The sequence below is a fragment of the Diceros bicornis genome, chromosome 20 (genome assembly GCF_020826845.1).
Source record: "Diceros bicornis minor isolate mBicDic1 chromosome 20, mDicBic1.mat.cur, whole genome shotgun sequence".
In the NCBI taxonomy this organism is placed as follows: domain Eukaryota; kingdom Metazoa; phylum Chordata; class Mammalia; order Perissodactyla; family Rhinocerotidae; genus Diceros; species Diceros bicornis.
This window is the reverse complement of record NC_080759.1, coordinates 55,055,283-55,127,371: the sequence shown is the minus strand read 5'-3', so window position 1 is coordinate 55,127,371 and position 72,089 is coordinate 55,055,283.

The window sequence follows — 72,089 nt, the reverse complement described above, 5'->3', positions numbered from 1 at the left end:
TCAAACATCAGCAGGGTCACCCATGATGGACAGGTTTCAGCGGAGCTTCAAGATTAAGACAGACTAAGAAGAAGGATCTGGCCACTTGCTTCCAAAAAAATTGGCCATGAAAACCCTGTGACTAGCAGAAGAACATTGTCTGATACAGTGCCAGAAGGTAAGAGGATGGCACAAAAAGACCGGGCAGGGTTCCACTCTGCTGTACATAGGATCTGAGGAATCAGAAGCAAGTCAACAGCACTAACAATAAAGCATTTTATAAACATATTTTCTTGTGTAAAATTCAACATAAAATCTGATTCCTGGTTTTTGGTGACATATGGAATTTCATCTCACCCACAAGTAGACCTGGAGTAGTTTATGCTCGGTGATGGACCCCAGGCTGTGTGCTTGAAGACATTCTCTCTGAAGAACCCCCTCACTCCACCCTCTGTGCTGTGTAAGTCTTTCCTCATGTCTACCCAGAGCCCTCTTCACTTCTCTTCCCACTTATGCTATAAATCTCCTTTGTGTGGGGCAAATGAATTATTTATAACAATTTGCGGAGTAAAAGCCCCTACAAACCATATTTGCTAGAAGGACCTTCCTATCCATCAACCTGTCCCCACAGATCATCCCAGTTAAATGGCCTGGACAATCTTCCTTGGGAAGTCTAACATGGGTTACGCTCTCTGAAAACCAAGCGAGAAAGAAAACTTCTATGGGAAATTGGTATTTAAAGGGAATGAGATGTGTAGTTGTGTTTCTCATCCCCATCCCCAATAAAACTGACTCTTGTGATCTGTCACCTTTGTTTCATAGACAGGAGACTGGTGCTTACAGTGGTAAAATTAGATGTTCAGAGGTTCATGAGAGTGTAAATGTTTGCTAGTTTCTAAATGAGCCACTGCTGAAAAGAACCTGTGTGTTTGAAAATAACAAGAGTTGATGGTTAACCAGCAGCCTTGGAGTACTTATTATCCCAGCAAAACCAATCATTGGATAATTGAGCCACAAAGATTGCTTTCAGGCCATTAAAATAAGTTGTCACCTCTTACCACATAGTAAGAGCAAAGCTTGTAGGAAAACATTTTTGTTTGTAAAAATTACTGGAGATTCTGGACGTAAAAATGACCTTCTACTTCACATTTTGTATTTCAATGTATTCTTACTTTGCTCCATAAGTTATCTAAAGTGATCTTTAATATCTACTTTAGTATTTCTTATACTGAAGGTAGGTGAGGTTCCAAAAAATAAATTCTGATAAAGGAATTATTGTGAAGTCTTTGTGTGTCAGTTTAGTGTAAGTAAATCCACAGAATAGCTAAATGTTCTTCCTTTAGGGATGTGTCTTGATTTCAGCTATTTTGTAGGGTGTTTTTAAGGCTGCATGATATATTAATATTTTTATTTGATTGTAGGATTATTGTCTCAAAGTTGCGTCCTTAAATTACCTTCATTTCAGAATTATTCCCTTGTCATTTGTTAGAATGACAGTATTAATAGTCTTCTTAGTATGATAGTCTTATTAGAATTGTTAATTGAGATGTAGAAATGAACTTCAATACAATCCATCTGAGGCTTAGGTTTGTATAAGTGATTATACTTGCAAGTTCTGTGAAGGAAGTAAAGGAGTCAGGGAAAATTTATAGCATTCATTGGCAGTAGTAAATCAATTAATTTAGTAATTGAAAATATTTTTGACTTTCAACTGTGTCTTAGTTCCTGTGTTCACTGCTGGGTACAAAAATTTAAAGGCCACAATCTCTGCCTAGAAGGAGCTCTTAGTCTGGTATAGAGTTACTCAAACTCAGCGCTCTTGATATTTTGGGTCAGATAATTCTCTGTCATGATGGAGAGTGTCTTGTGCACTGTAGGATGCTCAGCATCATCCCTGGGCTTCACCCACTAGATGCCAGTAGAGTTCCCTACCCTAGTTGTAACAACCCAACATGTCTTCAGAGTTTAGCAAATTTCCTCTGGGAGGCAAAATTGTGGCTGAGAAGCAGTGCCCTAGCGGGAGAGAGAGGTTGTTGAGGTCAATGAGATGTGGTAAGCCCTAGGGGAGCACAGGGCATCTAATGAAAGCGTAGACTGTCTCCACACCAGGGCCAAGAGAGGCAGAGGGCTCAATAGCTTGGTGGTTCATTCAGAAGAAATAAGCTAAAGTTTGAAACTTAATCTCATAGGAGATGAGATATCTCTAAAGCCTTATTCTCAGTGAAGTCACAAGATAAATAACATTTTCATTATCAGCCAATTTCTCTATGTTCTGAGATTTGCAACTTGTTTACGACTTTAAGATGAGAAAGATTTCTTAAGTATTGTCATATTTTTTCACAAGTGTTCCATAGTTTTGCCTTTTATGGTCATACAATATATTCTATCTGGAGGTTTTTCTAACAACTTTAGACTGAGGTACTAATCTAATTTTATTTTCTTTATGTGGTAAGCAAGATGTCCCAGTCTGGTGACCTGGATTCATGGTGTCTAAAGCCTAGACAACTGTGGTTTGCCATCTAGACCCCTTCTATCCTTTCATGTTGGTCTATTTATATCTTTGAGAGTGCCAGACTTTGGCTTTGTAATACTATCTTCTAGATGGTAGAATAAGTCCTCTCTTTTTCTTTTTCAGAATTGTTTTGTAAATCTAGAGAGATTTATACTGTCATAAATTTTGAACACTGTCCAATTCCCCCAAAAACCTCTTAGGTTTGTATCAGAATCACATTAAATTTTTTGTTTACTTTAGGAAGGATGACTATCTTGACAATGTTTATTTAGTCCATGTAGCTTTTGCTTACTGTTTTGTTTCACTTAATTGACTTTTAAAATTTACATTCTTAAGAGCTAACACTCCCAGGGTAATTCTGGCTATGTGATAATCTAATGTTTATGCAAACAGTATCTTACTACATTTTCTAATTACATTTTCTGCCTTGCCTTAGATGTATGTTTTGATCTTTACAGCCACTTTGTACTTTATCCTTAGTCTTTCTGTTGATTCCTCTGAGTTTTATATGTATATTTAAATATCCCTTACACTTAATGACAGTATTTGCCTTTTTACTTCTAATTCTTATGCTAATTGTTCATTTTTCTTTTTGAAATGGTATTAGGTAAAAGCACCTAAAATGGAAATATTCATAAATTCACCTACATCATAATTGGAAAAAAATGACAGAAACAAAAGGCAAGTGATCAACCAGGAATTTATATTTGTTTGTTATATAACTGACCAATGACTGTTATCTAAAATATCCTGGTAACTCCTAAAATCAACACGGATAAAGAAACATGATCCAGTAGATAAATTGTCAATGAATCTGAAAAGGCAACTCATAGTTAAAAAATCTGAATACCCAATAAGTTTGAGCATCTCTTCATATGCTTATTGATAATGAGAGGACGGTATAGTGAAAATTGAAACACCACTTTGTCTCCTTATTGCTAAAGTTTAAAAAGTTAGACACAAAATTCATTGTCAAGGCAATATAGAAACAAAGTTTTAGTGGGACCCTGAACTAATGCAGCAATTTTGAAAAAAATTGAAGCCTTTAAGAAACCGAGGTATATGTTTAACTTAAAACCCAGTGGTTACACCACCAAGGTATATACCCAAAAGGACCTCTGAGTGAATAATGCATTGTGCATAGTGAAATGGATGAGGGTACCAAAAAATAATATCTGATCCACAGCAGGCATAAACCATGACTGCCCTAATCAAACCTGGATATTGGGTCAACCTCTGCATGGAAATGCCATACAAGTTCAAAAAGACATTTAAAGAATTCTAATTTCATCATCGTTTGTAATAATGAAAGATGGAAAAGCCTAGATCTATCAATAAAATAATAGACAAATCATGTTATACATATCTTGTGATATCATGGAACAGTCCAAAGTAGTGTATGTTGTCTACATATCAATATGTGTAGACTTATCTCAAAAGAAAATTTGGAATGAAACAAGTAATTTATATATGGGATTATAAATTTACGTAAAAACATATATATCAAAAACAATACTATTTGCTCACTATTTATTTATAGTTACATAGTGTCATAGTCTGTTTGGGTTGCCTTAACAAAATACCAATACCATAGACTGGGCAGCTTAAACGACAGAAACTTATTTTCTCACGGTTCTGGAGGCCAGAATTCCAAGATAGTGCCAGCATGGTCAGGATCCGATGAGGCCTCTCTTCCTGACTTGTAGACAGCCACCTTCTTTCTGTATGCTCATGTGGCCTTTCCTCAGTGTGTGCACATGGAGAAAGGGATCAATCTCTCTCTCTTCCTTTTCTTATAAGGCCACCAATCCTTTTGGATTAGAAGCCCACCATTAAGACCTAGTCTAACCTTAACTACCTCCTAAAAGCCCTACCTCCAAATATGGTCATATTGGGGATTAGGGCTTCAATATACGAATTTGGGGAGGGGACAAAATTCAGCCCCTAGAAGGTAGTAAACGAATAGATTTACATTCATTTATTGTAAATTACTTTTACAAAGAGTTTTTAAGTAAACATTTGTTTATATAAACACTAGTTTTTTACATATAAGTATATAGTACATGGGAGGTAGCTTATGATTAAATATATTTGAGCTGCTGTCCATGTGGAAAGGGTAATAAAATTAAGATGTGGATGAAAGGGACAAAAATTAAGGCTGTGCATGGACCGATGGATGACAATGTATCCTATATTGAGAAATATAATTGATGCTATGAATTCAATTCTGTATCAATGAGGACAAACAGATTACAATATATGAACTAAAAAATCTAACAGTGTGAAAAATGCATCAAGAGCATGAATATGTGTGGAGGGGAGTATAAAGCAGGGTAAGGATAAAATGAAACTATTATAAATCTAGCAAGGTTGAATTTATGATAACTTAAACAGAATTGTACTCTAAATAAAAACAAGGTCATATTTTAGATGTTAAGCAGGAGACACAATACCACTTGAAGGCTAGCCCAGGTGCAAGATTCTGGCCCATTTAGATGAAGGCAAATCCAGTAATATTTATGGTATTTGTAGCAATAACTCGATGAAGATAAAATGAAGAACCCTAATTTAGATGTGATATGTTTAATGTGATTCTTATACTATAAAATTTTCCCTTATAAGATCATCAGAGGCACATGCTTTCTTCAGAATGACTCTTGTCAGCATTTCAGATGACCTCCATATTGTCAAATCCAATGGTTACTTCCCTGTCCCCATCTTACTCATTTTTGACACAGCAGATCTCTTTCTTCAAATAATAAATTCCTCTCTTGGGCTCTGCCACATGACACCCTCCTGGTTTTCTCTCTGCCTCCTTAGCTGTTTCTTCCCAGTCTTGCCTCCTGGCTTATTTCTCTCTTCCAAACCTGCCTGGGGCTATATTCTCTATTCTGTCTTCCTTCTCCATCTGTACACTTTCTCAGTTCCATGATTTAAATCCATCATATGCTGGTGACTCACAAATCTGTGTCTTCAGTCCTAACTTTCTCTGGAGACCTAGTCTTCTATAAACGACTGCATACTTGATATCTCTCTTTGGAAGTCAGATCACATTTAACATATCCCATTATCCCATTTTGAAATAGTCCCACAACTTATCCCTCTGCTTTCCCATCTTAAGAAGGAGCACTAGGGGCCAGCCCAGTGACGCAAGGGTTAACTGTGAGCACTCTGTTGTGGTGGCCAGGGGTTCACAGGTTCGCATCCTGGGCATGGACTGACACATTGCTTGTCAAGCCATGCTGTGACCCATATAAAGTAGAGGAAGATGGGCACTGATGTTAGCCCAGGGCCAATCTTCCTCAGCAAAAAGAGGAGGATTGGCAACGGATGTTAGCTCAGGGCTAATATTCCTCACAAAAAAAAAAAAAAAAAGGAGCACTAGACTCCACTGAGTTGCTCAGATGCCAAACTTGATTCATCTTTCCTAACCTACCCACTTCTAAGCCCTCAGCATGTCCCATCAGGTCCTGAATTACCCCTCTTTTTACATTCTCACTGTTCTCTCTAGTTCATTATCTCTTATCCAGACCCCTGACTGAGAATGGTCCCAGCTTCCACTCTTGCTTTCGCTGAAGTGTCTCCTTCACGCGGAAGCCAGAATGACCTTTCAAAAATGCTAATCACATCATATAAGTCTCTAGTTTAAAAACCTCTCAGGGCTTCCAGTCATACTTATAATGAAGTACAAATTCCTTACCGTGGCAATTATGGATCTATATCAGTTGGCCGTTGTCTGACATTCTGACCTTCCTTCACTTTTCTCTCCATTGATGTTGTCATGTTCCAGGCACATGGACATTCTTCATACATTTTAGGGCAGTACTTTGTGGTGTTTACTGCTCTAGTTCCCTCTGCCAGGCATTCTTTTCTCTTAGAGCTATACAGGGCTTATTCTGGCATGCCAGTCAGTTCTCAGCCCAAATTTCACTTGTGAAGAGAGATGGTCCCAAATAATCCAGTCTAAAGCAGAACCCTCCCAGCCCTTTCCCACATAGGTTGCTGTCACATTGCCTGGATATAATTTTTTTCCATATTTTCCTTTTTTCCAATCACAATTATCTTGTTTGTTTTTCTTAAATTATTTGTGGTCTCCTTCATCCACTAGAATTAAATTTCATGGAGACAAGGACTCTATCTCTTTTGTTCATTAAATGTATTCCTGTTGCCTAGAATGGGTCCTAGTATATGTGGAAAGGGAAGAGCTTCTATTTTTTAGTGCTTATTATGAACTAGACATGGCTCGACGAGTGTTACATTAAATCACCTACTGCTCCAGACAACCCTGTGAACTAGATGTGATTAGTTTTCTGTTTTACAGAGGAAGAGCTGAGAGTAGAAGGGTCAACTGGCTTGCTGAGGATGTATTGCTAATCACAGGCAGAGCTAGGATTTTAACCCACCACATCTATGTCCAGAGCCCACACTTTAAATGGTATATTGTTACTGTATCTCAGCACAATGACCTAAGCTGATTGAAAAAACAAATAGAAAACTTTTATTTGTGTTGTCACATATTATGTTAGTTCTTAAGACTCGCCTCAGATTGCTGAGTATCTTCAATGTCAAATGTTGGAAATGTCCCAACCGCTGAAGATGAGAACAGTAAATATTATATAGAAAAACAACTCAAATCACAAAATCCATTGATGAAGTACTATATACATTAATTTTCCTGTGAATAACTGGAAACATTGAGAGCAATGATTTATACCCACCACCTCTGAACTTATCAGCCAAGATCCAAGAGATCTGAGACGCATCAGTGCATCCTAAAACATCTGATATTTTAGGGACATTGTTCCGAACATGGATTTTTCCCTATATGTAATTATTCTGTCTCTTGTGGAATGAAGTCTTCAGTGTTCCCTCTCAAACTTTTAGTGGGTGACTAGCCGGGGCTGGTCGTGAGACAAGGGGTAGCTTATTTCTATTCCCTGCGGGAGATCAGCCCAGTGCCCAAAGTGTGAGATGTGTTTATTCTTATTGTTGTCCCAAGTAACCCACCTGCCATTGCTATTAATAGTCATAAAGGAACAATACCAATAGGGGGATCCACGAATATAAACCTATGCCTTGTAGTCCATGATTTTGCCTTGCATGTTAAAGTGTGTTCTACGCGGATCACCTGTGCAGATGCTGCCTCACTTTATCACTTAGCTTTCATATATGCATAATGGCAAGGAAGTCGGACAAAATGGCATCCCTGCTAACTACCGAACCATGGCAAACTCGTGCAGGGCTGCTTATTTTGGCAAATGTTTCTGTTCTTTTTGGCCGGTAATTAATACCATATATCATCATGGTATAAGAGACTCTGGGTTTACAGAACCTAGATGAGACTGAGGCATAAGACTTCACCTTTAGCTGTTGAAATAGCAATTTTCATCTTAAAGAATATTGGAAATATTGAAATATGAAAGCTCATGGAAGAAAGCTTTCATATGAATGTATATAAAAGGGATTCCGATAGGCATAAATCTATCCCTATAGCCTCATTTGCTTTTACTGAGCCTTCCCTTATTTCAGACTATGTATTATTAATCCTTAAGATGAGGTTTATTGTTCCTTCTCCATGTTGAGCTATTTATTAAGGATGTCTCTAAACTGAGATAAGGCTAATGAGAAAAAATATAAGCTACATCAGCTGAACCAGAGAAGAGACATAACCTCATGTCAGTAATAATAATTTTCTTTAGGTATGGACACAGAAAGGAAAAAGACATTCTGGAGGGGAGCAGATAATGCAACATGGCTTTTTCCCTAACCTCAGCCCCATTTGTGTCACAGACCTGTCCTGTGAGTTGATTAAATCCCAGCAGCGCTCACTAATGTGTCAGACTTCGAAATGATCAAATTGAGGGTTCGTGATTAACCTTTTCCTCTTCTGACTAGGGGAAAATGGGTGAAATTAAGGAAAGTGGAGAAGAAGACTTCTCTCCTCTGTCTGATTTGAGACTCCATTGCTTATTGGTGAATTGAGAGATGATCTGAAATATTAGGTTATTCCGCATTGAGAACACACACACATTCACTCACAAACACAGCACAATATGTGGTAATGATCCTGATCTAGGATATTTAACAAACTCAAAGGAGAAGACAGAAGCAAAGTGATCTAAGTAAGGAGGAGACCACTGCAGTGAGGCTCCCTCGTCTCCAGCACCCCAGTCAATCCCACAGGCTACATACAAGGGTACTACCATTCTAGAGAGAAAACAAACTGATACCTAATAGGATAGGAAGCGAGTCATGAAGTCAGCATACTACTTTGAGAGAACCAATAGGATGTCCACCTAGATTTGATCTTCATGGACAAGATAGAATGTTGCATATGCAAACATGGGACATGGGAAGACAGCATCATAGGACAGGAGACAACAGAACCAGCTAGAAGAAAACTTAACTCAGAATGGAAGGGAAATGCTCATAATTTGTTTCCTGATATGAAACACAATAAAATATTTATATTAAAAGGAGCTTAGATATAATAGGAAAATAAAATGCAAAGGAAGATTTCCAATAAGTGAAATAAAATTAGAATTAAAACACTGTGGTTATAGGTCAAAATAATTAGCTCAAGGAACAGAATAGTCGTATTAAATACAAAATCACTAACTTAGAGGAAAGAGTTGAGATAATAATAGAATATATAGGAAAAAAAACAAATAAATTAGGAAAATAAATAGAGGAAGATATAAGGTAATTGTTATTCCTAAATTATAGGTTTCAGCAAATGAAACAGATATACTTAAAGATATATTAAAATTTTCTCCAAAAATTATAAAATATTGAAACACTAGGTCAATTGATAACATCATACTCTGTGGTATTTTGATACAAAATGCTAAATATCAGCACATGTTCAAGTTAAGTGATTAAGCTTCAAGGAGAAAATTGTTGAGGCACCCGGGGAGAAAATTAGGCTGGTCTTATTGTCTAGATTTGAATATTGGTCTAAGGGCAACATCTGTAAAATTCTGAGTGTGTATGACTTCAGGGTACTCTGCATAGCCAAGCCTGAAGCATTAGTCAAGCTAATTTCCATTACCAACATTTCCATAGCTAAGCTAGAGCCCTTGGAAAAACAAAACTGACTTAACAGTGAAATTCTTCCAATTAGGGATAAATCAAAATAAATGTCTTAAAGACTGAGAAACCATAAAAATTTGAGTAATAAATTCATTTAGAAATGGCACTAAAATATATTCACTTGATATTTTAAAAGCTATAAAAATAAAATTAGCATTAATACTAAATTTATGTAACATTTACAAAGCTATAGAAATTATAGTTATGGAATGTGAGTGATCTATAATGATTATAGATCACTTCAATAATTGATTACATTAAACAAGGAAAAATGGAAGCTGATATGCCAAAAATATTTATTATTGGTGTTGGGAATATAAATAAATTTTTATATATTTTTTAATTCCTAAAAACTGAAATGTAGAATTAGTTTGAGTAGGTAACTTTATACATTTTAAGAAGTTGATGGTAATAGAATTTCTCACAGTAGAAAAAATGAGAGTGAATGGAATGGTTAATGATGACTTCACCGAAACTGGAAATCACAAATATCTAAATTATAGAAATAAGTGGCCTTAAATATAGTCATTTCTCTTTCCCATGCCGATAATAATGATATGTTTCTCTGCAGAACGTGGAGGTCAAAGCTATCTGTAATAACTTTGCAACAAGCCAGTTAAATTTGCAGTTAGTTTTGGAGTGAGCCTTGTATCCTATGTAATTACATGATTTTGGTTGACTTCTTTTGTGTTTCTTGTCAGGTTGTTCCAATGCTTTGAGGCAATATGGAAATAACATATAAGGCATGATTTTTCCAAAATGACTCTATCTTGTAGCCACTATTAGGGTCACACATGGCCTAGTGACTAAGAGAAAGGACAATATTTCCAAAAGCCCAGAGTAAAATAACCCTTCTTAGGTATCAACCATATATTCGCCTAAATTCATTATTTCACTAATAACAACTCATTTGTGATCTTGTTGAAATATTAACTAGTTTTAAAATTTTTTTACTTCAATAGTATTAGCTTAAAACCGAATTAAGGGGCCAATAGTAGAACTGGCCTCCCTTAAGAGCTAGCATCCTGCTCCAAAGCCATCAGCACCCAGTCCTGTGGATGGAAGGCTGATGTTCTTCCCACAGTTAACCTTGATACTACTCTTCTCTTTAAGTTTGAAGTGAATTAGGTTAAATTGTACTGGATCTATTTATGTTTAAATATTTTGCCAAAAAATGTCTCATTAATTTGCTTTCTGTTACAAAAAAAATAAGTGTTTTGTTTTCCCTTCTGAAATTCACTCTGAAAAATCAATTCAGAGACAGAGACTTGACAAATATTACTCCTACCAATTTAAAAGAACTTTTACACAAAATTGCCTATTTTAAAATATTATTGGAAGTGCTCAGTAGAAATCCACACAAGTTATTTCGGGTAAGTTTATTAGGAAACAATCCCATGCAGCTTTACTTTCTAGTCCTCCTCTCTTATTTCCAGCTCCCTCCAGTGATCCTGTATCCATTCTCCAAGCCAAGGTGGGGACTGTTGCTTGGCCTTAGCTCTAGTCACTATTGTATACCAAACCAGTCACCTGAAAATGTACTCCCACTGTTCTTGGCGGGCTAAGGCAAACACTAAAAACTAAAGATTCCCCTCCGTTCAAAAGCCCTTTCTTTTCATTCCAGCCCCAATCAACTCCCCGGCTTTTGAATGTCTACAGTGTTTACAGTTACCCCAGTGCAACCTACTTCCAGGGCATGTGCTGTTTTTCGGTTTCTGTTTCTCGTGGGTCATCGAAGTCTGTCTGTCTGAATGGCTAGACCATATCTAGAAGAGGGCAGGCCACGGTCCCTGTGCCTCGTGGGTACCTGCAGCCCTGAACATAGAGCTGGGACCCTCTGAGTATGGCTGGTCTTCACCACACAATGTCACGACCAGGAGGATTCTGAGCTGAAAGCTTCCACCCAGCTTGAGGATCTAACGAGGCTCTCAGCAAAACTTATGAGGGAAAATAATATCAGAACCCAAATGAAACATCAAAATATATGCGCTTGTTTTAGATAACACGTGATCGCCTCCAGTCTTGGGTCACAAATCTGCAGCTCAAAATAGTTACCCAAGAGTTTTGAATAAAATGTTCTCATTTGAGAAATGTTTTATTACATTTTAAGGCAGGCACATTATATCCCCTTTAAAATCTGGTCTTCGGCAAGGATGCAGTTTTATATTTGGTTGTTTATAGATTCTGAGCATGGTTTTTGAAGGAAGTAAGAGAGAGAAGGTGTCAGAAAACATGAATAATTCCCCCCCTGGACAGGAAAAAGAAAAACAAAACAGCCCTGGAGTAATATGCCATATGTGTCACCATAATGTCAGGTGTCTACAGTCTACAGCAAAAATGTGTTAAAATTCACAATGTTTGTAAATGATGAGTCTTTTTACTTACTAATCTAGATTTTTCTCCTTTGGTGAAATTTAGTCTCACAGATTTCAATGGGAAACACATTTTGAGATAAAAAAGGACACCACTTTATCTTCCCAGAAAAGCTGTCACACGATTCTCTGCATGAGCAAAAACACTTATGTTAGTGCAGACTTGAGTTTGCAGGTCGTAAATGTTAACTTTTAAAAGATAAGCTATGTTTAATTTTTTAGTTATTCTTCTAGAATTCACTCTTATGGAAAGACACATCTGAATAATGTTTTGGAAATTACAGCATCATAAAATATTTAGAATTTATTTCTGTGTTTTTCATACATGTTTGAGATTTTAAGGAAATGATAGAACATATTCAATCAACAGCAGCAATTTGTAAAGCTTCTCCTATGTGCCAAGTATTGTGTTGGATACTTGGGATAGGCTAGTGAACAAGATACCACATCTTTCCGGGAGATAGTCAGTGAAAGATGTAATCACCATAAAGCTCAATCATCTTATAGTGGGGGAAGCATGGGGCACTGAGAAATGTAAGCTGGGCTGACTCAGCCTGGTCTGGGGATCAGGGAAGGGTCCTTAATAAAGGGATATTTAAGCTGAGACCTGAGCCAGAAGTAAAGGCTTCAAGCGGGGGAAGGCTGTTCCAGGTGGAGGATGGACTCCACAAAGGCCTGCGGGTGGAGAGAGCATGTCACCTTTGGGACAAATGAAGGAGGTCAGCAAGTCTGAACCCTGGAGAGGAATGTAGATGAGAATGAGAGAGGAAGGGGTCATATCTGGAGGACTGGAGAGCCACGTGGTTTTCACATAATCTACAGGGTTATGGGAGGCTATTAGACAGTTTACCTTAATTATATTTCTACACATCCCTCTGGCTGTAGAGACTGAAGAGGCAGAACCGGAGGCATGAGACTAGTCAGAGAGCTGGATCTGTAGTCCAGGAAAAAGATGATTATAGGTTCTACCAGGAATTGGATGGGAAAATTAGATAGATGCAAGAGAGAGAGATGAAGTAGAGCTAAATATGTCAAGTGATTGTTTGAACTTTGGTCATGAAAGAGAAGAATACCAGCACACCCCATATAGCTGTGTAGGGTGTCAATGCCATCACATCTACATGAAAATGTCTTGATGAAGGTGTGCAATATGGTGGAACCGGAGAGCCCAACGATGAATGAGTGTGTTTTATTGTCTACCCTGAGCAAATGAAAATGGTGGTGCCATTTATTTTAAGGTAGGAGGAAAATCAGGGTTATGGTGGGTGGGTGTGGGGTGGTAGCAGTGACAAAGGGAAATGAGATGAGTGCCAAATACTTTGAGTTTGAATGGAGATGGACAGATGGACACCAATCAAGTGTATATGTGTCTGCTATTCAGGGTATTGACATGAGTGTATGTGTGAGAAACCACAGCATTCAGGTAGTAATGAAAGTGTTTCCTGAGATTAGAGAAAGAGAGTGTGTAGGGACTGAAGGACATTTGGAATTTCAAAATCTTTGGAATTTCAACGTTTATTGGTAAGGGAGAAGCAAAGGATGTAGACGTGGGGGAAGTAACTGAGACACCAGGGAAGGCTGGTGACAAAGGGTCCAGGGAAGAGAGGGAGGAAGGGGCAAAGTAGTTGAGTTTGAAAAAGGGAGAGTGTCCACATGGAGTATAGTGAGTCAAGGGTGGCCTTGATTAGAATGGTTCCATCAGAAGGAGGGGCAGAATCCAGACTGTAATAACTCGGGGATAGAGCAGAAAATGCAGAAATAGCGACGGGAGGTGTAGACAACTCTTTCATGTAGTTTAGTCGAGGACATTAGGGAGAGTAGGACCATAGCTGAGGGGAAGTTAGAATAAAGGAATGTTTTAAAAATGCAAAACCAGGGTAATATTTTTTTAGGAGGTTAAGCAAGCAAAGTTGTAGGAATTAGCTTCCTGTTGAAGCAGATACATACTGTTCTGCATTATTAATGAGAGTGTGTTATCCTATATACTTCTTATTTCTGTTTCACTTCAGTTAGCTCAAATCAAAGGATATAAACTGAAACAGAAAGATGTTCACAGAAGAATTTTTTCAAGAAACACCTTGAAAATTTATATGTTCCCTAATGCAATTACTATTTTATCACTTTCTGGAGAAGTTCTCTTTCTCTTTTCAATTTACCTGTTCAGTGGCTTACAAAATTTTAATGTTAGTGGTACAGGAAACTCAAATAGTGGTACATATATAGCAGGAAAAGAATATCAATCTTATCCCAAGTTAGTTATAGAAATCTTGAAGCTGAATTTCAAAGTGGTAGCTGGATTCCTGAAAGAAAGCTCCTCTGCTATACATCCACAGCCTGGCAGCCAGCAATCCAAGTTGGAAATATTTATAAGTGTATAAAAAAATCCAAGTATGGCTTATTTGAAAATCTCTTAGATTATATAGAAAATTAGGGATTGATAACCCATATTTTTCAAGATCTTTGTTTTAACAAACTTTCTGGATATTCTTCACAGATGAATTAACCTGTTTTCTTAAGTAATCAATTATATCCATGCCTGAGAATGTAATGTTATTCTTCCTGGGGTTTAAATATTTGTCATATTTATACTTGAACTAAAGTACATATACTTATTAAGTATTCATTATTTTCAAGGTATTGTATTATTAAATTATAGATTTGCTTGAATTTATCATTTTGGTGATTTAATTTTTTTTGTTTAATTACTGCTGTGGAGCGAATGTTGTCCCCCCCAAAATTCATATGTTGAAACTCTAAGCCTCGGTGTGATAGTATTTGGAGATGGGTCCCATGGGAGGAAATTAGTTTTAGATGAAGTCATGAGGATGGGCCCCCATGATGGGCTTATTGCCCTTATAAGAAGAGACACCAGAGAACTTGCTTCTCTCTTTCCACCATGTGAAGACACAGCTAAAAGGCAGTCATCTAGAAGAGAGATTTCACCAGAAACCAATCATGCTGGCCCCCTGATCTCAGATTTATGGCCCCAAGAACTGTGAGAAAATAAATATCTGTTGTTTAAGCCACCCAATCTATGGTACTTTGTCATGGCAGCCTCAGCAGACTAATACAATTATTGTCCAGGTGGATAATTTGGACCCTAAATTAGACTATGGAAACATGTTATGGAGACTAAATCTAGGTAAAGGTTTCTCAATTTTGGCACTATTGGCTTTTCAGATCAGATAATATTTTGTTGTGGGGGGTTGTTCTGTGCATGGTAGGATGTTTCACCATTTCTGGCTTCTACCCAGTAGATGACAGTAGCACCCAGTTGTGACAAGCAATAGTGTCTCCAGATATCACTAAACATTCCCTGGGAGGCAATATCCTCCCATCTCTTGCACCCCTGCCCCTGTTGAAAATAGCTGCTCTAGGTAACGTTTAAAGCAAAGAAATCCATTTAGCTTAGTCTTAAATAATATTTTCTTTACACTTGTATTCTCTCGTCCATGAGCCCTGGTTAGAATGAATAATAAACACATTATTTTAGCTCAAAAAACTGGTATGAAATGCAAAAATCATGAAATTTAAACATACTCATAGGAACTAAAGCACATTTTTATTTATTAATAACTTTCATTATTAACATTTTGAAAAGTAGACTTAGAAATACAAGTAGAATTGTGTTTAAGTATCTTCCCAAATGAGGATATCATCCTATTGACCTTTAAGTTATAAAATGGCCCCAAATTAGAGGATCAACCTCTTTGTCTTCATGGTCAATTTTGCTGCTTGGATTTTACAGTTGTATCCATCCCATTCTCTCTGTATTGTACACTGAGAGAAAATCTAAATGAGTTCATAAGTCTCTGTTCAGTTTCTCTGAGTGTGCAAACCTATTCTCTAAGGATTTTGAGAACTAGAAGTGGATATCTTGTGAGGAAATAAGAAAAAAATGCTGTTTATAATGAACATCTCAGCCTAAAAACCTCCCTTAGAAAGCTTCCAGTTACATCATGTAATACAAAGATTCTTGATTCCGTGGACCACTGAAGGGTGTTCATGAATGGACGTCAAGAGATCTAAGGCCAAGCTGAAATTCCACACAAAGCCACGAGTATGTGGACACTTTCTAGTGGAGAGGGTCATTGGTTTTGATCAGATTCTCAAAGGAATCCAAGATGAAAATTAAAAACAAAACAAACAAAACAAATAACATGTAGCAACTGAGTTAAACAGTAAAATGAGCTTAAATAAATTTATCTTTAAGTATTCTTCTACACTTAAGCTTTTTCTACTTTTTTTTATAGAAGTTGTTCATAATTGCTGTAAGCCATGACTAAAGAATACCAAATATTTTTATTCTTGAGGACATGAGAGCTTGACATATTTATTCCTTCATCTTGTCAATCAACATTGATTGAGTGGCCAGCGTTCAACTGAGATCATGGCAATCAGAGAGAATGACGGTTTTCCTAGTCTAGGAATGACAAACAGATGGTGAATGTGTGTATCCATGGCAAACATTACCAATTGCACAGCCTTCCACCAAAACCAGAAGGCGCTGGATGCTCTGCATCACAGTCAGCTCTATCAAGGAAGACGAAACCTACCAACCTAGTCAGTGATAGTGTTTCTCTCATTCCTGATTTGTCTGCACTCCCTTCCAACTGTTCTCTGCAGACTGTCAGTGATCTTAACATGCAGACCTGATGATAACCTTCTCCTGCTTAAAGTGTTTCCATCCATCTGAGGATAAAGACTCAAATCTTTAACCTGACCAGAGGGCGCTGCATGATTCATACCATTTCCTCCTTATCTCTCTGCTCTCTCAGCAAGAACTGATTTCCCTAAATCCGTGTAATCCTCTGTATATAACTTTATTCTTTGAAACCAAGTCCTGGCTCCTTCTAGCTGTAGTTTCATGAGGGCTTGAAAACAGATGTCGACCTTTTGAGTAAATAGAAATGTTGAACCTCATAAATACTGATACAGAGTGCAACTTGGATGAATCTCAAGGGCAATATGCTGAGGTAAAAAACCCCATATCAACGGTTTACATACTGTGTGATTCCATTGATATATCACATTTAAAGTGACAAAATCACAGAGATGGATAACAGGACAGTGGCTGCCAGGGATTAGAGTTGTGGGAAGCTTGTGGGGGTGAAAAGAGTAATACAAGGGCGTTTCTTTGAGGTGATGTACTAGGTCTCTCAATTTTGGTGATTAATCAAATATACACATCTGCTAAAATCTCATGGAGCTATATATCTTCCCCCACACGAAAAAATGAGGGCACATAAGAACTGGAAAAATCTCAATAAGGTCTGTGCCAGTTTTAATAGTATTATGACAATCTCGATTTTATGATTTTTGACAATGCCCTATGGTTATATAAGAGAATATCATTGTGGGAAACTGGGTGAAGGCTATGCAGAAACTCTCTGTACTATTTTTGCAAACTTTTAGGATTCTTAAACTATTTCAATAAAAAAACGTGTTAAAAAAAGTGTTACAGAGCTAGTTAATGTCATTGGGATTTTATAACATGTAGTTACTGATTTCAGTACTATAATAGCAAAAAAAACTTTCTTATGATATTCAAGGTAAAAATGAGTTATAAATAGAAATAAAACAACTTTCTGATTGGAAAATAAAATCTGAGTATTGAAAATCATTAAAAAGAAGGGAGATTATAAATATTGTATTTATTCTCTCAAGAAATTATCCAGGGAAAGATTGTTTCCAAGGAAAGACAGTTGAAGAATCATTACAGATTACTCAATGAAAACAATGTGTACGACACTTTTGAAAATAGTAATTTTAAATAACTGCTGAATGCTTCTGTTGAAATAATTTATAAGAAATTTTCATGTTAGAATTGGAGAAAGTATCTAACTCATTATCCATCAAAGGTCCTAAAGCAGGAATCCCATATAGTTAAATACTATTAGATTGTATATTTTGCTTTTCAAGTCATTTTCTTTCTCTTCAAGTTTTTGCCATAACTCTTTCTCTCTCAATTTTTTTCATTATTTACAACAAAGCTGCTGTATTAGATCAGCCCAGGGAATTGGAGGGTCTTCCGTGTCATTCATTTTCAATGTCTGTGTGTTGGCACATCCACCTGATGGTCCATTAGCTGGGCAGCATCCAGCCTGTCTGCATTTGGCATTTTGTCACCTGGAGCACCACCTATCATGCTAACATGCTGGCATCCTCCCATATTGTAATCAGGTTGCAAAGTCCTAATCTTCATTAGTGTGAGTTCCCTGATTTCTCTTGAGATGCAAAATTTCTTCAGCTGATGGTAAAGATGCTTGCAAAGCATCTTAGTGTATGGAGGATGGAAAAATAGAATCCAAGCATTCCTTATGAGCCTTCAGAGACACGGTTTTGTCCAATAAATTATTTTTATTTTGTAGAAACTGGTTTATTCTGTTCACTTTTCTTCTGCAGTGTCTACGAAATTTTCTGTTTTGATACATTAGTTGGTCAAGTTAGAGAGAAATGAGAGTATTTAATGATAATTTATGGGAAGACTAATTGTAAATAATTAATAGATAAGGTGATGCTTTTGTTGTTGCTTAATTATTAGGAACATTGCTCATTTTGATTCCTTTTGCATCCTAACTTTTTAATATATTTTTTTGTAGTTCTATTCCCAACTCAGGGAAATGTCAGCATCATTACTGTGAAATTTTGCATTTGAATAAGAAGCTCTTTTCTCTCAACCCTCATCACCCGGCACTGTCAGTTCATGGCTCTATACCCCATAATAATTGCTTTTAATCGACAAGGAACAGCAGGATTTTATCTCCCCATACAATTAAACATAAAATAATCTTTGACTTTCTATGTGAGAAGTTTTTTAGAAGTTTAGAAGTTTTTTATTCCAAAGAAAAGTCTACTAATATTTGAGTAGCAGAACCATGGAGGCAAGATGTTTTTCATATATATATGAAATAGTTTTCATATATATGTATATATGACTCTAAAGATCCTGAATTTTTTTTTAAATTCATTAAGCACAGTGATGCAATGTATGAAAGCCTTCTAAAGTATGTTAACAGTGATCAATCAAAGGTATATTATTCCGCCAGAGTGTCTCTTGGTTAAGGGACATATTCATTCTCATAGTTTTTCCTGCCGTCTGGACACCTTAACTAAGCCAAATCACTACATTTGTTAGTCCCCAAAATACAAGTGTTCTAGTAGTCAACTGAATGTCAAGGCTGGTTTTAAGGGTAGAAGGAATGAAAATCACTGACTCTCATTCTCCCCTTTTGCTAAAAGGAGGATCTTATTAGCCACTTGTTTGCATTCTCTTGCATTAGGTGTGATTTTTGGTGAAGACTTATATTTAGGAAGAACTCACATATTGACTGAATTGAAAATAATGTTCACATTTCTATATTAACACCATCTGAGACTTTGTGGGAGAGAAATAAGGAACCAGAGGCACACTGTCCTCTCTAAAACCCAAACAGCATCTTACATGACCCACCACAGGGCAGTGTGAAGGTCCAGGGTATCAGAAGGTATGGCAGGAAGTGACAGGCAGATACTGAGAGGGGAGGTGCGAAGGACAAATGTGAAGAGGCTTTGCTGTGATGACTAATCTAGAACCTATAGGCTTCACATAATAAAGTCTAACCGCTGGTCAGACAACACTCCAGGGCATTTGGTCCAGGTATCCTCCATCTCGTCATGCTACCACCTCAACATATGGCTTTGAAACAGTCACGGCTGAGAAGACAAAGAGGGAGAGGCAGAGAGGAGGAGAAAGAGAGAAAGAGAGGGAGAGTCACTCAGCAGGTCTTAAATGCTCAGGCTCAGAAGAGACATGAGTCATTGCTGCTTGTATCACGTTGGCCAGAGTTAGTCACATGACCCTACCCAAAAGCAAGGAGGCTGGAAATATGAGTGAAGTCATTGCTGTCCAAAGAGCAGGTGATATCTCTGATGTACCAGATTAAATGCTTTGACTGGGGTGTTTCCATCAAGTCTAGAGTCTTATCCAGATGTCACGTGTGGTGTGTCACATCTATCCTCCTCCTCTCTCTCTCTCTTTTTCTGCTCTATGTGAGGTAGTCAGGCAAGAAAAGATGTTCGTGCAAATTGGAAGTGAGATAATGACACTTTTCTCATTTCCAGTAACTATATTCTCTAGGAAATATTAATTGAGCCTTCAGCTGAGACTGTGAAAGATTTGGAATTTAAGGAGAGTAGACAAGGGGCGGAAGGTCTGAGGAAGTGTCGTAGGGTTTGTCTCATAGGGTAGAGGGTCTTTTTGAGATTTTCATGAATCCACACTTGAAGTGAGTCTGGCCAGTGCCAGTAGATATGATTTTCTCAGCAAACTCTCAGCTGTGTGTGTGCACTTGTCTTCAGTTCTGGGAAACTCTCCTCTAGTGTTTGTTTGACTGTTGTCTTCTCTTCATTCATTGTTTTCTGACATTTTTGTTAGGAAGATGTTGGAAGATCTGTTCTTTCCTTATGCCTTAACTTTTCTTTCATTGTCAGTTTATTACCCTTTTTCTGTGTTCTGAGAAAACTCTTCACTTCCATTTGCCAGCTCACTGATTTTCTATTTAGACTACCTATTATATTTCTATTTTGTTAAAATTTTTAACTTCTAAGTCTCTATATGAAAACTTGTTCTCTTGGATACAATATTTTCTTTAGTCTTTCTGGATGATTATTATATTACTTCTAACGTCTACTTTGCTTCTTCTTAGAGCCTTGTTTCTTTCTTTTTAAGAGGGTAGACCCTTCCATCACCCTATTCCACTCTTGGATCCATTAAACCACATCTCAAGGATGCCTATGGACAAATGCCCACCAACCTAGAGTCATATATGATATTTACTTTGCACCTATGTTACACAGAGAAATAGAAATATTTCATGATCTTTGTTTCCATGCCCACATATTACACATTTATATACAAATATTTGAGTCATTTATATTCCTTCTAATTAACTTCTAGTTTTCCTCATATATTCAATATATCTTTATTTTGGTTGAGTTGGCCAATCTCTTAATAAAAATATTCTTTTCATGTCCTTTTCACATACAATCTTTTTTTTTAATTTACAGTTTATGATCTAGAAACTCACATTCTGTTGGTGTCAAGTCCTCAAAACCATCTCAATCCCTCTTTAACAACACGTACACATTATTGCGCACATGGATGGACATAAGACCAAATATTCTGTGACTTGTGTATTTCCTAACAATGGTGGGTATGACCAATGACAGATGTGATATTAAATGACTACTCTTGAAACAAGACTTGGCTACTTTGTGCCCCATTTTTTAGTTGCTTATGTTTCTCATTCAGGAAAAAGAGTTTTGAAGGGAAATTTGGCCTTACCACATGATCTGAGTAAACAGGAAGTACTACTTAAGAGCCTCACATGGCCTCCCAGATTGGGGCTCATCCCTCTCATAATACACACTCCTTTCTTCCTCCAACTCAAAAGTTCCCCAGGGATCCAGTTCATAGGAATAGGACTTGATTCCTCTCTCTGATCCTTCTCTGATTCTGCTTATCATATCAGTTTGCTGTGGTGGGATGGGGGAGTCTTGGGGGAATAAGCTGGCTATGAACTTTCACTGACATCTTTATATCTGAGGCACAGTTAGAGAAGTCACATGTTTATCGTTGACTCAGTTGCTTTGTCTAATTTAAGGAGGTAAGTTAGGCAATATTGTGGATTTTCTTGTGTCTAAGACTAGTTTTAGGATCCACCATTAATTTAATCATACTTTTTTTTGAGAGGAAATATACTACAAATAATATTATATCAATTATAAGGTACCATCCTAATTTTTAAAAATATTAAATGCTTTTGGAAATTGTGTTTTAGGATAAAGGATGCACATAGTGAAATTAGGTCTCATTTTGATTCAAGATACATATTAAACATATTATATACAATACCTATCTACTATCTGAATTCTGACATATCGGAGAAAGGGAACAAAAAACATAGCAATATTTGGCCAGGGCTGGCTGTGTAATTTGTAGGGCCAAGCACAAAATAAAAATGCAGGCTTCTTGCTCAAAAAGCAGGAAAAACTATGTAAAGTACTAAAATATCAAGTGTCTTTCCCTTTCTTCTGCAGTATCTTTGTTATAGCGCTTTTTGTATTTCTTATTTAATGTCATTCTAAGAAACAAAAATCAAAATTATAAATTGTTAGCAGGAATTTTACCATTCATTTTTGTATTATGCAATACCAGTGTTAAATACAAATATAAAAGCATGAATTAAATTTGCAGAATCACCAAAATTATACAATTCATCTTTCACAACTCATATATACGTACATATTTTGTTCTTATCGGAACAGTAGAAACACAACACAACACTAAATCACCTGCTTTGTTTGTTTCTACTTCTTGATGTGTGTACATTTTACCAGCATTCTCTACTTTTGACTTATTGATGAGTAGGGAAAGACTGAAGAGAAAAGGAATTATGGATTCTGTTTTTCTCTTGTCATCATTTTTAGCATAAGTGGTTGATTAATACAAGAAAGTAACGTGGGTAAAAAAAGATATAAGGTTCCTTCATCAGTTATGTTTCTTACAATAGCATTGTCTTCTTTCTGTGTTTGAGGCAAGTGCTAGTTCAAAGCGAAGTCTAGTCCAAATGGAAAGATTGTCCTCTCAGGGCTGTCAGTGCCTTCGTTTAATAAGCTATAGAGATAACATGCTCACCTTGTCCTCACCTTGAGTCTAGCTTAATAACCAGCATTATGAGTTCACAGAAATGCTATACTCAGTGAACGTTAGGAAGGCTATATGGACACAGACCTTATGCCTTTCACAAGAATAACTCAAAATGGATCACAAACCTAGATGTAAAATGCAAAATTATAAAACTTCTGGGAGAAAAAAATAGGAGAAAACCTAGATGACCATGGGTATGGTGATGACTTTTTAAATACAACAACAGAAGCATGATCCATGAAAGAAGTAATTGATAAGCTAGACTTCATTAAAATTGAAAATTTGTGCTATGCTAAAGACAATGTCAAGAGAAGAAGACAAACCACAGACTGGGAGAAAATATTTATAAATGACACATCTGATAAAAGGCCTCTTATCCAAAATATACAAAGAATTCTTGAAACTCAAAGATAAGAAAAAAAAACAAACCAATTCAAAAGTGGACCAGGAAAGTGGCAGGGAAACAACTCAGTACACGGATGTGGCACTTTTGCCAACCTAACCACACATTTAGATAACCACCAACAGAGCTTAAAGAAAAAGATCACTATTTAATAAAAAGCAATGAACACATGGTCTTGGATCTTTCAAGTTCACTTCCAAGCTTTGAAGATCTTAGTGACTATTTCCCTGTGTCTGCTGATGAATCAAAAGCAAAATATCTTTCCTGAGTCGTGCCTGAATTCTGCCAGTTCTCTAATATTCTTCATACTTGCTTCAAGGAAAACTTTTCACGAACTCAGCTCCCAAACTACCTACTTTCTGAAGCATTTTCTGATTAAGAAATCTTACAATAGAACCAACTCTCCTGGCTTTGATTTCCCCTTAAGAATGTTAATGATCATAAGGGAACTAAGATATTGACCATATTCTGCCTTATACATGTTTCTACATATGGTTTGTAATTATAATTCAACAGTAAATGGAATACAAAACCAAACTGGCAGTTTCATTTTGTGGGGACTAAGATATTTAATTTATCTCCTTATATGTAAAAGGAAACTGAAAAAATATAATTCCTTGGTGTGCATCTGATTTTATTTCTTCTCATAGCCTATACCTGTGCCTTAAGCCTCAAAAGTTTCTTTCTGGATGTATAATAAAATAAACCTGTTTCTGGGCTAATTGTCACCAATTATATAATTAAAATGAGGACATCAAAAATAATCAGTGTATTTAAATTGTATTAAATTTTAACAGAATGTAAGCAAAGGAGAACATGGCTGTCCTTCAAGTCAACATCTATTCCTGCAGCTCTCTTACCCACCTCTGATTATCCTTAAACCCCACCCTCAAGGAGTTCTCTCACCAAAGCTGCCTCTCCAATGCTGGACATTCACACTCAGATTTGTCATCCTTACCTCAAGTTCAACAGAGTCCCAAACATATAACTCCTTCCCTCCAACTCTTCCTTTTTCCCAACGACATTTTTTCAATCCATCACACTTGATTGAAGCCTTGACATCACTCTTTAAATCATGACCATTATTTTTGATTTATCAATTTCCTTCATCCCTAGGGCCAGCCAGCCACCAAAACTTTTTTCCCTTGCCTCGCACTATGCAGAATTAACATACCAGACCTGAGACTTCTATCCTTAGAAAGATCTGCTTGCAAGGTTGGTTCTTGGCTGGCATTGGGGAACTTGGCTGGAAAATGGTTTCCTACCCTGATAAAAACTTTCCCTAAATGATAAGAGTGGATCACTGTACCTAGACTGTTTGTACAAACAACATGGTCTATGCTGAACAACTGCTTTCCTTCTGCAAGTTGGGAATTTTTGTACATGCTAGACAGAGAATATGTACATGACCAGCCCCCAGTAAAACCCTGGGCACTGAGCTTCCTTGGTAGACAACACTTCTCACAACTTGTCCCACTCATTGCTGCAGGAGGTAAGCACATCCTGTGTGACTTCACTGGGAGAGGACTCTAGGAAGCTTGAGCCTGGTTTTCTCCAGGCTTATCTCCCTGCACCTACTCCCTTGACTGATTTTGCTTTGATTCCTCTTGCTGCGTTAAACCTTAACTGTGAGCACAACTCTGTTCTGCGTCCTGGGAGACCTCCTAGCAAATCACCAACCTGGGAGAGGTCTTGAAGACCACTGACACACTCACCCTCAAGTCATTTTGTCCCGCCATTTCCAACTCTTTCCATTCCTCTTTAGATCTTTATTTTACTTCATATGTTTCTAGTTTTGGAACCAAAGTCCTTGCTTGCCTTCTTGGCTCTTGTCTTTCCACCCTCAAGATAACACTATAGATTATTCTAATTCTTAAATAAAAGTCTCTCCTTTCTCCACGACTCCATTTCTGTTATCTCAGCCTGGTCACTAATTTTCTTATTGAGGTTATTGTAGAAATCTCCACCTGCAACCATTTGGCTCCAGCCTTGCACCTAATTAGTCCTTCACATTTTTTCTGAAGTAATCCTTGGAAGACACAAATATAATCGTGGTGTCCTCCACTTAGAGCTGTACGAAATCTCCTTGAATGACAGTCCCTTGAAAGGCTCCGTATCTCCAACCTTATTGCTTACTGTCTGAACTCGTCCCTATGACTCACCCACAGGCACAAGTCATGTCCAAGTGTTCCTTGTTTTCTGAACACACCAGGTAGTTTAATTGCTTTGGATCTCTGTGAAAAATACTCCCTCTCACAGGAATACTTTTCCAATGCAGCAGCAACTGAATTTCCAAAGATCACTTCAAGAGTTTCTCACTCTATGAAGCCTTCCTGGTTTCCCATTATCCTCATGAAGAATTGACCATGTTTTGTGTGTTGTGCATCCACTACCTGGCACTGCATCCTTCCGTTATGACACCTGTGTCTGTGTATGCACATGCACATACAGAGATCCTTTCTCACAGGTAGACCAGATGCCCCACATGGTGCTCATTCTGAGCCATTCATGTTAGCCCAGTGGCTATCCTGGATTAGGTACACAAGTATTACTGATGACTAAATGATTATTCTCACCCCCTTTATCATAAAGATTCATTAATACTTAGAAAAAAGAAACATGAGCAATTTTCAGCATAAATTAAAAATAAAAATAAAACTGAAATAAAATATGTGCAATGTGGAAAATATTTTGTTTTCATTTCTTTTTGATGTAAATAATCCAGCCAAATATTGTGGAGTTATTTTCAATAGTCAGATAAGAAAGGTAAATGATTCATATTTGGCTCAGATGAAGCTGTTTACAATATTTTTTATATTGTATTTTTTAAAGCAAGATGCCAAAATATATACAATAATTTATTTCCCTGGTTGAATTGGAATGCATCTAAAATATATTGTATTGAGAATAATAAAAAAAGGGCAAGAACGATCCTGACATCTTCACTTGTATGATCTCATACACATTTCATAAGGTAAAACAATATTTTTTTATTTAAAAAGAACAAGAAAGTACAATTTTGAATCAATCAATAAAAATATACCAGGAATGGCAAAGAGGCATTTTTAGCCATATAGACATGAAAAATGAGAATAATAAAAGAATAAGAAATTTTGAATTTTAAGTAAACATAATAAAAGGCTGAAACTTTTATTCAGCAAAACCGACAAAAGAAAACAAGGTGAGTTGGTGGTGAACACTGAATTTAATGTATGTGATTAGGTAGCATATGAGTTTTCCTCACTGAGCTAAATGTAGGTGAATACAGGTAAATATGAAAGGCTGAAAAATCATTGAGTTCATAAATTAACCATCTGAAAGAGTTTCATGTTTTGAAAATAAAGTCTAACAGTTGTTGAAGTTCGGAAACATTATAATTACAGTAGAAGTTCAAAAAAAATAATAGTACAATTCATAGGACCTACCCAATCTTCTTTAATATCCACAGAGTACTTGTGTTCTGATTATTGATTTAAATTTCAGTATGTTGTTTGTACTATCAAGAAAACTTACTCCACAGGTCTCTCAGCTATAGCACTGACTAACTCGCCAACAAATTTCTCTGGAGCATCCTTGACCTGATCAGTTGGTCGTGGGTGTCTTGATTGTAGTTGAGTAGGATTCTGAAGTTCCATTCAGAATGACATGGGGGGATTTGGAGAGATTTGGCTATTACTTGGAAATTAGGATTCAGGAGGGGCTAGAAGTGCCAAGGACTGTGTATTTGCTATCTGTGCTCTAGGTCTGAGCACTTTCTGAGGACAGAGACCTCATTCATCTTTGTGTCTACAATATCTAGCACAGCATATGAAACAAGGATTTGAATAGCAAACATTTGTAGAATGATGAAGAAAATAAGAAAAAAAAGAAATCAAAATTTATAGTGAGGGGGATTTTTCTGGCTATTTATGAGACGGCAGGTAACCATTATAATAACTGGAGTTTCCTGTACAAGGGACCACAGCCAGCTCATAGTTCTTCCATAAAGCTTGGACCAAGATAATCTGAGTACTTTGATCTCAATATCTTACATGTCCATGTATTCCAGAGAGTATAAAGATAAACAGGCAAGTCACTATAATAAATGTAGAAAAAAGGTGTGTATATTGGGTTTAATTTTCTTACCTACAAGGGTAACCTATTTAATGAAAATTTAAAGGGAAAGTGTCATATAATTTTTTTTGTAATATGCAGAATCACTCTCTTTTTTAAAGTGAGTATATATGTACAGACTTAAAAGAGAATAGGACAAAGTAGGTTAGAAAATACTAAGGACAAGCAGATTAAATAGTATCTTGTAGCCAAGAATTTTGCTTTCAATCTGAGCAAAACTCAAGAAGAACATTGTGAGGGTTTCAAGCAGAGGATTTGCATGGTGTCATTTATGTCTTTAGCAAATCACTCTCGCTGTTGAGTTGAAAGCAGAACTCTAGGACATTAAGGTTGGATACAGAAAGACCGTTATTGTTACATGAACTATTTCAGTAATTTGTGTATGAAATGATGGTGGCTTGAACATGAATAATGGCAGGGAAGGTGCTAAAAAGTGGTCATATCACAGGAGTATTTTGAACACAGATATGCCAAAGGACATTTCCTGATGGATCAGATGTGGAGTGCAGAGAAAGAGAGGGGTCAAAGATGAATACCGTTTGGCATATGTTGTTTTGAAGATGCCAAGCAGCTCTTAGAAAAGTCTGTCCTCTAAGAGTTTTTTTTTTTCAGAGGTATTATCTTCCTGCTGGTCTTCAATACTTTCTCAGAAAACTGTTTTTCCTCGTTTTCTTTGGTTATCCTAAAACAAGGCATGACATCTCTGACCAACCTTGGTGTGTGTCATCAGAAGGCACCTTGGATTTGTCACTAATATATGGTTGATAGCTAGCTCCTCTTCTCCAATCCACAGCTGGAGAGAAACAGATGGATGCGCACAACTCCCATTCTTATTCCCATTTTTTTCACATACATTAATGGTAGTGGTTATTATATTTGTCACTAGGCGCTTTTTGATATTGTTTTAAAATTACTATTCTCATTTCCAGGGGTAAGAAAACTGAAGCTTACCGTGGTTAAGCCACACTGATATCTGGTTTTAAATCTTCTGTGTTACAGAAGTGAGATTTAAACTTACCTTTTGTTCTATTGATAATCAGATAATCTTTACAACCATTCTATAATATCATTTGTCTGTAGTTAGACTTACAATACCAAACCTTTAAGCTGGTGCTATCCTCTGTAATCTGTGCTGACCACAGATGGCTTCTTCACGGGCCGACCTTTCAGCTCTTCACTAGAGATAATGCGCTTGGCAAAATATCCTACTGCTGCTTTCCTTGTCAGAAGTACTCCTGAGTACTCTTTTATTGCAGAGTACTCTTTTATTCTAACTTTCACTGAGTGAACATATGCTCATTTATCATTCTTTCCCAAATACTGAATGTTTTTCCATTATGTTAAATGCCACTTTTATTTTTCAACCTATGAATCATTCTTTTCAACCTTATTTCCTTGAGTGAGAATATCTATTTGATTTTTTTGTAGTTGTTGCCAAATTAAAAAGTTTTAGAATATAATGTTAGCAATTATTTATTACCTAAGTCTTTCTGACATCTGATCATATGGCTACACTGTGCATGGTTTTTCATTGTGTAGCATAACTTTGCAGTAAATCGAGAATGTTTTTGGCAAGATCATTGTGGAAAAGCCAACAAGATTTTATGATTTGTGTAGGTGCCCTTTGGTTCAAGTTTTTGTCTAATATTTTAAAATCTTGAGATTGATAAATGCTTAACTCTTACACTATATCCAGACACAATGAATATGGTGAAGCTATAATTGAAACTTAAAGTAAATGGAAATGTCCTTTAATCTCATTAGTATTAAAATAAGAAAACAGCATATTTGTTTTAATATTCTCTTGTATAAAATTTTAAATTATTTTAAAAGTTTTCACTTGAAAAATATAGTCTTTCCAAATCACAAGTAAACTTCAAGAGCATAATGGATTTTAAGTTTTTTAAAAAAGTTTCATAGATGTTTGATTTGTTGTTATTGTTGTTATTTGTTTCATAGCTTTTGCTTTGAAAGATCTTTCACTCTGACTTCTCTTTGTTATTCTCAGTTCCTGGGTTCATAACTTTTATCTCAGGGGCTCTGAATCCCCTGAGCATGGCTATTTGAAATGAAGACGAAGCATTGCATATGACCTCAGTACTCTATGCATGATGCTAAAGAAGTTAAGGTCAAAGGTTTAATCTTCATAAATTCAGGTTAATACCACACAAATTAAAATGAAATAAAATGACATGTACTGTTTAAAATCAAATTGCATAGTTCAATATAACCCCTCATATCTACCAAAAATAAGTAAATAAACATACAAGTCTGCATTGCAATGGTGTGATAACATACTTTTAGATGAATTCTCCACAATAATTTGCAATAAAGAAAATTAGGTTCTATTAGGTTTATTTATTCTAATTATCTTTCCCGTATAACAAACTTCCCAAAATTTTGCACAAAAATACTATTTTGTTATTCTCAGGGATTCCATGGCTCAGAAATTCAGGAAGTCCACAGTGGGGATGTCACTTGTCTATTCTGGATGTCTGGGGTCTGGGGGCACAGCTAAGAAGACTTTCATGACTGGGAGATGGAACACCAGGCTAGGGAATTCACTTCCAAGATGGCTGCTTCACTCACAGTTCTGACACCTGGACTTGTATGACCTGAGGGCTGGTGCAATTGAGGATCTTTGTCTGAGTATTAAATGTAGCCTCTCCCCATGGCTTGGGCTTCTTGCAGCGTGAGAACTGGAGTCTGAGAAGGAGCATGCTGAAGTGGAGCCTCAGGAAAGAGAGCTTCCCAATGGCACCAAATAGAGGTTAGATGACTTTTTCTGACCTAGCCGCAGAAGTCACTATGTTGTTTCCTTCATACTCTACTGGTCACAAGAGACAAAAGCCCACTCAGATTCAAGGGGAATGGACATGACTCCAGCTCTTGCTGGGAGGAGTGACAAGGTCACACGGTACAAGAGGATATGGGAAGAGCAATAATGCTGGAGCCACTTGAAAAATATATTCTGCAACACTTGAATGTTGTTACCATTTTGCTTCCATTTCCCAGTATGTATGGTCACGTGTATAAAGCATACACTCAAATACCTCGTATAAAATCCTGCCTATGCACGTAACACAAATATGCTGAAATCTGCCTTGGGCCCTCTGATGCTGCTACCTGGAACTTGGCTTATTCTCAGAATATCTTATATAAATTATCTATAAGGGAAACCCATATTTAGTTATACTATGACAACACTATTCTGGAGCATGTTAATAGCAAGTTCACAGCAAAATTATAGTAATGAAGATTAAATTCAGTGTCAATGATCTTATTTCCAGACAAAAGTGGTCAGAGAGTTTTAAGGTGAAATGGAACCAAATTAAAGGACTTTTACTATCATGCTAGAATAATATGGGTTTTTGAGTATTAGGATGGAAATGGGGCAAATATAAGATGTTTTTGTAATATTATTTTCTATACGCACTGTGAATTGATGTTATATCAGAAAAATAATCTATTACAAGAAAAATATTCAACACCAGCCAAGGGAAACATGCATTTTTGTCAACTCACATGTGCATAAACATGAAGAATTTCTTTGATGAGCACAAGGGTGTCTGCTGAGAGCAATTTACTTTTCTTGGCCCGTATTTTTTAGTTTACCACATAGAATTTTTTAAATATGTAACATACACGAAATAGATGGAAACACAGAATTCTACCATGCTGTATACCTTCTTTTTACTAAATGAAAATCCCTTCTGCCTCAGGAAAATTTCTGTAGATCAAGTGAATATATGCACATAATTAAATGAATTGCCAAAAATATAATTTATTTGATAAAATAGATAACTAAAATGTATTCATTGAGACTAACTTTCCTTTAGATTACTGAATGTAAGCAGTAGTATAGCACCTGCAATTGGCTTATTAAAATCTAGGGAGTAACACAAGTAAAAAAAAATTTAAACTACTCAATTAGGTAATTGGTGACACCTAAGCATAATTGAAAGTAATAAAACAATTCTTATGCAGGAACAGTTTATTACTTTTGGTCATGACATCTTTATTTATTAGAGATTAAAATCCATGCAAGTTATCTACATTATTTAAAGAATATCTATCTATTCAGAACCAGTTTGCAAATCATCCAGTTAAAGCTCTGACCTGGTACTGCTTCTTTCAGACTGAATGGGGTCAAATTTACTTGCTCTTCTCTCTTTCTCTATATTTTATTATTATGTATACCATGCTATCTTATTACAGTTCATGTATCTGTTACTGTACTTGATTATTCATTGAGGGTAAGACTCATTCTTTGAATATCATTCCATCCCTAGTATTTAGCACTGTGAATAACGATTTCCTATCAAAAAAAAAAAAAACATTCAGGGGCCATCCCGGTGGCGTAGTAGTTAGGTTGGCCCACTATGCTTCAGTGGCCCGGGGTTCATGAGTTCGGATCCTGGGCGTGGACCTATGCACCGCTTATCAAGCCACACTGTGGCAGGCGTCCCACATATAAAGTAGAGGAAGATGGGCACAGATGTTAGCTCAGGGCCAATCTTCCTCATCAAAACGAGGAGGATTGGCAGAGATATTAGCTCAGGGCTAGTCTTCCTCACCAAAAAAAAAAAAAAAATTCAGTTAAGTTTATTATTTGGTTGAATGAAAGAATGAGTGCTAATTCACTTCTGAATCTGTTACAAAAATTGCTATCATCTACAACCAGTTTTCTCAAAGTTTTTTTCTGGTAAAATAGACCTTATTAAGTTAGTTAGAATTATTCAATTAAATAACCCAATAAAAGCCCTGTTTCAGTCATCTCTTAGCCTAGGCTTGTATTGGATATCCAGTGAGAATTGCTTTATCAAGTGACAGTGCTTCAAGTGCTTTCAGAATGATGCCTTCCTTAGCTTTCATTAACAAGTGAGTGAGGCAAAGCTTAAAATACGCCTACATGTATTCACATTCTTCTATTTCTTAGATACTTGGTGCCATACTACACATTTTTGTTCACCTTGTTTTTTTGCACTTTAAAACAAGATGTAGAGATGTTTTGAGTAATTTTCATAGCTGCAGAGTGCTCCACTGGGAGATAGTACTGTTTACGCAGCCAGGCTGCTGCACATGGATATATTTTTAATAGTTTCTGCTGTTACAAATAGTGCTGCAATAAACAGCTTTATGTATGTACATATCTTTAATTTTCTGCCAGTTTATCTTTGAGATAGATTCTCAAAAAAGGGATTGATGATCACATGCTAAATTGTGCTACATTTTTTAAAAACCTCTCCTTTGGGTAAATACCCAGAAGTGGGATGACTGGATCATATAGTAGTTCTATTTTTAATTTTTTATTTATTTATTATTTATTTAATTTTTTTGTGAGGAGGACCAGCCCTGAGCTAACATCCAATGCCAATCCTCCCCTTTTTAGCTGAGGAAGACAGGCCCTGGGCTAACATCCGTGCCCATCCTCCTCCACTTTATATGGGATGCCGCCACAGCATGGCTTAACAAGCGGTGCGTTGGTGAGCGCCCGGGATCCGAAACGATGAACCCCAGGCCGCTGCAGCGGAGCGCATGCACTTAACCGCTTGCATCACTTGGCAGGCCCTATTTTTAATTTTTTTAGGAATATTCATATTGTTTTATACAGTGCCTACATCATTTTACATCCCCACAAACAGTGTACAAGGGTTCCAATTTCACCACATCTTCACCAACACTTACCTTTTTAATTTTTTGATAATAGCCATCCTAACAGGTTGTAATGTAAGCCCTGATGGACAGTTGGGTTTTCTCTTTTTTGTCATGTGAGGGCCTGACCTAAGCTGTGATTGCTGAGGCAACACTTGGAAGAAGTATCCACTTCAAAGATGGCTATCTTCAGTAAACACATTGCCACCCACTGACTAGATAAGGCGAGGGAACATCCCTCCCGCCCCGGGCTCCTTTGTTCTAGAGGCCTTGGTTGATTTCAATAACTGATCATTTGGGCTGCTTGCTTTTCCCCTTCCTGCTCTTAATTCCTGCTCTTATGTTTTAAATTCACCAACAAAGAGTAAGTCCTGGAAAGTCTAGGCTCTCACCAGCAACCTCAATAAAAGCAGAACCTCAGGCCTCCCCTCCCTCTGCCTCTCCTCCCCACGCTTCCCATTGTATAAACAAATATATATATTTCATAATTTTTCCCCGACATTATTAGAAATAGTATGATTTTTATGCAGTATTTGAACTTTAGATTCTGTCCTATAGAAAATGTAGAAAGTCAATATTCACAATATTAGCATCTATAAATTGGCTGGCTTTACGTTTGTATTAATTATGTCTGGGTAGTGTTTATTCTGAACTCATGGTTAAGAAAAACATTACTTACAGATGTTTCTGACATATTAGCCTGTTTTTGGTGGTGTTAGTCTTCGTTGTTACTGCTCTGTGGTTGTGGTTATGGTTTCCGTCAAAATTTCCCATGTCATTGGGCCATTATGATCTACGAACAATCACTGGATAAACCATGCAATTGATCTTTTTCATTACATCTGTTATTGGCCTTCATTTCAATTTTACCTTCATTGGAATTTGTGTGTTTTTTGTTGTTATTGTTAGAAAAAATGATCTTTCCATTATAACAACTCAAAGGGATGCATGCTAAAATCATAGGTACAGCTAAGTTCCCTTAATTAATTAGGCCTTTAGTCTCTATTTATCCATGCTTATAGGTGAAGTAAAAATGTATTTTTCTGACATTTAACAAAGGCATAGGAGAAAACTTCTTGCTTTCTGTTAGATTTAAATACTTTGATACATACCAATGCAATCTATGACTATTCAGAAAATAATAATGAATATTTTTGTGGCAACAATTAATTGATCTGAAAAAATTCTATCCTGAATTGACGTATCAGAGTTCCACCACAAAAACGGATAAGACATGGAAATGCTATGTCATTGCCCCACTATTACCATTCTCATTATGGGATTCTTATTAGAATATCCTCTAGTATCAAAGTTGGTCTTTCTGAGAAACAATAGTTTGAACACATAATATTTGATGCCTTCTTGTTGGTCACCCTGCTCATTGTTCTTCCTTCCAGGAGGGCTGCTGTCTTAGAATTTCAGTGGCTCATTTGTTTTGATGGTTTTGATGCCTGTAAAGTTTATGCGGCTCCTTCCACAAACGGCAGAGTCTAATTTCTTTTCCCTTGAATGTGAACGCTTGTAATGAAAAAGAATGAAGCAAAAATAAAATTGCGTTACTTCTGAGGCTGGATTAGAAAAAGTGATACTGCTTTTGCCCATTGGCTTTTCGACTAATCGCTTGTGACAATCAGTGATTCGCTCAACTCTTTGAGGTTGAGCTTCTTTGTCTGTGGAATGCAAAGGGTTGGTTAAGCGATTTAGAAGTTCCTCTAAAATATGAAATTCCATGGCAACAGTACAGAACAGAGAAGCGCAACGGGTAGGTATCAGAGACAGAAATTCTGCTTTGCCTGCTTCTTTCTGAATATCACTCGGATGTGGTGTCCTTCATATGTGTATAGCTCCTTCATATAGAATAGATACACACCTGCACATATGTACACACATATATACACTTCATGTAAACACTTATATATGTGTGTATATATATATATATTTGATTTACTAAAATTTTGTTTAGGGCCCACCCCGGTGGCCTAGTGGTTAAATTCAGCATGCTCCACTTTGGCAGCCTGGGTTCAGTTCCCAGGTGTGGACCTACACCGCTTTGTTAGCAGCCATGCTGTGCTGGCGGCCCACATACTAAAAAATAGAGGAAGATTGGCAGTGATGTTAGCTCAGGGCAAATCTTTCTCAGCAAAAAAAACAAAACAAAAAAAATTCTTTAGAACATTTGCCTCTGTGTTCATAAGAGATGTTGCTTGGTAGTTTCTTTCCAAGTAATATCTTTTTCTGGTTTTGGTACCAGGGTACTAGGAATCATGTAATGAGTTGAGAAGTATCTCATTTTTTCCAATTTTCTGGAAGAGTTTTATTAAAACATGATTAAAGAAGACAAGTTAGGTGATATGAACAAACTTTTCTTAACACTTCATGAAGTGGACAGTCTCCTTTTGGAGAACTGCAAAATAGGGCTGAAGACAAGAAGCTTTTCTAGGACAAAGAATAAAGAACAAAGGAGAAAAAAATAGCAAGTATCTGATTGGCTGGGGCCACATGGTCAACCTTGTTTGGGGTAAGAGGGCCCAGAGTTGGCTTGACATTTGAGGATGGCTCTTTGGATATAGTGCTGAGCTTCTGGTCAAACAGAGTATTTACACGGACACAAAAATCTGAGTTCTGATCTGCTGATGTGGCACCTGGGGCAAAAGCAGCTCCAACTTGGGCCTAGAAAGTTATTGCAACAGTTTCTATAGATTTGGTATTATTCCTTCCGTAGATGTTTCTTATAATTCTCAGGGGAGCCATCCAGGACTGAGGTTTACGTTACGGAAATAATTTTAACTATAAATTCAGTTACTTTGATAGATATAGCTTTGCTCCATTTTTTATTTCTTCTTGAATAGGTTTGGTGATTTATTTATCTCAAGGAATTGTTTAATTTTATCTGTTACCAAATTTCTTCTCACAAAATTAGTCATAATATTCCCTTATTATTATTTAAATATCTAAAGATTCTATAGTGATATCCCCTTTTTCACTGAGTATTCTGATCATTTTCATCTTCTCTTTTTTCCCTAATCCGTCCAGCTAGAAATTTGTCAATTTTACTGATCTTCTTAAAGGACTAGATTTTTATTTTCATTAATAATGTCTTTTGTTTTTCTGTTATCTACTTCATTATTTCTGTTTCTTATCTTTATTACTTTTTCTGCTTTGATTTGACATTCTTTTCCTGGTTGCTTAAGGTAGAAAGTGAGGTCGTAGATTTTAGACTTTTTTTTGCAGTAAAGAGTTTATTACTATAAAATTCCCTGTATATACTACTTTAGCTGTATCTCGCAAATTCTACATGTTTTTTCATTCTCTTTCAGTACAAAATAATTTCTAATTTCCCTTTTGATTATGTTTTTGCCTGATAAGTTATTCAGAAATGTGCTATTTAGTTTCCAAATGTTTGAGGATGTTTTTCAGATATCTTTCTGTTAGTATTTTACAATTTAATTTCATTTGGGTCCTAAAACATGCATTGTATCATTGATATCCTTACAAATCCATTGATGCTTGATGTATGGCTCACAGTATGGTCTGTCTTAGTAAATGTTCTGTATTCACTATGACTATGCATTTTGATGTTGTATAGAATGTTCTAGATAAGCCAACCAGATGAAATGTGTTGATAGTTTTGCTCTAAGTCTTCTCTGTCCTTACTGACCTTCTGTCTACCTAGTCTATCACTTATTGGGAGACAGATGTTGAAATCTCCAACTATAATTGTGGATTTGTCTATCTCTCCTTTCTAAAGCTCTATAATTGTGTGCAGTAATGTTTAAATTATTGTGTCGTCCTCTAGATTAGATATCTGAGGGTAATCAGAAAAAGTGAACAAAAATCTATTATCGCAATTGCCCTTGAATGAAGTTGAGCGTATTTAAAAGGAAGTTTGTTTTTTTTTGTTCTGTATAAGACCTTGATGAGTTTATGTAAGCAGATTGGTGGTTTAATGGATGAAAGATGGAGAAGCCATTTAAGTCCTGGGAGAGATCCCAGAGGGCAGATAGAGGAGTCAGTGTATTAGGGAGTACTCCACTGAGAGAGGGCTCCAAGAGGTTACTCAGTGGCAGGGTGGTCAAAATGGTACCTTGCAGAGCTGCAATGTCTAAGATGGGATAGGCGTTTTCTGTGGGGTGTATGGCATAAATCTTTCCTTTAAATGACCCACAATATCTTCCTTGAAGTCTGCTTTTATATCATGCTCTCTGTTCAAATAGTATCTTTTTGAATTCAGAAAAGTTTTGAGTGCCAAGTCTGAGTCACGATGGTGAAGCCCAGAGACAGCCAAAATGCAAGAACTCTGGATCAGCTTTGGCCTTCAGAATGGGGACGCCTGGGAGTTTGAGAGAATTTAGAGATCTTTGGACTTGCCCAAACCATGGAATTTAAGGCTAGCGGTATTCTCATCTGTCCTAGATGGAAGACAAATTGTAGCAAAAGAAAGGATTTTTAATCATAAAACACACTGGATTTACCTTTTTCAGAACTGGATACAGTGGAAAGAAGTCCTAAATTTAAAATCCTGGAAAATGTACTACTTCCTATACTACCATAGGAAGTCCCAATGGTGAGGCGTACCATTAGCAACTTTGAATAATTTGCCATTTGTTTATGGTGAGATGTTTTCTGCTTCTAATTTTGAAAGCCACAATATACAGGTTTATACCTTTATTGACATCAGAGGTTCCACATATTTGTTTATAGTGAGTCTAAGGGTCATTTGAAGGAAATTCACATTAAGCTGAGGAAAGCGAGAGAGCCTTTACTTACACGATTTGAGTTTTATTTACAGCTTTCCATATGCCCAGAATTTAATGATCTGTCACACAGATTAAAAAAAAAAATCATTTGCAATCACCCAAATTTGCTTCAGCATAAAGAACATATACCCAAAAATGTTTGAAGATAGTTCAAATGGAAACTAGCAATTTAGAACATATTGAGTATGAATTAAAATATGCTATGTGCTTTAAGTGGGAATTTTTGGAGGGACAGATGGGCACTTTTCCAAAAAAGTTGGTAGCATTCACTGAGCTACAAGGTCTTTGAGTCCTTCAGGGCCATATGTGGGGGTGCTGCCATGGGAAAATGGGAATGGATGGGTTGCCAGCAATGAAATGCCCTCCAAGGTGGAATATCCTCAGAATAGAGGATGAAAAGTAAATAAGAGCTGCTAATAAGGTATTTTAGAGAAATCTTGGAGAGCTCTAAACTTCAAAACCCATGCCCCATTCAACTTGTGGAATTGGGGCTAGCTCTGGACTATAACACTTTCCTTTATTTGAAATCGACAATGAAGTTTAAACCGGGGCAGACAAAAATCCATAATTGTACCGGGAGCTGGTTCATACAAATGGGTAAAGCACTGGCTTCATATCTTGCTGCAATTCGACCTCATTATGTGCCCTTGGGCCGGGTATTTCACTTCTCTGAGCCTTGATTCTTCATGCAGAAGACAGAGTGATAATGGTATCTCCTGATCTGTTGCTATGGGATCTAAATGACACAATACACAAGTAAAGATAGTCAGAACTAGTCACTGCACACAGCCAATGTTCAATAAATGTTTGCTCATTTTATGAACAAATTTCCTTACCAAAGGACGTACATTTAGCACCCTTTCAAACTGGCTATATCACTTACCCCATTTGGGGGATGTATATTTTAATGGCTTTCATAAATGTAAAAGTAAAAGGCAGTTCATTGATACCTGAGCTTTCCAAAAGTGTTCAAAGAAATTTAAGCATTTGGGGAATGTCTCCACATCCTTAATAAATATAAGCAAAAGGCACAATCAGGACTCAGTTTATTGTTCTGGGGAGAAAATGACTATTGCCGAAGGCATCAACCTATATTATTATGGTAGTGCAGAAACTTCTTAATTGAACAAATGTCTTTGTTATGAAGTATCTACAGGATGGAAATTCAGAGACATTCAGTTTACCCCTTCCTACTAATTCTAATATTAAAAGGAATGAATGATTTACTTCATAATTCTTAATAAACTTACCAAGAATGGTCTGGTTTATACGGCTATATTGCTACTCTAGGGATCAAGTAAAGGCATTTGGACTCGAAACACAGTAAATTTCTACCATCAGGCAATAAGTAAGGTCCAACAAATTCAATCATATAAAAATGTAGATTGTATTTTTGTGAAATTAGAAGAAAAAGATATTTTTCTGTTAGTATATATTATCGCAAACATCTCAAAAGAAAAGATAGCAAAAGGTATGGCAGACACTGAACTTCCTCTGAACTGAGGAAATCCACAAGATCAGGCAGCAGTCACTTCCTTACCAAGTTCCGTGAAATCAAGAGCTTGAGCACAGCCACATTTGACAAATGGGGCTAAAAGGAGGACAAAGGCTGCTGGTGTGTTTTCCTACATCAGAATTTGCCTTTTTGTGGATTTTACTGTATGGTTAGATGCACCCCTTCTTGCCAGTCCACGTGCAGTGGGGACCATTTAACAGCTCCGGGTAGATGCGAACTTCATTGTTATGATGGTGTGTGCTTTTCTCTGGCTAAATTACGTGGTAAACTACCATTTTCACATGAAGGTGAATTGTCAGTAAAGTGTTAAATTCATTTAACTCACTTCTGAACTGATAGTCACACTCCAAAGTCCCCAAGTCCTCAGATAGGTAAGAACCTCAGAAGCCACCCATCCCTGTACCCCATGGAACAGTGACCGTGGTCTCGAGAGAGCAGAATTCTGTTTGACTGCACTGGGATTGGCACCTGGTGGCAGTTCTCACCCTATGCAAGCCCAGGTGACTCCCACATGCTCTATCCTGTGGCAGTCCGTGGTCCTGGGGTACAGCCTGGACTGGGCCTTAGGACTTCCGGTCAGCCAAGGGCAATTTGGGGTGAAGAGTCAGATTCTCGACTCTCACATTTGTCTGCACAGTATCAGGTGGGCTCTGCAGGGGAGCTGAGCACCAGCCCACGACTCAAAACGCTGCCCAAATCCACTGGGGATATATTTTTAACACCTGCTTCTCTCAGTCAGGATGCTCTTTTCTTAATTCATAGTTCTCACTATATATAGGAAGGAAATATAAAATAATAGGAAGAAGAATATTTGGATTATTGGGGATTTATATTCAAACAAACAAGTAAGTGAATGAATAAATGAATGAATGCACCTCTCTCTCTGTGAATAGGTCTCTGGTCAAATATCACCTCTCTAGAGAGGTATCCCTGACCACTGATTGAAAGTAGGATCCCTGTGACTATTTAGGACTTATCTATAAGGAGCACTTATCTCCATCTGCTATTATATTTTAATGTATAATGTAAGACATTTTTTCTATCTTCCCCACCAGAATGTTAGTCCGTTAAGAGCAGTGACTGTCCCTTGGGTTCACTACCACACTCCTACCACCTAGAACAAGCTCAAAAGTGCCTGGCACAAAACAAGCTCAAAAATATTAGTTGAATGAATCACTGGATAAATGAATGTAGAAACTTGAGCACTGCCCAGTGATGACTCCAATGCTCGCCATTTCCCCACAGTAACAGTGCTTTCAGGATCTAAAGGTGATTAAGATAGCATCGTTGCTATAAAGAATTAATTCTCCCGGGAGACATTGTCCAAGCTATGGTTTTAAACAACTTCATTGAGTTATAACTTACATACTAAAGTTCCAACCACTGAAAATGTATCATCCAGTGATTTTTAGAAAATTTAGATAATCATGCAATCATCACCACAATTGTTTTAGAAGATTCCTTGTGTCTGTCTGCAGTTAATCTCTACTTCTAAACTCCACCCCACGCAACCATGAATCTGGTTTCTGTCTCCATAGTTGTGCGTTTTCTAGATATTTCATATAAATGGAATCATGCAATAAGTAGTCTTTGCCTCTGGCTTCTTTCACTTAACATAATCTTCTTGAGACTCATCCATGCTGTTGTACATATCGGTAGATTATTCTATTTCATTAATAAGCAGTATTTCAATATATGGATATACTTCATATTGTTTATCCGTTTACCAGTGGATGGACATGTTTTTGGCTATTATGAATAAAGTTGCCGTGAACATTCACCTACAAGTCTTTGTGTGGACATATTTTTTCATTTCTCTTGAGTGAAATGAATGGAATGGAATATTGGGTCATCTGATAGATGTATGATTAGTATTTTGAGAAGACATCAAACTGTTTTCCAAAGTACCATTTTATATTTCTACCAGCAATATACAATAGATCTTGTTTTTATAAATCCTCGCCAATACTTGGTATCGTCTGTCTTTTTTATTACAACCCCTCTAGCGTGTATGTAGTGATATCTCATTGTGGTTTTAATTTGCATTTCCCTAGTGACTAATGATGGTAAACATCTTTTCATGTGCTTATTGGTTATTCTCATATCTTCTTTGGTGAAATGTTTTTCCAAATCTTTTGCCCATTTTTTAACTTGACTACTGGTTCATTTTTTTTTTTTTTTGTGAGGAGATCAGCCCTGTGCTAACATCCGCCAATCCTCCTCTTTTTTTTTTTTTTTTGCTGAGGAAGACGGCCCTGGGCTAACATCTGTGCCCATCTTCCTCCACTTTATATGGGACGCCGCCACAGCATGGCTTTCCAAGCAGTGTGTCGGTGCGCGCCCGGGATCCGAACCAGCGAACCCCAGGCCGCCGCAGCGGAGCGCGCGCACTTAACCGCTTGCGCCACCGGGCCGGCCCCTGGTTCACTTTTTATTGAATTGTAATGGGCCTTTATGTATTCTGGCTATGAGTTCTTTAGCAGGTAAATGATTGGCAAATATTTTCTCCTATTTTGATGAAGTCTAATTATCAGTGTTATTTTTATGGATCATGCTTGTAGCACCACATCTAAGAAATCCCTGTCTACTCTGAGATAAAATCAATGTTCTCCTATTTTCTTCTAGAAGCTCAATAGTTTTAATCAGTTATGACCTTGTAGTAATCAATTATTGCTTTACATTTTGTCTTTTCTCTCATCTACCATTATTTTTCCTTGATAAATTTTCCCTCAGATTTCTGCAACCCAGGAATAATGGGGATCCCCAGTGCCATTTTAAATAGAGTGAACAACTGTCTATCTTTTGTTTTTGTTTGTTTGATTTCTCTGTCTGTTATGGTGGCAAATTTCCTCAACGCGATGGTAGCCTCCATGCATGACACAGGCTCCCCAGGGGCCATGGACCAGAAAGGGCACTGATCAAATTGAGCTTTGTGAAACACATAGCACATATATTTTTTTCTATTTTACAGTTTTATTGAGGTATACTTGACAAATAAAAGTTGTGTAGATTTAAGGTGTACAACATGAATGTTTTGATATACATGTACATTGTAAAATGATTACAACACAATCAAGCTAATTAACCACCCATCACCTCACATAGTTACGATTTTTCGTGTGTAGGGTGAGAACATTTAAGATATCTCTTAGCAAATTTCAAGTATACAATGCAGTATTATTAACCATAGTCACCATGCTGTACATTCAATCTCTAGAACTTAATCATCCTGCATAACTGAAACTTTGTACCCTTTGACAACATCTCCCCATTTTCCCCATCCCTCAGCCCCTGGCAACCAACACTCTATTCTCTGCTTTTATGAGTTAGAGTTTTTTAGATTCCACATATAAGCAGAATCATGCAGTATTGGTCTTTCTGTGTCTTATTTCACTTAGCAGAATGTCCTCAAGTTTCGGATATAAAAACAAGGGTCCATCGAGGGATGCACAGATACACACATGGTATATATAATGAAATTAAAGCATACGGCATGAAACAGGGGAAAGACAAACAATGGGAAGACAGTAGGATGCGAGCATGGTGTCAGGAGCTCATCTGAGACGGGAGAGGACCAGCTGTCAGGTGTGGGAGCAGCTGATTCAAGCAAGAAGCCCAAAATAAAAGAAATAAGCTTCACTCATTTTTATGGTAAATCAAGTGTCTAAAAAAGACAGCGCTGACTCCCACATTCCATTTGTGCACGAAAGACACACCTGTCCTGAGTCAGGTGGGTCAGTGCTGATGTGGGGGTCACTTTACTTTTGAGGGCACCCCGAACAAAAGGCTGCAGCAGTTCTTTGGGCCCTGAAGTCAGGGAAGGGGTTGGAGTGGGACAAGACTGGGTAGTAAGTCAGAGTGGGGAAAGTGTTTCAAGGTTTCTGGCTCCTCCCCGCCGTAAGGAGGACTCAGCCAAGGCACTTGAAGAGGACCTCTGCCCAAGGCCTCAGATAGAGAGACAGGAATGAAGGGCTGGGCTAGCAAGGGAAATATGCAAAAGAGCATGACAGACCTGGGGACCTGGGTCCCTGACTGTAGCTCCCTCAGATCTTGCAGTGCACTGGCTATGCCCCAAGTCTGGAATGGGGAGGGCAGCTTTCCCCTGTGCAACCTGCCAGGTAAAGGCTTTGTAATTGTCTACAATCAGGCCTCCAGAACTAATATAAGTTTTTAACCAGGAGCCCTCGCATGGAAGAGCCATGTTTCCCTAATTCTGGATTATGCAGTATTCCCAGGTTTTATCTTTCTCTCTCCCACATCTACCTTCTTTGTTGATGTTGTTCTTGTTGATCAAGGTGACTCAGCAGAAGGAAAGTGCCTGTAACCAGCTCTCCATTGCTCTGTCACAGAGATGCAGAGACAAAAATCCCTGGGCTCACCAATAACCATGGAAACAACTGTAGCTTTTATCTGAGAGTCTTAGACAATGGACACATGGAGCCAGATGGGTTCTACTAAAGGGTGGTAATTTAAGAATGACACAGCTTTCAGTCTGCAGGTGACAAGATCAATGCCCTATGCAGAGATATGGTTTACCCGGTCCATCCATTCTTCCCCACTGAAATCCAGCACAGATCTAATAGATCTTACAAGTGACTTCTACGTTTTTTAGCAGAATGGAATATTCCATCATTTCAAGATCTTGGAAGAAAATTCACTGTTGCCCTCGTCTATGTATAATACTCACAAGGTTTTGTTAAATTACTTTGACAATATTTAAGAAGTACAGTAAAATAAACTTGGATTCTTGTTAACACTAAAAAATTAAAATTAAAACCAGACAAAGGTATATGAGTAGACATTCGTCTACATAAGCAATTCAGAGATTAGAATTTTTTAAAAATATGGAATGAAGAGGAAAACTATAAAACTACCATCATGTACATTTGCTAATTAGAAATTTTGCTTTGTTAAAAGGAAAACAAAATGACAGATGGTTTTTATTCAGGTATGGAAAAGACTCGGTGATGAGGAATAAAAAAGGAATCACTGAGAGAAACATTAAAAGACAATAGAAACATGTGGTAGTATCTTTTGATAGCTTGTATTCATCTTAATGAATTCATTTTAATGAACATAAAATTTCAAAGTGCATTTTAAGTTTTCATTGACAGTAGGGGAGATTAACATATATATGACAATATATGAATATCTGATTTATCTGGGCCTGTACATATATCACTCTTGCTTCCACAGGAGAATTAAGACAAAGTCTACATAAGACCTTTCATGATCGGCTCATCTATCTTCAATCCTGAATGTCTTCCTCGTACTTTCTTGTATACTCTCTAGTATACATACAGTAAATTACTTTGCCCAAAGTATTACATCCATAGGTATGGTAATTAGAGTGAAACAAATTGCAGTGGTCATTTGTAAAATGAGGAATTGGTCAGAAACAATGAGAGGCAGAAAATTTAACATTAAGACTATGATGAATGCGTGAGTGACAGTAAAACCTGACTATGAGATATAACTTGAGAGGAACTCTCCTTCCACACTCAAAGCAATAAACTCTTCATGGTGGAATTGGGGATGCACATAAGAGGAAGGGAGAGAGATTTGTAAATTTTAATACATCATGCCAAGAACTTCATTTTATGGCAAAATTACTTTCTCCCTAAAAAAAATCCCTACTCCCTCAAAAAACAAATTGCATATTTTTTTTTTTAAATTTTATCCTTTATTTTTTTTTCCAGGAAATTACTTTTGACTTTTATGGCAAAGTGGCATTCTTTAGATTATTATTTTTCTTCTCTACTCTCTTAAAATTTTAAAATTGATTAAACATTCCCCCAACCGCAATTACAACTTTTTTAATCCTACACCATTAAATCACTTTTAATTTTATCCAATGGGAATTATATATATTAAGATTATTAAAGAAAACGAACAGCAAAATTTCAAACATATTTTGAGTCTAAAAATGTTGGGTAATGAATATGATTGCAAAAGAGGCAAAATATTATTTTAAAAGTAATCATTGGAGAGGCGGAGTCAAGATGGCGGCGTAGGCAGACTCGGAACTCACCTCCTCCCGCGGACACAGCCAATTTACAACTACTCGAGGAAAAATTACCCCTGAGACAGAACTGAAAACTGGATAAGAGGAACTCCTGCAACAACGGACAATCCTAGCTGGGGTAGAAGAGGCAGAGACCCCCTTCCGGAGAGGAAAAACGCCGCCTTCACAAGCCGCCAGCTTCACGGCCGCGGGGAGCAGCTCACAGGTCCGCAGCCTCCCTGGAGACGCGGGGCCCTGAGGCGGGGAGCGCCCCCGCTGTGGGCATTTTGTGGACCCAGCACAATCGACACCAGCGGCAGAATATCTGACTTTGCCTGCTGCTAAAGCATTGGGGAGCACCCCCAGAAAACCCGGTTCACAAAGGAACTAAAACTGGCTCTTAAAGGGCCCGCGCACAAACTCACCCGTTCCAGAAAGCATCCTAAAATCACCAGAAAGAAAGGTGCACAGTGCTGTGGTGAAAAGAGACTCACCTAATAGGCCCTGAGTGCATCTCGGTGAGGGGTGAGACCTCTCCAGGGACTGGGACATTGGCGGCGGCCATTGTTGTGGCCTGGTGTGGACGTGCTGACACAGACGCCATTGGAGTTCTCCCTGAGGCCTGCTAGCCCAGGGTCTGCTCCACCCACTAGAGCACCGATTTAATCCAGCTCAGCCAGGGCAGACAGCCCACCCTAGAGACTGGCCCCACCCAACAACAGGCCCTCAGGCAACGTGTGGGCCTGCATAGATTGGTGACTGGATTCTCTGCAGCCTGGCAACTGAGCCGACTTGAGCGGGCAGGGTGTGCACAAGGAGCGGGTGGAGAGTGTGAGGCGGTGGGGGAGTGTGTGGGGCTCCCGCCGTGGAGAGACTGGGTCCGCTTGGGGAGGTCGGGGCGCTCACATGGGGCAGGACTGTGTTGGCAGTGGTGTGGACCTGTGGGCAACAGGGCTTGTCAGCTGCAGAAGACTTGTGCTTCTCAAAGACCCACATAGGAGGTTTGCCCCACCTTCCAAAGCCTGAAACAATTGGGTGCTCCTGTGCCTGAGGCCAGCCCCACCCAGCTGCAATCCTCAGAGAGCTGACAAGAGACCTAATAGGCTAGAGGCTTACAGCAATTGTAAGGCCCTGAGCCTAGCAACCTGCCACGCTGGGGGCCTACTCAGTTAAAAGAAATACTGCAACACAAATGTGGTATTAGAACTTACAGTCAACCGTGCTGGGGCTCCCCACACCTGATAAAGAGACTGAAGGGCCCACAACAACTACAAGCAGCTGAGCATAACAACAGCTGGCCAGGAGCATAACTCAGCCTCCCTGGGTGCCTATAGGGAGAGCTAACAGGCCACAATAGAAGGACACACGTAGCCCACACAGGGGTCACCCCTGGAACATTGAGAACTGAAGGAAGCACACTGGAAGCCTCCTAAGGCATCACTTACATAAGGTCACCTATCCAAGAGCAGGAGATGTAGCTGACCTACCTAATACGTAGACACAAGCACAGGGAAAGAGGCAAAATGAGGAGGCAAAAGAATACATTCCAAGTAAGGGAACAGGACAAAACCCCAGAAAAGGAACTAAGTGAAACAGAAATGAGCAACCTACCTGACAAAGAGTTCAAACTAAGAGTGTTAAGGATGCTCACTGATCTGGGGAGAAGAATAGATGAACTCAGTGAGAATGTCAACAAAGAAATGGAAGATATAAAAAAGAACCAATCAGAAATGACAAATACAATACTGGAAATGAAAAATTCATTAGAGGGACTCAAAAGCAGAGTAGAGGATACAGAAGAACGGATCTGTGAGCTAGAAGAAAGACTAGAAGAAATTACCCAAGGTGAACAGGTAAAAGAGAAAAGAATTAAAAAGAGTGAGGACAGTCTAAGGGACCTCTGGGACAACATCAAGTGCACTAACATCCGTGTTATAGGTGTCCCGGAAGGAGAAGAGTGAGACAAGGGGGCAGAGAATCTATTTCAAGAAATAATAGATGAAAACTTCCCAAACCTAAGGAAGGAAACAGACATCCAGGTACAGGAAGCACAGAGAGCCCCAAACAGGATAAACCCAAAGAGGCCCACACCAAGACACATCATAATCAAAATGTCCAGAATTAAAGATAAAGAGAGAATCCTAAAAGCCGCAAGAGAATGTCAAGTTACATATAAAGGAAACCCCATAAGGCTATCAGCTGACTTCTCAGCAGAAACCTTACAGACTAGAAGAGAATGGCACGATATATGTAAAGTGCTAAATGGAAAAAAGTTGCAGCCAAGAATACTCTACCCAGCAAGGTTATCATTCAAAATGGAAGGAGAGATCAAAATTTTCCCAGACAAGCAAAAATTAAAGGAGTTTGTCACCAAGAAACCAGTGCTACAAGAAATGTTAAAGGGACTGATTTAAGGGGAAAAGAGAAGACCATAAATAGGAAAAATTATTTATTTCCATGATTAGAACGTAATGGATACAAATGTACAAAAAAGAGGTTAAATATGATATCAAAAACATAAAAGGAGGGAGGAGGGGAGTTAAAGAGTACAGCTTTCAGACAGAGGTCAAACTAAAGTGACCATCAATTCTGTATAGAAGAAGTAAGGAACAGAGAAGGACTACTAAAACACTGAGAAAAAAAAAAAAGTTAAAACATGGCAGTAAGTACATACTTATCAATAGCTACTTTAAACGTCAATGGACTAAATGTTCCAATTAAAAGGCATAGGGTGGCTGACTGGATAAAAAAACAAGACCCATATATATGCTGCATACAAGAGACACACTTCAGACCTAAAGACACTCACAAACTGAAAGTGAAAGGATGGAAAAAGATACTCCACGCAAATGGCAATGAAAAGAAAGCTGGGGTAGCAGTACTCATATCAGACAAAATAGACTTTAAAACAAAAACTGTAAAAAGAGACAAAGAAGGGCATTACATAATGATCAAGGGAACAATCCAACAAGAGGATATAACACTTGTAAATATCTACACACCCAATGTAGGTGCACCTAAATATATAAAGCAATTATTAACAGACATAAAAACAGAAATAGACAGTAACACAATAATAGTAGGGGACTTTAACACTCCACTTACATCAACGGATAGATCATCCAAACAGAAGATCAATAAGGAAACATTGGCCTTAAATGACACACTAGAACAGATGGACCTAGTAGATATATACAGAGCATTCCATCCAAAAACCGAAGAATACACGTTCTTTTCAAATGCACATGGGACATTCTCCAGGATTGATCACATATTAGGCCACAAAACAAGTCTCTATAAATTTAAGAAGATTGAAATAATACCAAGCATCTTTTCTGACCACAATGGTATGAAACTAGAAATCAACTATAGGAAGAAAATCAGAAAAGCCACAAATACATGGAGATTAAACAAAATGGTACCGAACAACAACTGGGTTAACGAAGAAATCAAAGAAGAAATCAAAAAATACCTGGAGACAAATGAAAATGAAAATACGACATGCCAGAATTTATGGGATACAGCAAAAGCGATTCTAAGAGGGAAGTTTATAGCAATACAGGCCTATCTCAACAAACAAGAAAAATCTCAGATAAACAATCTAACAATGCACCTAAAGGAACTGGAAAAAGAAGAACAAACCAAGCCCAAAATCAGTAGAAGAAGGGAAATAATAAAAATCAGAGCAGAAATAAATGAAATAGAGACTAAAAAAACAATAGAAAAAATTAATAAAACCAAGAGCTGGTTCTTTGAAAAGATCAACAAAATAGACAAACCTTTAGCTAGACTCACCAAGAAAAAAAGAGAGAAGGCACAAATAAGTAAAATCAGAAATGAAAGAGGAGAGGTTACAACAGACACCTCAGAAATACAAAAGATTATAAGAGAATACTATGAAAAGCTATATGCCAACCAATTCGACAATCTGGAACAAATGGATAAATTCTTAGAATCATACAACCTTCCAAAACTGGATCAAGAAGAAGTAGAGAATTTGAATAGACTCATCACCAGTAAGGAGATCGAAACAGTAATCAAAAACCTCCCCAAAAATAAAAGTCCAGGGCCAGACGGCTTCCCTGGTGAATTCTACCAAACGTTCAAAGAAGACTTAATACCTATCCTTCTCAAAATCCTCCAAAAAATTGAGGAGGGTGGGAAGCTCCCTAACTCATTCTACGAAGCTGACATTACCCTGATACCAAAACCAGACAAGGACAACACAAAAAAAGAAAATTACAGGCCAATATCACTGATGAACATCGATGCGAAAATCCTCAACAAAATACTAGCAAATCGCATACAACAATACATTAAAAAGATTATACACCATGATCAAGTGGGATTTATTCCAGGGATGCAGGGGTGGTTTAACATTCGCAAATCAATCAACGTAATACACCACATTAATAAAATGAAGAACAAAAATCACATGATCATCTCAATAGATGCAGAGAAAGCATTTGACAAGATACAGCATCCATTTATGATAAAAACTCTGAATAAAATGGGTATAGAAGGAAAGTACCTCAACATAATAAAGACCATATATGAGAAACCCACAGCTAATATCATCCTCAATGGTGAAAAACTGAAAGCTATCCCTCTAAGAACAGGAACCAGACAAGGATGCCCACTGTCACCACTCCTATTTAACGTAGTATTGGAAGTCCTAGCCAGAGCAATCAGGCAAGAGAAAGAAATAAAAGGGATCCAAATTGGAAAGGAAGAAGTGAAACTGTCACTATTTGCAGATGACATGATTTTATATATAGAAAACCCTAAAGAATCCACCAGAAAACTTTTAGAAGTAATAAACGAATATGGTAAAGTTGCAGGATACAAAATCAACATACAAAAATCAGTTGCATTTCTGTACACTAACAACGAAGTAGCAGAAAGAGAAATTAAGAGTACCATCCCATTTACAATTGCAACAAAAAGAATAAAATACCTAGGAATAAACTTAACCAAAGAGGTGAAAGATCTGTACACCGAAAAATATAAAACATTTCTGAAAGAAATTGAAGACACAAAGAAATGGAAAGATATTCCGTGCTCTTGGATTGGAAGAATTAACATAGTTAAGATATCCATACTTCCTAAAGCCATCTATAGATTCAATGCAATCCCTATCAAAGTTCCAACAACATTTTTCACAGAAATAGAACAAAGAATCCTAAAATTTATATGGAACAACAAAAGACCCCGAATAGCTAAAGGAATCCTGAGAAAAAAGAACAAAGCTGGAGGTATCACACTCCCTGATTTCAAAATATACTACAAAGCTATAGTAACCAAAACAGCATGGTACTGGCACAAAAACAGACACACAGATCAATGGAATAGAATCAAAAGCCCAGAAATAAACCCACACATCTATGGACAGCTAATCTTTGACAAAGGAGCCAAGAACATACAATGGGGAAAAGAAAGTCTCTTCAACAAATGGTGTTGGGAAAACTGGATAGCCATATGCAAAAAAATGAAAGTAGATCCTTACCTTACACCATGCACAAAAATTAACTCCAAATGGATTAAAGACTTGAATGTAAGACCTGAAACTATGAAACTTCTAGAAGAAAACATAGGCAGTACGCTCTTCCACATCGGTCTTAGCAACATCTTTTCAAACACCACATCTGACCGGGCAAGAGAAACAATAGAAAAAATAAACAAATGGGCCTACATCAAACTAAAAAGCTTCTGCACAGCAAAGGAAACAATCAACAAAACGAAAAGACAACCTAACAATTGGGAGAAGATATTTGCAAACCATACATCGGATAAGGGCTTAATCTCCAAAATATATAAAGAACTCACGCATCTCAACAACAAAAAAACTACCAACCCAATTAAAAAATGGGCAAAAGACCTGAACAGACATTTCTCCAAAGAAGATATACAGATGGCCAACAGACACATGAAAAGATGTTCAAAATCACTAACTATCAGGGAAATGCAAATCAAAACTACAATGAGATATCACCTCACGCCCGTCAGAATGGCTATAATTAACAAGACAGGAAACAATATGTGTTGGAGAGGATGTGGAGAAAAGGGAACTCTCACACACTGCTGGTGGGAGTGCAAACTGGTGCAGCCACTATGGAAAACAGTATGGAGATTCCTCAAAAAGTCAAGGATAGAACTACCATATGATCCAGCTATTCCACTGTTGGATATTTATCCAAAGAACTTGAAAACACCAATTTGCAAAGGTACATGCACCCCTGTGTTCATTGCAGCATTATTCACAATAGCCAAGACTTGGAAGCAACCTAAGTGCCCATCAAGGGACGAATGGATAAAGAAGATGTGGTATATATACAAAATGGAATACTACTCAGCCATAAGAAACTATGAAATCCAGGCATTTGTGACAACATGGATGGACATTGAGGGTATAATGCAAAGTGAAATAAGTCAGAGGGAGAAGGTCAAATACCGTATGATTTCCTTCATTAAGTAGTAGATAATAACAACAATAAACAAACACATAGGGACAGAGATTGGATTGGTGGTTACCAGAGGGGAAGCGGGGAGGGAGGAGGGTGAAAGGGATAATTTGGTACATGTGTGTGGTGATGGGTTGTAATTAGTATTTTGGTGGTGAACATGATGTAGTCCATGCAGAAATAGAAGTACAATGATGTACACCTGAAATTTTTACAATGTCATAAACCAATGTTACTGCAATAAACAAAAATTAAAAAAAAAAAAAAAGAAAACATCAGTTGTTTATTGTCCTAAAAGGCCTAAACAAAAATCTAGAACTTTTGAAAGCAGTTTGGCCTAGAAAAATTAAAGTCTTTGGTCACATGTTCTGCTTTTCTATATTGTTACCTTCACTCCCTCTCTAGCACCAGTTCTACCAATTCACTCTGGACTCTTTCATGGTGTCCCAGCCATACCCCATGAAGCCTGTGACTCCGCAGCTCATTTGTATGCATTAGTGACCAATTAACTTAAATTATATGCACGTGTGTGGTGGTAAATCAGAAATATTTATTGACCTTCCAATACATGCAAATTATTATGAAAGATACAGAGAAGAATAAAAACTCTCTCTGGCCCTCATTCACTTGGAAATGGTTGTGTTAGTAGTAGTAATAGATAGCAATGTTATAATTCAATGTTAGTCTAAAGCAGGGCTCACCAAACTTTTTTTGAAAAGGGCTAGATAGTAAATATTTTAGGCTTCGAGAGTCACATCCAGTCTCTGTTGCAACTACTCAACACTGTCACAGCTACACGAAAGTAGTATAGACAATGTACAAACCAAAGGATGTGACAGATTTGTCCGCTGGCCGTAGTTTGCCTACCCCTGGTCTAAAGCAACAGCAGAAACTCGGATGATATGTGGTTAATAATTTAACGTATCCTGTAGCCAAAATGTGATAAAAGCAGATAAGATCCCCTGTCGAGACGATTTCTGAAGCTTCTTCAAAATATAGTGTCATAATTACTGTCCTGGAGGAACTTCTAGGTTTTAATAGGAATTGGAGAAAATATAGTTATTCTAGATAAGAAGCCTCACATGTTTACCAAATATTTTCTGAGCCTTGTCTGAGCCAGACAAAGAGTTAGTCAGTGGGTAATAAACAAGAGTAACATCTCCCTGTGCTCTTGGGTGGAAAACAATTGCAGAGAAGTAGAAAAGTCCAGCGTGATCTCTCAGAAACAAGAGGGCCCATTTGGCTAAGGCACAGTTAGAGCTGAGACTGGAAAGACTAATAAGTTAATATACTAAGAATATAATAAAAGCAAAGGCAGCCATTATTCATTAAATTCTTCAAGAACTTTAAACTTTTTCCCAAGTCTGATGGCTCTATGAGTTCAGACTTTCGTAATAATCTTTTAACTTTATGTAAGAGCTGACATTTTACGTAGTAGCTCGATTATAAGCCAAAACTCTATATGATGTTTGCATTTAGAAACATGTAGTGAGTTGTCATAGTGATGATCTTATATGCTGGGCCTTAAACAACATCTGAGATCTGTAATTAGTTTAGAAGAATCTAGAAACTCTCATTTTCTTTTATATTTATCTCTTACTATACGTAGAAATATTAATTTATGCAGAAGTTTAGAATATGTAGTACATTATGAATATACTATCAATGCTCACCTGTTTTTATCTGTTTATTATTTTTTTGCAAGTCGACAAAAAAGTCTTCATATTAGGACTTCTCTGCAAGATAAATCTTCTCTGTCCTCTTACTGGTAGTGGTCATTTTTAAGTCCTGCTTTCTTTTTCATGAAAAACAGGATGATCTTTTGCTTAGTTTCAATCTTTTTTTTGTTTTTGGTTAGTGCCATGATGATCTAATAAACAAGCGAGATATTTAAATATTTTTTTTTCTTTCCCTCCAAGTCATTTGAATTGATACATGAATATCTTGGATTATGTTAATAATAACTTAATAGTCTGATATCATTTATATTTCTCATAATTCTCCTACAAAAAGATGGCATATGCCAATAGATTGGAGAACTATTTTAGATACAAATATATCTGTATCCTTTTGAATGAGAACTGGCATTCACTACCAATAGCAACTTCTTCTGGGACTAAGGAGAGATTCAAGTTGATTCAAATTAATCTCTTTTACTTTTACTTACCTTAAACTATAAAACTATTTATGGGTAAAATTATCTGTAGAAGTTACATATTACTAAATATTAATATTTGAATATATATTATAACTGAATGTATTTTTATTCATTATTGCAGTAACTAAATCACATCAGCTGTGTATCCATTACAGAAAGGTTCACCAACCCCCCACCACAGGACTGCTACAGATACAGCCGTGTAAATGCAGTAAGTGTCAGCTCAATTTCTACGATTGAATAAAAGATGGTCAAAATTAATTAGCTTTTTAAAAATAAGAATGTAGAACCAATTTCACTCCATTTCTCTTACTGGTGTTTTTTTTCTCTTCTGTGCTTAACATATCAAGAAAAGGAAATTATTTTCACATTTAGGTTATTCTCATAATTAATTATGTCTAAATGTGGATACCTTTTAGATAAATCCCCTAGAGATATTAAAAATGCCGCAGTACACCACCGTTTCTCACAGCTTACTCTATCGGAGCTGTTATAACAAATGATTAAAATGTAATTCAATAAGAGTAATTTTAAACTTTTGAATTATGGCTCACAAATGGGATACTGGATGATGACCTTTGGCAAGGTTAAAGCAAGTCAGGTCATTGTAGCCTTGCTCATGACTGCTTAGCCTTTCTGGTGTCATATTCTAAACTTAAACTTTCCTTATCAGATATTCTTCTATAACACATTAAAAGCAACTCTGAAAAGATAAGAAATATAGAACATCATACATGAGATAAATAGGCTGAGACAGCAAGGTAAAGTTCTGATAAGCTATCAGCATTTCAATTTCACGACTTTTCTATGAAAAAGAGTGAATAGTTAATGCAAACTCTGTTTCAAACAAAATTGCCAGAATGTAGAGTCTCAGTTTTTCTCTGGGTCATCTTTAGGAACGTTATTTGGCATTTTATCCATTCACTTTCTTTTCTTCAATTCTAATAGAAAAATTAAAGGCTTAAGTGCCCACAGTAAAAACAAAACCACATGATATTCTGGGCCCCTGAAATTAAAGGACCCAGGGGATTAGGCATTTTCATACTGATTATGGACTCTACAATGCTGACAATATCTATAAGGATTTCTTTGGGCCTTCAGACTATACTGTATACAGGATTTTTAGGCTCCTTGATCCTAGAAGGGGTGCCCTAGCCGGTGCACCTCCTGTAGTGAGTGAATGCTCTGTGGATGGGAATGAGCACTTAGGGGTGCAGATGGTCAGGGAGAGCTTCAACTCCTGAATCTTACCATCTTTTCTTCACGGTATGTTGGAGAAGATCCAGAGTGTCATGGACCCACAGAAGACAAGCCTAGTAAAAGGATACATGTTATACCTTTAAGTCAACACTCCATGACCCAATGGCATCGTCCACTGCCATGCCCTAGGAACTGGAAGTATAGGTAACTTCTAGGGCTGGACGCAGGCCCAGGGCCAGCTGAGCTTCTTCCTGCACGGTTTTCCTCTTCACCTGCCATAAGCTGAGGATCTTACTGGCCACTCTGATGATGATGAAGAGTCCGTCTCCAGAGAGCAGCCCAGTCAAGAGGAAGCCAGCCTGAGGGCACGGGAGCAATGCTGACCCTTCCTGAGGAAATGAACTTTTCTGAGTATTCCTGCAAAGCTCCTGCATCTGACAAATCTACATTTCCTCTCTGTAGACTCAGGAAGATCACTTTCCTATGGAGTATAATCTTGAAAAGCAAATAATAAATATGGAATGCAATACAAAGCAGGAAGGAAAATGTTCTAAATGCCACATTTTTTACACTGTAAGACCAAATTTTAGTCAATAGAACTGGAGACACATGAACCCATTGAGTGAAATCAAATTATGTGATTTACCCTTAGCATGTTAATCTTGATTCAGAGAGAAGTTGTCTATAGGGACTGAGAGCAATAATCCCTAATCGAACTTGGAATGAGGCCAAATGTGTAAAATCACTTTTATACTTTTGACTTTGCTAGAAAGATTTTGCTTAGAATGCCCTATTAATTTGGAGCTCTACCTCAAGATAGAGTCAGCTGGGGTAAATAAATAAACTATGAATGCAGAATAATGGCTAGAAATACTTCTCACTGGTGATGCTGTTTCACTGCTGAGAGAAATTTTCTAGTAAAATATAGAGTTAATGGGATACTCGGCTCATCTTGATACTATTAATTCTCTGGAAGGAGCTGAGAGGACGGTAGTTAACCAGGCGTATTAGCCCAATTTTAGGGCATCACTAAGAGTCAATTGCCTGTCCCAGGTCCTGCATTAGGTTCACTCCACCCTTTTGCTTTACCTTCTCAATGTTTTCCTGGACTGGCATTCCCGTGCAAGCTGCTAGGCTCTCACCTTGTGTACACAGGCAATATGTGATAAATCAGGATGGCATTCAGAATGGGCAGCTCATTAAACTGTGGTGGGGTCTTTCTATGTATCATCCAGTTTTGGTCATTCTTCTTTCAACTCTCTGGCCACATCAGGGTTGATGTGAAGCCTCCGTTTCAGTCACTCCAGGCTCTTCCAGCTGTGTCCTCACATCATCCTCATTATCACCACTCCACTAACCCACTATCCATTCCCCACTTTGCCCAACCTTGAAAACTGCGGAGGGTGTTTGTTTGATTATCGGCTGCTTTTTCTTAAAGATGCAGTGTCTGGCCCAGTTCCCAGATGTATGGCCTTGTGCAAAGCAGTTGGCCAAACTCTCAGCATCTGAAGGAGATGATAGTTCCATTCTCCTCAGGCTGCTGAGAAGATGAAAGGATTCAGTGCGTGCAAATGACTTACTTATATTTCCACATTGTCAGCTACCATTATGATTGCCTCCCATACACACACACTAAGTTTTGCTCCTGCTTTTTCTCGGCATCCTTAACATCTTCATGCTTCAACTGCATGCCCCACTTCTTTCTCATGGCCTTTCTTTGAAATCCGAGTCTCCACCAGTCTCTCATTTCCTTGAACTTCTGTGAAGACGATGGCTTCAAACTTTATCCCTGATTCTATTCTTCCCACAGTTGCTATTTCCTTAAATCCTAGGTCTGAGTTGGCCTCCTTCAGGATGCCTCTAGGCAAAGCCATACTATGTGATGTGGCTTTGTTCTGACTGAGTAAGTGCTGGCCACACACCTGACTGCCTTGGCACCCTCCTTTGTTGTTTCATAGGCTCTCTACACCTTGGGCAAGAACACATGTTTTAACCTTCCTCGCTTATTAAAAATCTACGTGTAGTGGGCATCATAAGCCCTCTTGGTTTTGTAGGTGAATATTACTTAGCAGACAGGATGAAATTTGATCTAGTAATTAATTCATGCTTAGGCATCAATAACAGGTGAAATTTTAGGAAAGATCATTAAAACAAACCTTAGTATAACCACTTTTGTGATTGGCATCTACTCAGATTTGTATTCTTACAACTATGTTAGATGTGCCAAATCATTGTACTTGATTATAGGTAGCCTATGTATTATGTCGCTTCTGATAATAATTTTTATTTCAAGTAGAATTGTATCTTATTCTCATGTTCTATTCCTACTAATTTAAGAGAAGTCAGCCTTTAGGAATAAACTGAAAAATATAGAAATGTTTCCAAGTTTTTTATTTGCTATATAAGTATGCCAAGAATGCTATTAGCTGCTAAGTTAGGCCTGAAAGAAATTAACTACATTTGAAAATTCTCAGTATAAATTGTCAATATAAATATGGTATATCTAGATACAAACAATTTCTAAAAGCCAAATAATTGTGATCATCCAAAAGTTTTTTTGATAATTTTTCTCCCACTCCACAAAGGGCTTTCAATAAATCTTGTTCAACACTCACAGCACTGTAAGAATTATGATTGCTTGCACCACCCCATAGGAGGAGAGGGCATCATTTTCTGGAACTCCATAGATTTTTTTTTGCATTTATCGATATCTACACTTTTCTGTATTTTATAGAACAACATGAGTAGTTTAAAGCGCTTTAAAGGTATTATGAAAGACTCACAACATTCCTTCCAGATGAATAACTCAGCAAAGCTCTCACTTTATCTGTTTAGATACAAGTTTAGTAGTAACACGTAAAAAGAAAGATGCTAAGACGTAAAACATAAAATAGCCACTGGAAACTGCCGGGCATGTCCCCCAGGCAAGGCAGACCTGAAATTTTGGTGTGTGAGTGACGTAGAGAAAAGTCTGGAGGTGTGGGGACACTTCCACCAGCTCACATTCTCAGCAAGTTCTGTGCAGCCAGGAATCAAGTTCCTACGAGGGCTCATGCTCAGGGGACAGCAGACAGAAGTCTCCAGTTGTTCTCCCACATTCCCTCTGAAATAAACAGGCTCTGACTCGCTGTGGTCTTCCCCAGAGGGCAGGTGACTTCCCTTGCAAAGATCCTTTAATATCAGTTTCTGGGAACCCTCAACTCTATTCGGTTCCGCCCATTGCTCAGGATGCCCGCTGCCTCCCTTCGTCTTATCGGTATTAACCAAGTCCTCTTCTCACAGCTGTGGGCCTTTTGGATCCCGATGCTGCAGAGCTGAGATCTGAAACTGCACATTCATTCCTCTGAATTCTTCTCTTTCTGAATGGATAGAGTATATAAAATGACACCACGTCCTCCCACTCTTTGTGTTTGGCATATAGATTGACAAGATCCATCCATTTGTTTGTTTTTAACAGTTTCCTTTTTATGTTACTATTTATTTGCATTTTTAGTTGTCTGGCAGCCCCTCCCTTTTTTTCGATGTGCTTCTGTCCATCTGTGTTTTCCTTTAAGCTTTTGACCTCTGACCAGAAATGCCTTCCCCCATTTGCATTCCTATAAATATTTTTGAACTTTGTTCTGGGACACAGTTCCTTGTAAATTTACTTGGAAACTAGTTGATGATTGGGGTCTTGTTTTTACGATGGAAGGCAAGACGAGAGCTGCATTTAATCTGGGGCTGATTATTCCACACCACTGAGGCAAGACCCTTCTGACCCAGGAATTATGAAATTTTCCATGTGCACACTATTCCCACCTGTATGTGAATGTCAAGTGCCGTTCCCCCTGATAACTTCAGGAAGTTCTTCCCCCAGCCTTGAGAATTTCCCTCAAGTGCATGCACAGATAGATTCCTGCTGAATAATCAAAGGGACCCTCTGCAGATCTCCAGGGTTCTTCCCATGTGTGCTCTCTTCTCTTCCATACTCTGTCCTATGAACTCTGGTCACCTTGGACTCCCCAGATTCCCGACTCCATCTCCTTAACACAACAAGACCTCCAAGCTCCCTCTGAGTTCTCAATCCTTGTCCCGTGGGCTGGAAAGTCTCCCCAGGCTGGAAGCTGGGGAAACTTCACTGCTCACCTCATTTGGTTCTTGTCTCTAAGGGAGCGTATCCTTGGTTTCTCAATGTCCATTTCATATATTTTGCTTTGCCATATTTTGTCTAGGCGTTTCAGATAGGGGGATAAATCTCGTCCCTTTTACTCTATCTTTTCCAGAAGCAGAATTCAAAAGCCACCCTATCTTAATTACGCTCCTTTCTATATGTGGTTGACATCAGTAGATCTAGTGCAAGCTCATTCCGCTTCAGTTTTGGAAATGTTTACCTATTCATACACATTTATTTTTCATAAGTTCTTCAGAATCAATTTACTTAAATATAAAAACAATCCTCTCTTTGGTTTATTGGTGTCCATTAAATGCATGGGCTAATTTCTGGGAAAATTGCTTCTATAAATAAAGCTTTTCATATTCCAAGAATAAGATATGCTTTTTTATTTTATTTTATTTTATTTTATTTTAGTTTTAGTTTTTATTGCAGTAACATTGGTTTATAACATTGTATAAATTTCAGGTGTACATCATTATACTTCTATTTCTGCATAGATTACATCATGTTCACCACCCAAATACTAATTACAACCCATCACCACACACATGTGCCGAATCATCCCTTTCGCCCTCCTCCCTCCCCCCTTCCACTCTGGTAACCACTAATCCAATCTCTGTCTAAACAAACACATAGAGACAGAGATTGGATTGGTGGTTATGCTTTTTTATTATTCGAATCTTGTATACCTCCCTCAGGAGCACTTAAACACTTTAGTCCTATAGAGTGGTATATATCTTACAAAATTTATTCCTAGATGTTTATCCACTTTTGTTGGTTTTGAAAATATATTATATTATTTCATTATATTTATGAACTGTTGTTCCTATTTAGGAAAGTTACTGATTTTTGCATATTAATCTTATATCCAGGAAACTTACGAAATCCTATTATTTATTCAAATGTTTTTATTGGAATATTTTTTGTTATCTTTCCATATAGTCCTATCTCTCATACATATCTATTACAAAATAATTCATTATTCATTTATATTCTCTCAATATGCATACAGCATAGATCTCTTTGCTTTTCGACAGCCGTTATTTTTATAGATTCACTGGATTCAGGGTCGTCTTCTTATTTTTCGCCATGTCAATTAGAAAATTGTGATTTGAGAACATTTCATTGAGAATTCCTCTCTTCTCTTCCCTAATTCATTTCTACCTCAAAGAGTGTAGTGTGAATTTATAAGATAATTCTCTTAAAATAATTAAGACTATTCAAGAGAGAGATTTCACGTGAGTATTAAGATTTAGCATAGTGCTTTATCCTATAAATATTCAAAAATAAAAGAGATAGTAACATAAGAATGGGAAGTGGGCTTGTGTGTGTTAAGAATTTAAACTATGTGTGCATGAATTAAAGATTCAGGCTTAACATAAATCATTTACGTTAGAAGAAGAAGTTTAAGTACATGGCTTGAAGAAATATTCAAATGCAAATATGTACCATCTTATGTTGAGTATCGAAAAAGGACACTATTAAAAGAAAGCAGATGTGCTGAGTATTATGAGGGTGAACGTTTTCATTCTATTTTAAAATTTTCTTTAAAATTTTCTAAAAGTGATGTGATGTCTATCAATTAGATTAATACTACAGGAGATCACCAATACACCTACAATTTCAGCAGCTTACCATAGAAACTTGTTCATGCATTTTTAGGAATCAGTCAGGATAACAGAGGCCACGCTAAACATTTTAGGTATAAAAGGTTTAATATAGGAAATAGCATCTTACATGACTTCTGAAGATCAGGAACCGCCACCCATGGTCAGGGAAGCTGCCTTGGCCATCTCGGTCAACCTCATTCAATGAAGTGGGTGTTTTACGGACTCACCTGGAAGCTGCAGTTCTCAGGAATCTCTGGAAAGTTCCTGTCAGTTGTTCCAGCAGTGGCAGTCAGGAGTGGCTTCTCAGGAGCTCGCTGGGAAGCCACAGTGAACGCTGAGTCTGCCGGAGTTTGCCTGCACCCGGCTCTGAGGAGAATGGCTTCTCCTCCTCTACCATCTTCCAAATCACGTGCGTATTCTCTTGATGGCACACTCTAACCTGGACCCAGACAGGGGAGGGGATTCTCTACTTCAACAGCACAGAGGGGTTCTAAAGGGATGTGGTAGAGGTGAGTTAACATCAGAGAAGGATGCAAACTCACCTAACAGTGCAATGGGATGTGAGTGGTCCTGGTTGGTGTGTGGCTTTCCTGCACATGGTGATTCAGGGGTCTATCATGTACCAAGCCTGAAACTTCACCATTCCCTTGGGCTCCATTAACAGATGGTAGTTGGGAGAATGGAGATAACACCTTCACTTCCACTCCACATGCACTTTCCTGCATATCACCTCCATTCACTTTCTATTGACAGGAGAAGATCATATGGCCCCACTAAACTATAAGAGGGGCCGCTTCTCAGTGGCTATTCCCTATATTCCACTGAGTCATGGAAGGAGGAACAGTGATTTGGATGAAAACTTAGCTTTGCAAATAATTTAATGAAAAGATCCCATTAAGCTTTACAATTGAAGAAAAAATTATTACTAGGTCCGGTACGTAACATGAAAAATAATAGTTTATCAAAAAAAATTATACTATTGACATCAATTTTCTTATTTATTGAATGGTTACTTTCAATATCTTCCAAATATGCTAGTGTTTTTCCTAGGATGCAAATATTAGTGCTGAAATAGTCCCTGATTTTATTGTATGAAAGTTTTGAACTAATATGTTAACTTTTCTCTGCTGACAATTGCACTGCTCCTTGTCCGGAAGGGAATGGTCACATTGCTGGCAACTTGCAGAGAACCTGCCTCCACTACAAAGTGATGAAGAAGGATCTGAAGTTTGATGGTAAAACACAATTTTTATATGAACTTAGTGGAGACTCTTTTGAGTTTCACTCAACCACACATGGTATGTTTATGTGAAGTTTTACAAATACATGCATTTTCTAACCTTGTTTTGCCTAGAAAATAGAGTCTTAGCTTGCACTCATTATTGTGAAAAGATTAGAAGTTACCTCAATGTCTACTGGAAACTTTTAGTAAACAACAAGAAAATGAACACATTTATATTTTCTGAAGCACCTTCTATTAAGTTCAGTCTAGAAGGAGATTTGAGGAATTACTTAAGCTAGGAACGTGTTATGCATTTTTTCACCTAAGTCAGTCTCATTGAATAGTCTCTGAATGAATGAATGAGTTAAATGAATGACTTATGTAATATGTTTACTTCTCTGTTTCTATACCAGGCTCTTAAAAACAGATATCTTATTGCCTGCACCTAACAATATCTGCCATGGTGATGTTTGTGAATGAGTAAAAGTGGAAATTACTGTTAGATGAACCTGATGAGCTTCAAGCTTCTTCTCAACTGTAAATGCTAATATTTCTCTGAGCAAAAGGATCTTAATTTTGCATTCATTTCACATCAATTTACTTCATTTATGCTATTGAAGTTCTGCTGAAACTCACACCATTAATATTACCCAGTCACCTACCCTATATTTACTTTGCAATGTCATATGCATTTTCGCTATAGAGAAAAAAGTTACAGAGATACATATGTTGTGTTTCTCCAAAGAGGCATTACTGTCTGAAAGCATAAGAAGAGTTTTACTGTATGTCTCCAGGTCATCTGAGTTATTACCTAGATTTAACCATTAGTGGTTGCCTGAATTATAGCCTCCTCAGTGATTATCTGCAATTTGTTTAAATTTTGAGAACCATTAATAGAAATGCTGCAGTATACTAGGCAATAATTATAGCTCTGACAAAGATATCTTACAGATCATATACTTCCAAACAATTTTCTTGTTCTGAAATCAGCTTAGCACGAAAGGACTCATCACCCTGTAGATGCATTACCTAAAAATTTTAGGCAAAGTGAATTTAAAGGTGAGTTAAACCACAAAATAACAAAAAGCACATTTCCATATAACTTAAGGTTTAGAGAGGTATTATAATTTAATTTCTGCAAAGCAACTTTTTATACATGGGGTTTTCAATCGTGTAACTGTAAAATGCAATTCACAATGCCAAATGGAAGTGGCACATACAGGATTTGTCGATAGTTATGTAAGGGACAGTCTTAGCTCATAGGAAAATGGGAAGCACTGAGCACTTGCCACTTGGTGTTTTTGTAAAGGAAACCTAGAATGAAAGGTAGTAATAGAAATTAAGTCGAATTCCTCAAAAAGGGAACATGAGGGGCCGGCCCAGTGGTTAAGTTTGCACACTCCACTTTGGCGGCCAGCATTTTGCTGTTCGAATCCCGGGCGCAGACATACACATGGGCTCATCAAGCCATGCTGTGGAGGCGTCCCACATACAAAACAGAGGAGGACTGGCACAGATGTTAGCTCAGCGCCAGTCTTCCTCACCAAAAAAAAAAAAAAAAGGGAACTTGAGGTGTGTATGTGTGTGTATGTGCGTGGACCTTGAGAAGCAGATGTATCCTGCAGCCCTCTCTGAACTGTGCTGCCAGGTAGAGTGGATTCCCTGCTGTGTTTTCCATTGTACTTACAATCACAGAGGCAGTTTCTCAGGACATAGTGTAGCATCCTTGGCATTACTGCAACTGGTCCTAACCACTGTCAAATTTTTATTGCAGCAGTGTTAGTTCTGGTCATGGAAAAAATACTGCATTTTAAAAAGAGTATCATGTATTAAGTAAATAAAAAATATAATTAAGGGGCCAGCCGGTGCCATGGTGGTGAAGTGCGTGCACTCTGCTTGGACAGCGAGGGTTCCCAGGCTCGGATCCCTGGCGCACACAGATGCAGCGCTTGTCAAGCCACGCTGTGGCGGCGTCCCACATAAAGTAGAGGAAGATGGGCACGGATGTTAGCCCAGGGCCCATCTTCCTTGGCAAAAAAGAGGAGGATTGACAAGGGATGGAAGGTCAGGGCTGATCTTCTTCACAAAAAAAATATATATATATGTATATACATATATATATATATAATTAAGTAGGATTAACATTGCTATTTTACTCTAAAATCTAGCTGATAATATTTTCTGTCACTGGCACATATTTTAATTTGACACTAGGCCTCCACGACAATAGAGAAGGTAAATTCCCTGTTATTTGGGGTATCTATGCTTCTCCTTAATAAACCATGGAGAAATAAATGATCATGGAAGGTGCACAGTAACAATTACGTCTTGTCACTTTATCTCATGTATGACTAAACATTACGAAGACTAAATTGCATATTAATAAGAAAATATAGATATGATTATAAGGAATATTACATCAGATAATTGCACCTGTTAAGCAAACATAGGAAATTGGTATTTGTCCACCAAGGAATCTATCCTGCATTTATGCAGTCACGTAACATCATATAGAAAATAATAATATTGTCTTGAAGAATAAGTGAAAATTGATGTTTTTATACCCTGAATTGTTGGTCTTCATTTTACCTACATTTGATGATATTTAAAACATCAATGAAAGCTCTGCCTCACTCTGTTATTGTACTAAAAGATAGTGTGCCAACTTTCTGTTCTTTGGCAGATTTTTAGATTAAGGAATAATAGCTTAGTGTTTATTATAGTTCTGTATTTCCTGTAGTAATAAAACAAATGAGTAAAGTTGCTTACTTCAAACTAATAAATTTAAATGATTGAAAGTCTACAGAAAGATCTGGACAAAATGTACAGCTCAGATTGTAAGTACGCTATCAGAATCAATACCAAGGTAATCTCTGGTCCGCATGAAATCATTACAAACTAAAACTGGAAAAAATTGATATGCAAATGGCTGAGCTGTTCAGGGTTTAATATCTTCCCATATGCGTGTTATTTTCCGATGTGTATTTTTGTCAATTCCTCAATGTATTTATATAGCAACACTTTTTTCGTGAAGTAAATAAAATTTAAAACTCCTTAAAGACATTATGTTAAAAAAATATTGAGCAGCGTTAGCACTTTTCAGCATAAGAGTCCAAACTGCAGGATCAGTAGAGATGTCAAATGCCGGGAATTATTTTAGAGATGGCAACTCTTGTGAAATAACACTCTAATTTTGCCGAGAGTTAAAAATTTTTGTTTGTAGTGATAAGAATTAACTTTTAAAAACATAATTCGGTACATGTGTGTGGTGATGGGTTGTAATTAGTATTTTGGTGGTGAACATGATGTAATCTATGCAGAAATAGAAGTACAATGATGTACACCTGAAACTTTTACAATGTTATAAACCAATGTTACTGCAATAAACAAAAAATTTAAAAAAAACAAAAAAAAACATTGTTTTTGTTGTTTTATATTTCAAAGATTTGCATTTTACATATTATTTATTTTATAACGTACGTTTTGTATAGTTACAAAGTCAGGTACTTATGCATGGCAGAATTTACTTTCTTATATACAAGGAGGGGACCTACATTGACTTTGACTTGAGAAAACTTTTTATATGTGTGCCACTAGTACAGACAAAAGACATGGGGGAAAAGAGAACAGAGTAAAATGAAAGAGGGCAAGAAGAAGACAGAAAGACAAGCAACATGTAAGATATGTGGGGACAATTTGTTGTGATTTTTAATAATTTGGATGATAATCATCCTTTCTGGTGAGCACTCTCTCTCCTAGGACCCTGACTGAACACAGCTCATCTCTTCAGCATCCTCAGGCAAGCCCGTGGAGGAGCCTAGGTAGCTAGTTCACACACTCCCTACTGGTTGTCTAACCTCTCTGAAGAGCCAGGTGTGCTTGTGTGGCAGGGACATCTTTAACGCTTAATTTTAGCATACAAAAATGTCAATCCATGGTTTCTGCCGTCTATCACTTCTGTTGAGAAGTTAGCTGCCAGTCTTGTAGTTTTCCCATTGAAGATCATGTGTCTTTTATTCTCTGGTTACTTAAAAGATTTTTACCTTTGCCTTTGATTTTCAATAATTTTACTATGATGTTTCCAGGTGTAGTTTTCATGGTGTTTATCCTTCTTGGGATTCTCTGAGGTGTTTGAATGTGTAAATTGATATGTTCCATCATCATAACTTTGATTTTTGCTTTGATTTTTTTCGTTCTCCCTCTTCACTCTATCTATATATCGCATATTGCATATTGCGTCTATCTGACTTTTGACCGTGTGCTGCATGTGTATTATGCTGTTATATTTTTCCATTTTTTACTCTCTCTGTGATTGCATTTGACTATTTCCCATTTACCTAACTTCCAGTTCAATGATCATATTTCTGCTGGTCTAATCTTCTCTTAAACCCGTCTACTGAGTTTATAATTTCAGACATTATATTTTTTCTACCTTTTGAATGTCCTTTGGCTTTTTTTGTAAATTTCCAATTCTTAATTTTTTCATATAGCTTCTACAGATTTTTTCTTATTTTCTTGAACATATAAATAATGGTTTGATAGGTCCTTCTGTACTAACTCCAATGTCTGGACCAACTATGAGTGGGCTTCCTTGGACTGGTTTCTTTTTCCTTGTCTATTTGACATGTAACTTTTCATCTTCTCATGTTGCATAATTTCTTTTATGCCAGACATAGTATAGAAATGAGCTATGGGGGCTCCAGATGCTGCCATCTCCAAGGGAAAGGATTTTAAATAAGAATATTGAAGGGCTTATAACCTCAATCTAATCAGTATGTAAAGCTGTGCTGAGGTTTAGTAATATTTTTATTCTGGTTTCTTCTTGTTCCTCAAGTGTTTTTTCCCAGGATTTTTTTTTTTTTTTTTTTTTTTGCTGAGGAAAAAAGATTAGCCTTGAGCTAAGATCTGTGCCAGTCTCCCTTTATTTTATATGTGGGTCACTGCCACAGCATGGCTGACAAGTGGTGTAGGTCCACATCCAGGATCCAAACCCATGAACCTGGGCCATCCAGGATGTTGGTTACGAACCTGAAGGGCATCCATCTCCTAAGCTCTAAAATATGGTCGGAAATTCAGTGTTGTCCTTCAGAAATTACCAGCTTAACTGTTGGGTCCACACACCATTGTGATTTGTTGACATGAGGAAGAGACCATACATATGTTTGAGGAATTTCCCCTGTCTGGTTGGGGCTTAGTTCCTAAGCACTGCAAGATTGTAAGAGATTTTACTCTGCCTTTGAGAAATCTTTGTTCTAGCTCTGACTTCTTTCTCTGCTTTACATTACCACATCCTTCCTGATATTTGACATATGTTAAGTTTATTTAAATTTTGATTCACGTGTTCCAATAATTCTACTTCATATGGCAAATGATAGTCTGTTGTTTTTATTTTATAATTTTTTTTTACCCTCGGGTATCTAATTAATTTTCCCTGTATCCTCATGTGGTTTCCCACACGAGCAGACCCTAAGACAAGGTCTTGGGTGTGGCTAGTGTAGTTGTGAAGCAATCCTAGGAAGCACAAGCAAGAGAGTGGGGAGAGTGAGTTTGCTACTATTTTTGCATGACAAATTAACCCAAAACTTAGATGATTAAAATTATTATTTTATTTTGCTCTAGAATTTTTGGATCAGGAATTTGGATTAGGGTGCTAGAGCCCACCGTTGTCCATGAATAACTTATATTTCTCCTCCATGAAAAATGCAATCATTTCTGCTCAAAAACCCTCAAAAGTCTCATCCTGATACAGCAATGGTCCTTGCACCATTACCACCCACATCACCTGAGAACTTGTTAGAAATGCAAATTCTCACTACCTCTCCCCCTGTACCTACTGAATCAGACATTTTGGGAGTGATCGTAGCTATCTCTATGTTAACAAGCCCTCCCAGTGATTAAGAGAGAGTGTAATCTATTTGTCATTGACTGAGAACACGGTGAGATCCAGTGATTGAAGATTCCAACATTTCTGGTTTGAGTGAATAAACGAATCAGATACAATTTCAGGAAACCACAAGTTAGAGAGTGTAAAGAAGACTGGGATGTAATCATTGTTTTATACATATTCAGTTTTTTGTGTTATGGAATATCCAAATGACTATGTCCCAGCAGAAAATGAGTATATCCTCCTAAAACTGAAGGCAGTGATAAAAGTCTGAAGTTATAAATTTGAGAACAGTCAACAAACCCTCGGATAAGAAACTTAATATGGGCAAGATTGCCCGAGGAGGACATGTAGAAAGAGAATAACAATGGGCCAAAAATGTAATTCTGAGGATTTATATTGTATAGTAAATGTACAGTAAGATAGAGAAGAGAGATCAATGAAAGGAAATGATAAGAGAAGACTAGAATTAACAGAAATGAGCCAGGAAAGAGGAGAGGTGTGTGAGATTTATTAGTCAGATGGCTTCAGTTCCTTATCAACAAAAATCCATTCAATTTTTTTTTTTAAGTCAGAGGAGGAAATTAATTCATTTATGTAATAAGGACATCTGAGTGAAGCTTGCTTCAGCCCAGATGTCTTAGGAAGTTCTAAAGACTCTATAATAGTCTTTATTCTTGATCTCCCTTGGCTCTATTTTCCTCAATATCGAGATTTCCTCAGATCTAAAGGGATTCCTAGTCTATATTATTTGCCAAGATAACTAAAATTTAGTTCTGTTTTCAAAATCATCTTTTCAAAGACTAATCTTGCCATCACAACAGTAGAATAAATGTATTTACTGAACCGCCATGAAGATGTTTAAATTGAAACCCAAACACGTTGGTGAATTAGTCCATTATTTTCTATTTTTTTCTTGTCAAAAAATATATTGAAATGTTTGATATGCTTCACATAATTTTGCAATTGTACATTTTTCAATATTTTCTTCTTAAAATCAGCTTTATTATTTAACAATTATTTAAAATTGAATCCATAAAGTAGTTGATTTGGAAGGATCAGTCAAGAAGAATAAAAAACTAACCAGATTTCCTGCTGCCCTGATGACAGACCCAAGCTTTGCATTCAGATACAGATATATCCTGTCATAAAATTTTCTTAATTTTTCTCTGTCCTTCATTTTATTATTCAGCTTTTAAAAAAACTGCTTGTGACTATTATTGTTTTAGGCAGTTTGCTGTAAACTGCTTCAAATTATTTAAGAATAATATATACAAAAATGACTGAAATTTGAATAAAGGATTGGATTATGAATTTTTCAGTTTAGTGTCTCATTCATGGTATTTTATAATTTAGCTTTCCACGCTCAAGTAAGGTTGTAGGTTACGTGACACTCACTCATGGAATTTCTCATTCTATGTGCTGTCATAAAGGTTTGCTTTTTCTTTTAACCCTTTTTAGTGGCAAAATGAGAGGCACTATAGAATAAAAAAATGTAATTTGCTGTTCTCTAGGACTTCAAAGAAAATCTTTCTTTAGTCTACATACATTTGAAATGTGGGGCAATGTCAAACCACTATCCGCCTTACTCATCTGTTTGTTTTCAAGGAATGTGTTAAGATAGGTGCCCTTCCACACTTATGAATGCTGCTCAGAGCTGGAAGGTCTTGCTAGGAGTGGTAATTAGACCATATATTTGCGTAAGAAAATAAACGTCCATAACACCATCCTCTAATGCAGTCAGTGTTCTCAAGGGATTTTTAATTCAGAAGTCTCTTTCTGTGTATTTTACTCATGGAGTAACATTTTAAGTTATTACTAGTGAATGAATGATGTTTCTTTGAACAGATACTTTATAGTTTTGCAAAATAATGTGGGGAAACCATCTAACTGCCAAATGCATTATACAACCATTTTATTCTATAAATTCAGGGTAAAGAAGATTTTTAGGGGTACTTATTCAAGGTTTTCTTGTCATGACATTTTATGTTCAACAAGGTAATGTTTTAGTTTGATGATTTCAGTGACTTACGGTGACATTATGCTAGTGATTTATAAAGACTTATTTGATTAGCTTCTAGTTTTTCTCTCTTTTCTTTCCTGATTGAAAATACCTTTAATTCATCTCAGACATGATCATACTTTGGGTGAATTTCTGTATGCAGTGTTCTGAACTTTCTGTATCAATTAGGCTTTACTTTCAGATCCTAGTAAAAAAAAACTCACTTCGGAAGATTTTGTTCATAAGGATTGATTCTCTCACATAAAAGTGCTAGTCTGCTGTCCAGGGCTCAGAGAGCAGCCCCACAGAGTTGTCAGGACTCCAATGTACTCGGATCTTCTATCTACACTGCCACCTTTAGTGTAAAGCTTCCAGCCATAAGATCACCTCATGTACCAGGATGGCAACTAGAACAGCAGTCCTTAGGCCCATCACATCAAAATTTGTGGCAGAAAGAATCCTGCCATTAGTTTATTTCTCCGTGTGGACACCAACATTAATGAGATAAAGACAAGTGTTTATAGTGAAAATGAATGTAATGTTGAAAACACAGATTTTATTCACTAAGGTTCTTAAAAGAGTAATTAGGTTATATATATGTTTGGAGAATGTTAAGGTTCCTGAAAAATAATTTCATTTCATTATATGCAGAGAATTTTCCATATCTAGGTTTGTAAACTTGGTCATATAAAATTGTGGTTTAACAAATCATTCTTTTGGTAATTTTAAACTCTTTTTTTCTCTTTTTTCAGGAATGTCAGACCTCATATTGTCAATGCTGGCAAAATGGTAATGAACTAAAGATGGTAGACAGCATCAATGCATATGACTTGCATATCCTTTTGTTAGCAATCTCTTGATCACATCCAGCAATAAGAAAGTATCTCACCAGTGATTTATAATCTATTTGGATTATTAATAGTTTAACATGTCAATGACCCTAGCAAATTGATTTATTCCTAAAGTTGCACATTCATCCATAAGATTTATTAAAATATTAATACCTATCTGTATGCAGGGTATAAAGTTTATAGTCATTGGACTATTAAATAGTTACAAATTGTCAACAACTTGTAGAAATTAATTTTCTTTAATGGTCGTTGATTTCCCAATAAATGGCTTATGATGCACTTCAGCATCATAGTGAAATATGAAGCACTTAAAATGGATGTTCTTGTGGTGGAACATTCTCAGCAGCAACATTGTAAATTACTCATGATTTGCTAGCATGTTTCTCCCACGTGCTTTTGCCACAAATACATTATAAATGCATTAAATCTGCCATTAAAATAGAGTGACTAAATCACCCAAAACAGTATCATCCACCTAAGTTATTCATCCCATTTAAATATTTTGTGCCAGGGGAAAGTTAAATTAACACTCTGAAACTCATAAAACCCATGCTTAAGATAGTTTTTGATGGATTATACTGAAAACAGCATGATATTAAGTTTGTGTTTTGTTTATTACGTGAGTCAGATTCTCTGAAGATTTTGAGGTGCCTTGAGCCATCTGAAATCTACAACTCTTCTCAATATTTTCTTCATAAATCAACTGAAAGAAATCTTGGAATTGTCTTTTCAATCTAGTTTGAAATTTTAGTGTTTTGATAATGTACCAACTATTAAAGTTATCAAATCTGAAGAATCCTGCTCTTTTTTTATTTTTATTTATTTCTGTGTTTATTTTATTGAGCTCATAATAGTTTATAACATTGTGAGATTTCAGTTGTACATTATTATTTGTCAGTCACCATATAAATGTGCCGTTTACCCCTTATGCCCACCCCCAACCCCCTTCCCCTCTGGTAACCACTAATCTGTTCTCTTTGTTCGTGTGTTAGTTTATCTTCCACATATGAGTGAAATCATACAGTATTTGTATTTCTCTGTCTGGCTTATTTTGCTTAACATAATACCCTCAAGGTCCATCCGTGTTGTTGCCAATGGGATGATTTTGTCTTTTTTGTGGCTGAGTAGTATTCCATTGTGTATATATACACCATATCTTCTTTATCCAGTCATCAGCTAATGGGCACTTGGGTTGCTTCCACATCTTGGCTATTGTGAATAATGCTACAATGAACATAGGAGTGCATAAGTCTCTTTGAATTGTTGATTTCAAGTTCTTTGGATAAATATCCAGTGGTGGGATAGCTGGGACGTATAGTATTTCTATTTTTAATTTTTTGAGAAATCTCCATACTGTTTTCCATAGTGGCTGCACCAGTTTGCAATCCCACCAGCAGCGTATGAGGGTTCTCTTTTCTCCACATCCTCTCTAACATTTGTTATTCTTTGTCTTGG